Source organism: Tiliqua scincoides, chromosome 1, assembly GCF_035046505.1.
Source record: "Tiliqua scincoides isolate rTilSci1 chromosome 1, rTilSci1.hap2, whole genome shotgun sequence".
Classification (NCBI taxonomy): Eukaryota; Metazoa; Chordata; class Lepidosauria; order Squamata; family Scincidae; genus Tiliqua; species Tiliqua scincoides.
This window is the reverse complement of record NC_089821.1, coordinates 67,819,115-67,880,070: the sequence shown is the minus strand read 5'-3', so window position 1 is coordinate 67,880,070 and position 60,956 is coordinate 67,819,115. Positions and strand designations below refer to the sequence as shown.

The 60,956-nt window shown below is 45.2% G+C and overlaps 6 protein-coding genes and 1 pseudogene across 6 annotated transcripts; 5 read left to right on the top strand and 2 right to left on the bottom strand.

Annotated features, from left to right (window-relative positions):
- Positions 1-1,417: 1,417 nt before the first annotated feature.
- LOC136644536 (olfactory receptor 5AP2-like) lies at positions 1,418-3,020 on the bottom strand. The gene is made up of 2 exons (XM_066620511.1): positions 3,009-3,020; positions 1,418-2,335 (listed from the first exon to the last, which is right to left on the bottom strand). Exons 1-2 carry the CDS (start codon positions 3,018-3,020, stop codon positions 1,418-1,420), a joined length of 930 nt encoding a protein of 309 aa, XP_066476608.1.
- A 5,768-nt stretch (positions 3,021-8,788) lies between these two features.
- On the bottom strand, positions 8,789-9,622 carry LOC136636360 (olfactory receptor 8U3-like; annotated as a pseudogene).
- Positions 9,623-16,003: 6,381 nt separating this feature from the next.
- On the top strand, positions 16,004-17,030 carry LOC136654291 (olfactory receptor 8U3-like). The gene is made up of 2 exons (XM_066631247.1): positions 16,004-16,023; positions 16,109-17,030. The coding sequence occupies exons 1-2, from the start codon at positions 16,004-16,006 to the stop codon at positions 17,028-17,030; spliced, it is 942 nt and encodes a 313-aa protein (XP_066487344.1).
- Positions 17,031-24,705: 7,675 nt separating this feature from the next.
- Positions 24,706-25,665, top strand: LOC136654281 (olfactory receptor 8U3-like). The gene has a single exon (XM_066631236.1). It carries the CDS (start codon positions 24,718-24,720, stop codon positions 25,663-25,665), a length of 948 nt encoding a protein of 315 aa, XP_066487333.1. The 5' UTR covers positions 24,706-24,717.
- Positions 25,666-32,762: 7,097 nt separating this feature from the next.
- Positions 32,763-33,713, top strand: LOC136654271 (olfactory receptor 8U3-like). Its single transcript, XM_066631225.1, has one exon. The coding sequence runs from the start codon at positions 32,766-32,768 to the stop codon at positions 33,711-33,713; it is 948 nt and encodes a 315-aa protein (XP_066487322.1). The 5' UTR covers positions 32,763-32,765.
- Positions 33,714-37,504: 3,791 nt separating this feature from the next.
- On the top strand, positions 37,505-38,452 carry LOC136654262 (olfactory receptor 8U3-like). The gene has a single exon (XM_066631212.1). The coding sequence runs from the start codon at positions 37,508-37,510 to the stop codon at positions 38,450-38,452; it is 945 nt and encodes a 314-aa protein (XP_066487309.1). The 5' UTR covers positions 37,505-37,507.
- Positions 38,453-42,809: 4,357 nt separating this feature from the next.
- LOC136654253 (olfactory receptor 8U3-like) lies at positions 42,810-43,769 on the top strand. Its single transcript, XM_066631200.1, has one exon. It carries the CDS (start codon positions 42,822-42,824, stop codon positions 43,767-43,769), a length of 948 nt encoding a protein of 315 aa, XP_066487297.1. The 5' UTR covers positions 42,810-42,821.
- The last annotated feature ends 17,187 nt before the right edge of the window (positions 43,770-60,956 follow it).

Below are 60,956 nucleotides of genomic sequence, written 5' to 3'. Positions count from 1 at the left end.
CTGGTGCACGCCATTGTTGTCAGATACACTACCACCCATAGTCTCCCCTCCCGTATTCCTGCCCACTCCCCACACAGTTTTGTCCTCTCCCCACACTTGTTCCACCTTCTCCTGCCCCCCCCCCACTAACTTACCTGCTCCAGCAGGTGCCCAGCAGTCTTTTCAGCCCAATCCTATCCATTCCCACCCCCACACTCATACTCTAGGACGCAACTATTGCCATTTTGGCACCTCTGCATTGGTGAGGTATAATCGATAGGATTGGGCTGTAAAGAGCAAGGATTTCCACATTTCAGGGGGCTGTCATTAATGCAACTTCCAGAAAAGAAGCAGGATACTTGTTCCCAAATACAGGTTGAGTCTCATTATTCCATTCCCAGAATTCACTGGATGGCAAAAATCACATTAAAGCAAATCCATTTAAAAAATAATGTCCTTTTGCTAGGCAATTTAAAAACAGCCTTGCTGACCTTTGTGATGTAAGACAGAGTCATTAGGCAGACAATCCATCTATCAGTCTCTCTCCAGGCACTTAGAAAGGCTTCACTCCAACACCTCCCTTCACCCAGAGCAAAGGGATTTTCTTTCACATGCTCAGGGGGAAGAAATCCATATATTACAAGATAGGAGCTATATTTCAAAATACTTACCTTCCACTTCTTCTAAGGGCCCAATCCTATCCAACTTTCCAGCACTGGTGCAGCTGCAATGCAGCTCTGAGGCAAAGGAACAAATGTTCCCTGACCTTGTGGAAGCCTCCATGACTACCCTCCCACCACAAAATGCAGTGCACACTCCATTGGCACAGCTACACCAGAGCTGGAAAGTTGCATAGGATTTGGCCCTAAGTTCCCAATTTCTATATTCAGGGCAAGACAGCCCTTTCCTAGCCATAGCTCTGTGCTAGGTGAACTTCAGTAGTTCTTGCAACACAAAATCCTTATCTCACTTGGAGCAGTATGATAGACCTAGAGCAACATCTTGGGATTCAGAAAACCTTGGCTTATTGTGTCAAGCCTCAGAGGAGTTTTGAAAGTTAAAAACTTTGAAAGAAGCTTATATAGAGGCCTAGAGAAACATAGTTCTCTGAAGGAAACTAGGGGCCCAATCCTAACCAACTTTCCACTTCCAATGCAGCCCTGAGATAAGGGAACAAATATTCCCTTACCTTAAGTAGGCCTCCATGACTTCCCCCTCCCCCCAGTGCAGGATGCAGCACACACCCCATTGGCACAGCTACATCAGCACATGAAAGTTGATAGGATTGGGCCCTAGGGACCCTAAGAGACTATTCTTGGTACAAAACTACAATTTCCAGAGTTTAAGGCATTTAAACCAACCAAGGATATTTGAAAAATACTCTTACTATTGAAGTCAAAGCATTTGTTTGTTTGTTTGTTTATTTAAAGATTGTTTTTTAGAATTCTAATGTCTTTTTAAGAACTCTTCTAAAAGCCTCCTTGACCTCCTTGTTTCTCAGGCTGTAGACGAGAGGGTTCAGCATGGGAATCACCACAGTGTAGAACAAAGAAGCCGCTTTGTCTTGTTCTAATGTATATGTGGAGCTAGGCCTCAAATACATAAAGAAAATTGTCCCATAGAATAAGCTTACAACTGTCAAGTGGGAAGTACAAGTGGAAAGGGCTTTGTGTCTGCTCTCGAAGGAACGGATCTTTAGAATGGTGAACAGAATACAGATATAGGAGATTAAGATTATCACTGTAGTACCAACACAGTTTATACTAACTTGTGCAAATAGCACAATCTCATTGGTGTGGGTATCGGAACAAGACAATTTTAGAAGTGGGGGGATATCACAGAAATAATGGTTGATCACATTTGGCCCACAAAAGGATAAAGTAAAGGTGAACGCAGTGTGTACGACTCCATACAAAAACCCAAGAGCATACGAACCAGCTACAAGCTCAATACACATTTTTGCAGACATTATGGCAGAGTAATGCAGAGGGCTACAGATGGCCACATACCGGTCATATGCCATCACGGCCAACAGGAGACATTCGGTACTCCCACATACAACAAAGACAAACATTTGAGTTGCACAGCCCCCCAAAACAATGTTCTTTCTCTCTGCTAAGAGATCTGTCAATATTTTTGGAGTAATTGTGGAGGAATAGTTGACATCCACAAAAGCCAAGTGGCTAAGAAAGAAATACATGGGAGTGTGAAGTTGGGAGTCAACCCTGATTAAAAAGATAATCCCCAGATTTCCCACCAGGGTGACAAAATAGATCAGGAGAAGCAACAGGAATAAGGGCAGTTTTAGTTCTGTCCTGTTCGTGATTCCAGAAAGAAAGAACTCCGTGACTCTGGTCTGGTTGCATGGAGATGTTTCCATCAATCTGACCTACCTCCTGGGAGCAAAAAAACAGAAATAAAGTTATGTGAATAAATAAAATTGACTATGGCTGCAATCCTCTGCACGCTTTCCTGGGAGTGAGCCCCACTGAACACAATGCAACTTACTTCTGAGTAGACATGCATAGGGTTGTGCCGTGCAAGCCCAATCCAATTCTTGTCTATGCAGAAGTGAGTTCCATGTTAGTCAATGGGGTTTACTTCCAGGCAAGTGTGGATAGGATTGCAGCCACAGAGTTGTGAGGCGTATGTACAAGAAAACCAAAATCCAAGCTGAGAAGCAAATGGCACTTAGTGATAGGACAAGTGATGCACAGATGATGGAGAGTGTGGAGGTTACATCTACCTTGGATCCATTTGTCTCAAACTACTGAATTCCATCTGAGGAATGTTTATGGCTGAGATGCAAGAAGGGGCTTCTGTTGAGTAATATTCAGGCTAACAAGCAATATGCTGAAGTAGGAATTTGTAACTCAGAAAACTGCTGCAGGAAAATGTCTTCCTAATGTACCTGTTTTTATCCTGCCCATCTGCCAAAGAGTTTAGAACTGCCCCCATAAATCTCTCGCCCTTGGTTTCTCAGGAGCAAATTTTTACTGCAGTGAAAATCTGATTTGAAAAGCTCCTACATTGTTCTTCATTGTCAAAACATTCCAACAGCACAGCTGAGATTCAGGGCACAAACCTAACCAGGTCTACTCAGAAGCAAGTCCTATTTTGTTCAATGGGGCTTACTCTCAGGAAAGTGTGGTTAGGATTGCAGCCCTAATTTCAATTCTGTACTATGCCATATTCCAAAGGAGACAGGCCTCCTGTGACTACCTTTGCAGTGTTTATCTTACTTGGTCATTTAGACCTTGTTCCCAATATTCCACAGACTTCAGCATATAAGTTCTACTTTCCTAACAAGGGAAGTATCTGCAACATGCTGGTGCCATCTCCTACCACATCTGTTCACGTGTCCGCATGTCAACATTCCACAAGCAGCCTGACAGCCATATTCCAGTGTTTGAGAAAGATTTTTAAGTCCAAACAATCTGACACAAAACAATGTGGAATATGAGAATTAACTGAAGGTCTCCCCTGCTTAGCCAAATACTTTTTTCATGTTCAAATGTCATTCTGAAAGCTCTCATGTAAAATTAAATTCCCCATGAAATATTTCCATATGGATGTGGAAAGAAGTGAACAGTTTAGGCTGAATTCAGCCTTAATCTACAAGGCATTTCCCATAGAAATCCAGAATCAATATCTACAGTATCTGTTATCCAACTTATCTCTTATCCAACTTGCAAATATAAATCAAATAAACAACAATCCATTGATTTCTGCTAGTTACCTCTGCAATACCTTATCTAATGTTGGGTAACACCTATGAAATGGAGCACCAGATGACTCAGAAGAAAATCACCTAAATGAAGCATCATGGTGTATTTATTCACTGTCTTGTCTCCTCTGGGACCTAATCCCTAATGTTTTCATGCTCTTATTGCATGCTGCTGTGGAGAAATTAACAGCCCAATCCTATCGTGGCGGTTCTCATGATGCAAGTCATGATGTAAACCTCAGAAAGTAACTCCATCATTCTGTGGGCCAGGCATACCAGCACAAATGGCCAGAGGTTATGTGTGGGAGCCACCTGCCTGCAGAACCATCTTCTAGTGGAACATGTAAATCACTTCAGCATCCTATAACAGCAGTGGACTGCATCCTAAGGTTCTTTCATTCGGCATTAGCCTTTCCTCACTGTGGCAAGATGAGTGATCCTGACTGCATTGTATGCCTAACACGCTGCTTGAGACACTGCAGAATGTGTGAATGTTAATAAAAACAAGGAAAACGGGATATAACAAACTGGCCTATTCCACAAGGTTGATCAGGTTACTGAGAAAGTATATATTACATATTTTAACCCCCTCTCCCATTGCTCCTGAACAACTTATGTCTCCACGTATTTTTGGCTTGGCCTGTATGATCCCAAGCATAGAATTGGCCTTCACTGCCGCCGCACATTGGGTTGACACTTTCATCGAGCTGTCCACCACCACCGGAAGAACGCTCTCCTGATCTGTCACAGACAGCTCAGAACCCATTAGCCTACGTATATGTGAAGGTTTGATTTTTTGCCCCAATGTGCATGACTTTACAGTTACTGACATTGAAGCGCATCTGCCATTTTGCTGCCCATTCTGCCAGTCTGGAGAGATCCTAAAGGAGCTCCTCACAATCACTTCTGGTCTTCACCACTCGGAAAAGTTTGGTGTCGTCTGCAAACTTAGCCACCTCACTGCTCACCTCTATCTCCAGGTCATTTATGAAGAGATTGAAAAGCACCAGACTCAGGACAGATCCTTGGGGCACACCGCTTTTCACCTCTCTCCATTGTGAAAATTGCCCATTGACACCCACTCTCTGTTTCCTGGCCTCCAACCAGTTCTCAATCCATGAGAGGACCTGTCCTCTAATTCCCTGACTGTGGAGTTTTTTAGTAGCCTTTGGTGAGGGACCGTGTCGAACGCCTTCTGAAAGTCCAGATATATAATGTCCACGGGTTCTCCTGCATCCACATGCCTGTTGACCTTTTCAAAGAATTCTAAAAGTTTCGTGAGGCAAGACTTACCCTTACAGAAGCCATGCTGATTCTACCTCAGCAAGGCCTGTTCATCTATGTGTTTTGAGATTCTATCTTTGATGAGGAATTCCACCATCTTACCTGGTATAGATGTTAGGCTGACCGGCCTATAGTTTCCCAGGTCCCCCCTCTTTCCCTTTTTAAAGATTGGTGTGACATTTGCTATCCTCCAATCTTCTGGCACCGTGGCCATTTTGAGGGACAAGTTGCATATTTTAGTCAAGAGATCAGCAACTTCATTCTTCAATTCCTTAATAACTCTTGGGTGGATGCCATCAGGGCGCAGTGACTTATTGATCTTTAATTTATCAATGAGGTCTGAAACATCTTCTCTTTTAACCTCTATCTGACTTAACTCCTCAGTCAGGAGGGGCCATTTGGGCAGCGGTATCTGCCCGAGGTCTTCTGCCGTGAAGACAGATGCAAAGAACTCATTTAATTTCTCTGCCATCTCTAAGTCTCCTTTTATCTCCCCTTTCCTTCCCTCACCATCCAGAAGGCCAACCGCTTCTCTGGCGGGTTTCCTGCTTCTAACATGAATGAATGAATGAATGAATGAATGAACCTTTATTAGGCTTAGTTAGAGAAATCATAAAAGCAAACATAATTAGTCCTAATCCCGTTTATCAAAAACGGAGTTAAGATACTAAATTACTAATAAAACATTTACAGTTTAACATAAAATATCAACATTTTTGACAAATTGCATTAAGAAGGCTTGGAAATCACCAAAAGTAAAAATTTAGAAATTCCCTCTAGCACATCTGGTGAGCAGTCATTTAGGAGACACTTCAGTTTTGCCTCATCCGAAAGCCCATTCATTTTGCCGAGAAGTGGAGTCATGTAAGTGTGGCGGGATCTAGTATGCCGAGGACAATAAAAAAGAATGTGTATGATTGATTCAACATTTCCCAAATTACAAGGGCAGAGGCTTTCTTTATATGGTATTTGCCTATATCTGCCTTCTGTGACCTTGGATGGAAACACATTGAATCTTGCCAAAGAGATTGCACGATGTTCTGAGGGGTTGATCAGAATACTCAGATAAGGAGCCATTTGCCCATACTTTAGCGGGATAGAGAAATTAAGAGGGGAGCAAATTCTAGAAGCAAGTTCAAAGAGGTTTTGTGCCTCAATGTCTAACATTCTTTGCTTTACCCTTTGCGTCTAACATATTCGAAGAAGCTTTTATTATTCCCCTTAATGCTGCTGGCCATGTGTTCCTCATAGTCTCTCTTGGCCTGGGGTTGGGACGAAGCCTGATCGTCCCCGGAAGTCTCCCCTCGGTCCTTCTCTGCCTGCCTCTGTTTCTCCAAGTCGGCCACCAAGGCTTCAAGGGAGCGGACACATTCCCTGAGACCCTGGAGCTCCTTGCACCGAGGACACACCCATGACTTATGCCCCAGAGGCATATAGTCATACATGTTACACTCAATGTAAAACACTGAAGAGTGCTCTACATAAGATAATGCTTATCATGCTCTACACCTATCCTTTCTTCCTTTCAGTGATCATAGGAGGAGCCAAGTCATGGAAGTGCCTCTCAACCTCAGCAGCTTATATCGCACAAACAGGAGGGTTTAAGCCCATCTCCTCATGCTTGAGCATCACCCTCTCCAAATTTGAGTTCTCTTATACTGTAGTGCTGTAATTCATCAATGTCCCAATCACCTTCTACCACTATCCATTGTTCAGTGTAAGGCTTTTAGAACATAAGAACATAAGAACAGCCCCACTGGATCAGGCCATAGGCCCATCTAGTCCAGCTTCCTGTATCTCACAGCGGCCCACCAAATGCCCCAGGGAGCACACCAGATAACAAGAGACCTCATCCTGGTGCTCTCCCCTACATCTGGCATTCTGACTTAACCCATTCCTAAAATCAGGAGGTTGCGCATACACATCATGGCTTGTACCCCATAATGGATTTTTCCTCCAGAAACTTGTCCAATCCCCTTTTAAAGGCGTCTAGGCTAGACACCAGCACCACATCCTGTGGCAAGGAGTTCCACAGACCGACCATGCGCTGAGTAAAGAAATATTTTCTTTTGTCTGTCCTAACCCTCCCAACACTCAATTTTAGTGGATGTCCCCTGGTTCTGGTATTATGTGAGAGTGTAAAGAGCATCTCCCTATCCACTCTGTCCATCCCCTGCATAATTTTGTATGTCTCAATCATGTCCCCCCTCAAGCGTCTCTTTTCTAGGCTGAAGAGGCCCAAACGCCGTAGCCTTTCCTCATAAGGAAGGTGCCCCAGCCCCGTAATCATCTTAGTCGCTCTCTTTTGCACCTTTTCCATTTCCACTATGTCTTTTTTGAGATGCGGCGACCAGAACTGGACACAATACTCCAGGTGTGGCCTTACCATCGATTTGTACAACAGCATTATAATACTAACCGTTTTGTTCTCAATACCCTTCCTAATGATCCCAAGCATAGAATTGGCCTTCTTCACTGCCGCCGCACATTGGGTCGACACTTTCATCGACCTGTCCACCACCACCCCAAGATCTCTCTCCTGATCTGTCACAGACAGCTCAGAACCCATCAGCCTATATCTAAAGTTTTGATTTTTTGCCCCAATGTGCATGACTTTACACTTACTGACATTGAAGCGCATCTGCCATTTTGCTGCCCATTCTGCCAGTCTGGAGAGATCCTAAAGGAGCTCCTCACAATCACTTCTGGTCTTTACCACTCGGAAAAGTTTGGTGTCATCTGCAAACTTAGCCACTTCACTGCTCAACCCTGTCTCCAGGTCATTTATGAAGAGGTTGAAAAGCACCGGTCCCAGGACAGATCCTTGGGGCACACCGCTTTTCACCTCTCTCCATTGTGAAAATTGCCCATTGACACCCACTCTCTGCTTCCTGGCCTCCAACCAGTTCTCAATCCACGAGAGGACCTGTCCTCTAATTCCCTGACTGTGGAGTTTTTTCAGTAGCCTTTGGTGAGGGACCGTGTCAAACGCCTTCTGAAAGTCCAGATATATAATGTCCACGGGTTCTCCCGCATCCACATGCCTGTTGACCTTTTCAAAGAATTCTATAAGGTTTGTGAGGCAAGACTTACCCTTACAGAAGCCATGCTGACTCTCCCTCAGCAAGGCCTGTTTGTCTATGTGTTTTGAGATCCTATCTTTGATGAGGCATTCCACCATCTTACCCGGTATAGATGTTAGGCTGACCGGCCTATAGTTTCCCGGGTCCCCCCTCTTTCCCTTTTTAAAAATAGGCGTGACATTTGCTATCCTCCAATCTTCTGGCACCGTGGCCGTTTTGAGAGACAAGTTGCATACCTTAGTCAAGAGATCTGCAACTTCATTCTTCAATTCCTTAATAACCCTTGGGTGGATGCCATCAGGGCCCGGTGACTTATTGATCTTTAATTTATCAATGAGGTCTGAAACATCTTCTCTTTTAACCTCTATCTGACTTAACTCCTCGGTTAGGAGGGGCCGTTCGTATCTGCCTGAGGTCTTCTGCCGTGAAGACAGATGCAAAGAACTCATTTAATTTCTCTGCCATCTCTAAGTCTCCTTTTATCTCCCCTTTCCCTCCCTCACCATCCAGAGGGCCAACTGCTTCTCTGGCGGGTTTCCTGCTTCTAACATATTTGAAGAAGCTTTTATTATTCCCCTTAATGTTGCTCAGAGTCTTTACTCAGAGTTTTACTCAGAGTCTCCAGTAAACTGGTGTCAGCACTGCATGACAAAGAATGAAAGTTGAAGATACTGCTCATTATTATCTGTGTTTATTATATCATTGCATTTTAGAATTACAGAATCTTCCCAAACACTCTCCAAAAGGCATCCTTCACCTTCTTGTTCCTTAGGCTATAGATGAGAGGGTTCAACATGGGAATCACAACTGTGTAGAACAAAGAGGCCACTTTGGAGAAGGCCGTGCGCCTACTTGAAGCTGAATGGATTTTCAAGATAGTGGTCAAGATACAGACATAGGAGATAAAGATGATCACTGTGGTACCCACACAATTTATACTTACAAGTGCAAAAATCACTGTCTCATTGAGATGGGTATCAGAGCAAGAAATTTGCAACACAGGGGGAATGTCACAGAAAAAGTGATTGATCTCATTTGGCCCACAGAAAGACAAAGTAAAAGTGAAGACAATATTTGCAATGGCATACAAAATACCCAAAGCATATGAACCAGTTACAAGTTCAATACACATTTTTGAAGACATTATGACAGAGTAACGTAAAGGGTTACAGATAGCCACATACCTGTCATATGCCATCACAGCCAATAGGAGGCATTCAGTACTCCCAAATACAACAAACATAAACATTTGTGTTGTGCAGCCAGCAAACTCAACAGTTTCCCTTTCCACTAAGAGACCAGTCAACATTTTGGGTGTAATAGCGGAGGAATAATTGGCATCCACAAAAGCTAAGTTACTGAGAAATTAATACATGGGAATATGAAGTAGAGAATCCTCCCTGATTAGCAAAATCATCCCCAGGTTTCCCATTAAGGTGACCACATAGATAAGTAGAAACAAAAAGAAGAGGGGCAGTCTTAGCTCTGCCTGATTCGTGACTCCCAGGAGAATGAACTCAGTGACTGTCGTGTGATTCCACATAGACATTTCTCCCGATATGAATTACCTGATGTGAGAGAAATAAGAAGAGGCAAATACAGAAAAAGAATAGTCTGGATGTGTACTGCCTATATTCTGAGATGCCTAAGAAAGCAGGAGAGAAGGAAAACTCTGATCCCAAACCTCCACTGCCTTGTGGCTACATCCAGTTATGGAAAAGGCTTCAGGAGTCAACCTCCAGGCAAAATCCAGAGCCGGAGTCCCTGAGGCTGTTCATGGCTAAACACAGTCATGTTCTGGCAACTCCTGTGACGCCGCTGGAACCAACCATATTGGCCTCTGCCTTTCCATTGGACCATTTCAGCAATGTGGAGAGGGGGGATTTGCTGCATGGGTAACAGCCTATCCTCCATACCTACTTTACCCAGGCTTCGCGCACTGGAGAGGACACCCTGTTCCAGAACCACCATTCAGAGCGTGACACCATAGTCTTCCGAGACTGAAGGATGCCAACAAGAAGAAAGCATGGATCCTCTCCTAGCAAATACATATAAAGAACTTGTGTGTAGGATGAAGGCGTTTTGTGGTACTTAATCCTTTGGATCAAAGCAGCAAATCTGTTAATTCTTTCAGTTTCAGTGGGATTTAACCAAGTTTTTATAGCTGACACCCTGTAACCTTTGTTCTTTTCTGGATGAGGGACCCATTGAACTCTTGCACCTACACATTGATGAGCACATTGAACTCTTGCACCTACAATGACTTTCCCTTTCATTGAAAGGGAGGAAGCCGATCCCTGTCCAACCAATAGCTCCACATTTTGCATGACAGTTAGGGGTGTTGTTATAGAACTATCTTATTCTCATATTGGGGCAAGATGCATGGCTTTTAAACTAGGTAATGCCAGGTTAATACTGTTTTCCATTGGTTGCCTTTTTTATTATTAGAATTTGATGTTGTACACCAACTTGAAAGCTTTTTATAAAATTAGGGAGGTAACACACAGTGTTTTAAATATAAACAAATTGTGGCATTTCTGTTTGCAACATATGTGTGTTGGCAACCTTCAGTCTCAAAAGACTATGGTATCGCACTCTGAAAGGTGGTTCTGGAACAGCGTCTCGTGTGGCTGAAAAGGCCAATTCGGGAGTGACAATCCCTTCCACACCGGGAGCAAGTGCAGTCTGTCCCTGGTCTGTCTCCCTGGCTATGGGCCTTCCTTCTTTGCCTCTTTGCCTCAGACTGTTGGCCAAGTGTCTCTTCAAACTGGGAAAGGCCATGCTGCACAGCCTGCCTCCAAGCGGGCTGCTCAGAGGCCAGGGTTTCCCACTTGTTGAGGTCCACTCCTAGGGCCTTCAGATCCCTCTTGCAGATGTCCTTGTATCGCAGCTGTGGTCTACCTGTAGGGCGCTTTCCTTGCACGAGTTCTCCATAGAGGAGATCCTTTGGGATCCGGCCATCATCCATTCTCACAACATGACCGAGCCAACGCAGGCGTCTCTGTTTCAGCATTGCATACATGCTAGGGATTCCAGCTCGTTCCAGGACTTCGTTGTTTGGAACTTTGTCCTGCCAGGTGATGCCGAGGATGCGTTGGAGGCAGCGCATGTGGAAAGCGCTCAGTTTCCTCTCCTGTTGTGAGCGAAGAGTCCATGACTCGCTGCAGTACAGAAGTGTACTCAGGACGCAAGCTCTGTAGACCTGGATCTTGGTATGTTCCGTCAGCTTCCTGTTGTACCAGACTCTCTTTGTGAGTCTGGAAAACGTGGTAGCTGCTTTACCGATGCACTTTTTTAGCTCGGTATCGAGAGAAAGAGTGTCGGAGATCGTTGAGCCAAGGTACACAAAGTCATGGACAACCTCCAGTTCATGCGCAGAGATTGTAATGCAGGGAGGTGAGTCCACATCCTGAACCATGACCTGTGTTTTCTTCAGGCTGATTGTCAGTCCAAAATCTTGGCAGGCTTTGCTAAAACGATCCATGAGCTGCTGGAGATCTTTGGCAGAGTGGGTAGTGACAGCTGCATCGTCGGCAAAGAGGAAGTCACGCAGACATTTCAGCTGGATTTTGGACTTTGCTCAGTCTGGAGAGGTTGAAGAGCTTTCCATCTGATCTGGTCCGGAGACAGATGCCTTCTGTTGCAGTTCCAAAGGCCTGCTTCAGCAGGACAGCGAAGAAAATCCCAAACAAGGTTGGCGCAAGAACACAGCCCTGCTTCACTCCGCTTCGGATGTCAAAGGGGTCTGATGTGGAGCCATCGAAGACAACACTGCCCTTCATGTCCTTGTGGAAGGATCTGATGATGCTGAGGAGCCTGGGTGGACATCAAATCTTGGGGAGAATTTTGAAGAGGCCGTCTCTGCTGACCAGGTCGAAAGCCTTCGTGAGATCTATGAAGGCTATAAAGAGTGGCTGTCGTTGTTCCCTGCATTTCTCCTGCAGTTGTCTAAGGGAGAATACCATATCAGTGGTGGACCTGTTGGCTCGGAATCCACACTGCGATTCTGGATAGACGCTCTCTGCAAGTACCTGGAGCCTCTTTAGTGCAACTCCGGCAAACAGCTTTCCTACAACGCTAAGGAGAGAGATGCCACTAAGGGAGAGATGCCTTTGCAACATAAGAACGTGACATTTATGAGAAAATGCTGGATCTGACCAAAGTCCATCTAGTCCAGCTGCTTGTTTCTCCAGAAGTACCTCCCCCCAGTTGCCTCCCAGAAGCCCACTAGCAGGATAGAAAGGCACATATTTCAGGACCTGAAAGCCTTAGGCCCTCAGCATTTGTTTTTCTATTTCTCATCCATTTTAAAGATCTGATGAATTGCCAATAATACTGAAAATGCTGGCAATTCCAGCAGTTACCTTCATAATACTATCCTTACCACCAGGAAGCTTTCCTGCAGGATGGAGCATTATCATGTTTCAAACTGTAGCTATCTTGATGAAAAATTCACAGAGTACTTATCCATGTGCTTGTAAAGATACCCCAAAGGCTCTGATTCTCTAGTGACGTCTGTTGTTACAGAGCAATTAAAGCCACCTAGGCAAGGTATTCATGAATTATTATTATTATTATTATTATTATTATTATTATTATTATTATTATTATTATTATTAACAGTATTTATATACTACTTTTCAACTAAAAGTTCACAAAGCGGTTTACAGAGAAAAATCAAATAACTAAATGGCTCCCTGTCCCAAAAGGGCTCACAATCTAAAAAGATGCAAAGGAATACCAGCAGACAGCCACTAGAACAGACAGTACTGGGGTGAGGTGGGCCAGTTACTCTCCCCCTGCTAAAAAAAAAAAAAAGGAGCACCCACTTGAAAAAATGCCTCTTACCCAATCAGCTGAGGAATTATTTCATCATCGTATATTTAGGCATTCCCAATGCACTGTTTCTTAACAGATGCATCTGAGACTAACTAAACTAACCAATTTCACACAAGACTATGATAATAAGTGAACCTAAATTCATATTTCCCTTCCAATGCATCTCCTGTGCCCCCCACAAAAAAATCTGCTCCTGAAGGCAACCCAAACAGGATAAATGTTATTAAATGTAAGAAGTATAATAATATTTCAGGCTATGTGTTCCAAGTGTTCCCTAAACACATCCCTAAAGGTCACCCCTAAAGGTTAAATGACAAACACTACATGTCAAACAGCCCATTCTTACCTAATACCCTGCATGGTGATGCAGCGGTGCCTGTGTAAATTTCGCTGCATCCCATGGGGGATTTTTGACTGCTGGAGGTCTCCTTGGGGTAAGGCAGTGATTCCCAAACTGTGAGCTGTGACTCCCCAGGGAACTGCAGAAATCAGCTGGGGAGGGGCTACGGAACCCTCACAAAAAACCCATCACCCTATGCAATGTATAGGGTAGTAGTCCCAATGGAGAGCCATGGCCAACGGCCCAATGGGTCAAGGGAGCAACCAGTCAAAAAAGTTTGGGAACCACTGGGGTGAGAGAATATTTGCCTCCATGCCCTGGGGTAAACCCCAGGAACAGTGAGGGGCAACTCGGACCTGTGCCAGCTCAATCACTGGCACAAGTTTGTGTTGCTCTGTCAAGATGGATCAGGCCTGGGAAGGGACTTGGGATTCAGCATGTGCTTTCGCAGCCAATCCTATCCCTGCAGTCAATCCTTGCTAATTACTACCTGAATTGGCTTATATTATTTAACAGACTTTTATGGATAAATGCTAAAGATTTGAAAAGTGCAGGATAATCTGAATTTCAAGCCCTCTGGCAAAAGTAAATATGTTCTGCTTATTTCCGTGGCAGTTACATTTGATGTCCAAGGCCCCTCCCCTCCTCAAATTTCAGCAGCAGTATTTCTCACAGCCACTTAGAAAACCAGGACACTGACATGGAAGACATGGCCTTGCCTGGATCAGATTTGGTTCTCGGTCTATAGATGGCCCCAGCCTTATGGAAACATGTGAAGAGATTATGTGAGGTGAAAGGTCAAGCTTGCTATGACCTGTTCTCCAAGCACAGAACATTCCCGCACTCAGACCTGCCAGATGTCCACACACTTTCTCATTTGACTGGGTACATGGGGTTTCCATTCAAACGCTAAACCTTTCAAGTGAACATGTTCAGTATTTCTCTCTTCCCAATTGTTTGTTCACAGTGTCAGCCAATTTAGATCTCTCAAAGGAGCAAATCTTCTCTGGACACACCTGGGAATAGGTTGCTAGAAAAATTCCCATATAAATAAATGCCTGTGAGAGTGAAGTAGTTCAAAACTAGCGGAAGAAACAGAAAGCAATTCCTCAGGTAGGCTGGGCCACAGATTGCTTTAATGATGAGCCAATTCTGTTGTGACAATTTGCTCCAAAGGGAGAATTGCCATTTCAGAACAGAAATTGCATGCAAAAGTCTACATTGTAATATGAGTGCAGTAGGATTAGCTTTGCCATAAGATCATGTGTCATAAATTCAGCCAGTGCACAGGCAGAAGGCAGACCAGCTCAGAAGGTTTTCCAAGATTTTCTTTGTGTAAAACAAAGAGATCTGGCCTATTCAAGAGACATCATTACATGTTCCATGGACTGCCATATAGAAACTCACCCTAAAAGTTATAGATGGGCAAGATTCAGGTTAGGGGCAAAACAAACTAAACCAAAAACACACAGTCTCTCCACCCAGAATGGAGATGTTTCTGAGCTACTAGGTTAACAACCAAAGATGCAGGTATAAAATGGGAGATACATGGCTTGGCAGCACTACATGGAGCGGGATCTTGGAGTTGCAGTGGATCACAGGATGAACATGAGACAGCAGTGTGATGCGGCTGCAAAGAAGGCAAATACAATTTTAGCCTGCATTAACAGAACTGTCACTTCCAAGTCACGAGAAGTTGTGGTTCCGCTTTACTATGCACTAGTTAGACCTCACCTGCAGTATTGTGTTCAGTTCTGGGCACCCCAGTTTAAGAAAGATGCAGCCAAACTGGAGCAGGTTCAGAGGACAGCAACGAGGATGATCAGGGGGCTGGAGAAACCCTAAGAGGAAAAGTTGAGGCAACTTGGCATGTTCAGCCTGGAGAAGAGAAGGCTGAGAGGGGATATGAGAGCTCTCTTCAAATACCTAAAGGGCTGTCATATGGAAGATGGGAATAATTTATTCTCAGCTGTCTCTGAAAGTAGAACGAGAACCAATGGGTACAAGAGGCAAGAGAGGAAATTTTGATTAGACACCAGGAAAAAATTCCTGACAGTCAGGGCAGTTCGGCAGTGGAACAGATTGCCGAGAGAGGTGGCAGACTCTCCCTCACTAGAGATATTCAAGCTGAGACAAGCACCTGTTGGAGATGCTCTAAGAATTTCCTGCCTAAGGCAGGGGGTTGGGCTAGATGACCTATTAGGTCCCTTCCAACTCTATGATGGACAGAACGACAGTTTTAAAACTTTTGTTTTATGTAATGAGGGGGAGATTGTCCAACATAATTCTGCTGTGTAGAATTCTACTGATTTGTCCAAGATTGTTTCTGCCTTTTTAAAGAGGTGCAGCACATCTATATTAAATGATCCATAGTACTGAATGCAAATAGCATTTGGTCTCTGGTTGAAGCCATCTTATGAAAACTGTGTAGCTGGCAAGCATAGTGTGATATTGGTGGCCATTCCACACATTATGTATCAAGAACCCTAATTATGCCCACAAACGTACATAGAAAAACGAACTTGACTTTCTGGTGAATGTAGCTATGCGACGTTTATCCATTTGAACATTTGCCTATTTATCTAAAGGATGTAATATAAATTTTGTTCCTTTAAAGATGCACAAATCAGTGTGGACAAATTGTCACTCTCTCAAAGCATCCCGGTGCTGCAGAACACACAGCCTGTGTTTTGGATCTTGAAGACCCATCCCCATGACTGTGGGAGTTACTAGATTGCTTGGGGAAGAATCATGCTGAAGAAGAACTGTGTGTAAGGTTCAGCTTGCTGAATAGCCTGTCTGATTCAGTCATGTCCTCCTGAAGAAATAAATGGCAGGTGTCAATGACACCACGAGCACAGTGAAGGAGTTCATTCTGTTTGGAATCACTGACCGCTCAGACCTGCAGGTTCTCCTATTTGTAGTCTTCCTCCTCATTTATTTGGTCACTGTGATGGGAAATCTGGGGATCATCATTTTAATCAGGACCGATGCCCACCTCCATACTCCCATGTACTTCTTCCTCAGTCACTTGGCTTTTGTGGACCTGTGCTATTCTTCTGTCATTGCCCCTAAGATGCTGGCAAACTTTTTAGCAACTAAGAAAAGTATTTCCTACTATGCATGTGCAGCACAGTTGGGCTGCTTCTTGACTTTCATGATCACGGAGCTTTTTCTTCTATCAGTAATGGCATATGACCGCTATGTGGCCATCTGTAACCCACTGCTTTATCAGACTGTCATGTCCCAAAGAGTCTGCATTCAGTTGGTTGCAGGACCCTATATATACGGTTTCTGTGTCGCCCTGTTTCATACAATAGTTACATTTCGTCTGTCCTTCTGCTCTGCTAATGTGATTAACCATTTCTACTGTGATGACCTTCCACTCTTAGAGCTTTCCTGTTCTGACACAAGCACCAAGCAGATACTGATTTATATTTCAGCTGCTTTTGGAATAATATGCTCCCTTCTCATTGTCTTCGTCTCCTACATTTTCATCCTCTCTGCCATCCTGAGAATCCGATCAGCTCATGGTCGAAGCAAAGTCTTCTCCACGTGTGCTTCTCACCTGACTGCTGTCACCATCTTCTATGGGACTCTGATGTTTATGTACCTGCAGCCTGGTACAAATCACTCTCTAGCCACAGATAAAATAGCTTCTGTGTTCTACACTGTGGCGATTCCCATGCTTAATCCCCTGATCTACAGCCTGAGAAACAAGGAGGTGAAAGATGCTTTGAAGAGAACAACAAAGAAAATTATGGTTGTTCTCCATTGAATTGAGAAACACAGGTGCTTCAATTTATGTTAGATCCCACAAGGAAAATTAATAGAAGCTGTTGAGCATCTGAAGGTTCATCTTGATGAAAGCCAGATGTATAAACACTGCAAACCGAACGGTCACATTTACTCTTCTGGAGCCTTTCGGTTTGCCCTTTCTTGCTGGCCTCATTGCTTGCCTACAATGCTTACTATTACACTCACTACAGACACCTCTGCTGTGAGAACTTGCATTTCTCTGAATTACTCAACTGTATGTTACTTGCAAGAAGCAGTCCAGGCTCTACGTAACTGGTTTGTTGGAGTCATATGCCGCATATTGTCTGGGGATGAACTTAACAGGTGGGGGATTGTCACCCAGGCCCAGCCCTGACAACTCATGTATCCTCGGGAGCAAGGGCCTCCTCAAGAGTGGGGCAGCAACAGGAGTACTGCCTGAATCCAGCCCCCAGGCTGGGGTTTTCCTGGGAGAAGGGCCTGAGATCTCAGGCCAGTCACATGGCCAGAAAGGTGGGGCTTTCATAAGGAACCCAGCAGCTAGAGGTTGCTCTTCCTTGGGCCTGGGCTTTTAGAGAACGGCCAGAGGAAGCTGCAGCAACCGCACTACCCTTAATTGGCGGGTCAGTTGCCTTGGAGGGGTAGAATCCGTCCCTCCATGCAGAGCTGGGCCCAAGGAAGGACAAGAAGGAGAGAGGGGCGAAGACACCCAGGGAAGGCAGCTGCAATACCCCTGGCTGTGAGGTGACCCTGGGGGACCGTCTCACCCTGCATTTAAGGGGGTGCAAGGAGAGACCCACCTACCTGAACCCAGCCAGCCTGTGAAGCCACAACCCCATTCCTCAGGAGGCCTCAAAGCAGCCATGAGCCTCTTCCCAGGGCCCCAGCAACCCCACTTGAGCAGAGGAACTTACCTGCGGCACTACTCTTGTTGACTGTTGGACTTGTGGACTTTGAGCTGGGCCCCGTGTGACACAGCAAGGGGTCAGATGAATGCGAAGGCAATTACCCAAATAAACTGCCTCTCTCAAGCAAGTAAACAGTCATCCGCACCCCGACCCCCTTCACAGTTCGAGCCAAACATCCCGGGGGGAAGGCAGGGTCCCGCCATGGACGTCACAGGGATGGAGTCAGCATGACCACCTTCTCACGGCTGGAGAAACAGGTGCGTGTGAGGGAGTGCTATTAAGAAGTGAGGCAGAACTAGCAAGTAGCCCCAGGGAATAGAAACACCTGGGCAGGGTCAAAGAAGGAAACAATCTCCAACTGGAGGGCAGCTAAGGGGAGGCCCAGCCCAGGAGGAGGCCAGCAGGGTGACATGCAACCCTCTATTCTGGGGCAGTTTCTGAGACCTTGAAATACCAGATTGGCCCTGGAGGGGAAACCTCCTCTGCAGGGAGAGGTCTTGGGTGGGCTTACAGGTGGGGAAAACAGGTGGGGCCGACACTGGCTCTGACTGGCTTGGGGCCCCATCACAGCAAGGTGGACACTTAGGTTCATCAGCATGTTCATTCTGAAAGATAGGTTGGTTTTGTTTAATACAAGTTAATTAAATGTTTATTCCATTGTAGATAATACTGGCTTTGTACAAAGGGCCTTGTGTATTATTAGATGTTTTTATAGACTGTGGGGTCAAGCCAAATAAATGAACCAGTGATTGCCATTTTGAATGTGTGCTTTTTGCTATAAGCCAACATCTAGCATTTATTGTTACTACAACATGGAATCAGAAGCTTTGCTGAACAGGAACATACAAGATTTATGTGTCTATATTTTTATAATAAAAAGCAACAAGCCTCAAATACTCATACTGATTGTAAGAACTGATTCAGTTCTGCCGTCTTCTTCTGTGTTCCTTTGACACCTTTATCATCTCACTCTTTCACTACCTCTCTGGCTGGATTTCAGTTTTTGATATACTTGAATTAAGAAATACATTCATGGATTTATGTCTAATAGATTTTTATTGAGTGGGTCCACTGCACCTAAAACAACAGTGACATTTATTGTCTGTTAATGTCATACTGGACTTGTTCTTTTTGACTCACAGAATGACTCAGATTTTATGGAAGGAGGCAGTCCCTCAAGGTTTGCACATCTTTAAAAGCAAGAAACCCCTTCTGAGTAAGTGTTCCAATTTGCATTTAATTTGAAATGGAGTTGGGGCACACTCAGTACTTTTGATACCTCACTGGCGCCCATTGCTTTGCTGTCTATGGATGAAATTGCAATGGCATAACAGCCCTGCTAGAAGGAGATGATTGACAACTCCGCACTTGTCTGTTTCTCATTCAGGTGCTGCTCTCTCACAAATCTTGTGCAATAAAAGCTATCTTGTTCTTAGGAAAGCTATCTTGTTCTCCCTGCCAAACCCAGGGAGGAGTATGATCAAGGGACAGATCCAAGTCACCTGGCGGCATTGAACAGAACACCAGGCAGGGACAAGGGAAGTTGGCATGAATGCATCATGCTGTTCCTGGCCATAGGTCTCCACTGGGTAGGGTGTCATACAATAAGGCTGAAGGGAGTAGCCACATTTACCTGGAAAATTGAAGCAGTAACTTGTCACCCATTTGCTAGCCATCCCCCTTAGGCTATGATGCCATGGTTGCCTTGAGGGCAGACATGTCAAGCATATGGTTGCCATGCTTGCTGCTCGGGAACTTGGGGGTGACACTAGTGAAGAATCCTCATGAAACACAGTTTGCCTGGAAATTCAGGGTATGCTGGTGATGCTTGCTGTGGTTCATCCAGGGGCGTCGCTAGGGAGGTGCGGGGGGTGCGGGCGGCACCGGGTGATGTGCACTGGGGGGTGACGCACTAAAATCGCGGTGGTGAGGAGTAAATAAGGTTGGAAAGCAGAACCAGGCAAAAGAGTTTTCTCCTGCCTCCCTGGGCTTTTGCAGTCAATTGTAAGGCAAGAAACCTCTTGGGCTCCTCCTCCAATAATATATAAAATTTAATAATATATAAAATGCCCAATAATATATAAAATTTAAAAAACCTAATGATCTTGGTCAATTCCAAACGTTTTAAAAATCAAAGTCCACATATACCTCAGACCCCAATAAATCATATATAGAATTTAGAAATCCTAGTCATCTTGGCCAATTTCATAAATGGTCAATTGCCAGGTCAAAGTCTACATAAGGATTCAGTATGTCCAAAACCCTAAATAGACAAATTCAGTAGAAGAAATAAGATTCTTTTTGTCACTTTCTTTCTGAAAGCACCATTTACCACCATTGCCACCTCCACATGTTTAGCTGTTCTCAACAATTATTTATTCTGCCCTCTAAATTTCCTCAAGTTTCCCAACTTCTCTTTCTACTTGCTTATGTTGTTCCTTGCTGCAGAGGGTGACCAAGGCCTGATTTATCTTCTTCTTCTTATCTGGTGTCATCTGAATGTAAGAACAAAAGGAGGAAAGGATGAATGATCTCAATTTATTTGACTTATAAAGGTCACTTCTTGATCAGGCCCTTCCTTACTCTGCTTTAACCTGGTGATCCCTTATAACTTTGGATAAGCATTCTTTCCCCTACAAAGATATATCTCACCTCATTTTGTATGAAGACCATGTCTGGATTTCATTTGCCTCTGGCTCTTGAGGATTTCCTCTATCGGTGGCTGGAAAAAGCCAAGGAGAAAAGTAGCTAATGAGAACTTAGCAGGACTTCTTCAACTTGATTCTCACATGTTCCTTCCAATCTTCCCATCTTCCTAGTGTTCTCTATGCTCTTTTATCTCAACCAACTCTCCATCCCACTTTCTGAAATTGGAATCCAATCTTGGCATCATCAGTTCAATTTTCTTGAAATCCGGATTCTGTGTTTTCTGTTCATAGAAATGTATATTCCCTCTGCTCATCAGCCATAACCACAGTCTTCTCTTCTGGATGGAGTTCTTCATGATTGCTTCAGCTTAGAACACAGCAATGGATGGGGAAGAGCTGTGGGCTTAGCCATCACCTCTTGCCCTATCATGGCAAGACCAGGGGAAGAACCCATGCATCAGCCAGGGGGAGAGTGGTTCCAGGGGGTTTGTACCCGCCACCCTCATGCCAGAGAACATTCCACTCCGACAATCAGTTGCTCAGCAACCCCAGAAACAAAAGAAAAATATTTTATTTGAAAGATGGGGCAGTTGCAAGCTTGACTTACTTCTTACTGAAGGGTGCATCCAGGTAGGGAGAAGCCATGTCAAATGGTGGTGGTTGGCAACCTTCAGTCTCGAAAGACTATGGTATAAGCCTACAGTACCCAGTATTCCCAGGCAGTCTCCCATCCAAGTACTGACCAGGCCTGACCCTGCTTAGCTTCCGAGATCAGACGAGATCAGGAATGTGCAGGGTAACAGGTTGGGCCATCTTCTGCCTCCACATGTGCTCTCCTCAGTCTTGGACATATTCCATCCCTGAAAATCATGTTGTACTTAAATACTTATTGGTATTGTCCATATATCAATATCTGCCACATGTTTTGTTTGCTTAATTTATTATTTGATTTCTGCATTTTTACACCACCTCTCAGTTATATGAATTTCAGCTGAGGCTTTTATTATGCAAACCCTATGCACACATGTAGGCATATTTCATTGTGTAAACCCACACAGATTTCGGGTCCAATCCTATCCAACTTTCCAGCACTGGTGCAGCTGCAGTGCAGCCCCGAGGTAAGGGAACAAATGTTCCCTTACCTTGAGGAGGTCTTCGTGACTGCCTCTCCACCACAGGATGCAGCGCCTGCCCCTTTGGCATGGCTACACTGGCACTGGAAAATTGGATCGGATTGGGCCCTTACATGGTTCCCCTGCCAGCCCCAAAGCCACCTGGAAGACCAGGACAATGAAATGGGAGGCATGGCCACAGTGGCGTCACTAGGGTTCGCCTCACCTGGTGCAGGAGGCTAGTGTGTCATTCCCATGATGGCTTTCCTCCCATGCAGTGGGCAGGGCAACACCCTGGGGGGTTGGTGTGGTGATGTGCCTTCGCCCCGCCCCAGCTGGTTATTTGGCTATACCTTTTGATAGAACAGAGATATTGCAACACGGTTTGTTTCATTGCATTCTGCACACATTGATTGATATATATTATATAACATGGTGGTATTATCCCTACAAACTGATTTTAGTGATTTTGGTCGCTAGTGGTGTCCGCCCCCCCCCAAGGATGTCACCTTACTAACCCCTTATGCAGCGATTCTAAAACTTTTAGCACCGGGACCCACTTTTTAGAATGACAATCTGTCCGGGACCCATCAGAAGTGATGTCATGGCTGGAAGTGACATCATCAAGCAAATTGAAATAAATAATTATAAATAATTAAAGTAAAACAAATAATTACCGTAAATAAGGGGAAGCCAGCCCTGTTCCACCAAGTGAATCTTCTCTGTAGCCTGCCTGCAATAACACACTAAACAATAACACCCCCCACACACACAAATCAGTGAGATTTTCAGCCCTACCCAGTGCTCAGTTTAATTTAAGTTCTTATGTTTCACTGTCAGGATTCATCACTGTCAGGATTCACATGGTTCTACAAGTCTCAAAAAGAAAAAAGTATTCACCTTACCAGCTGAAGCCTCTGTTTTATTTTTTATGGGGGGGGGGGATGCCTTCTAAAGCATTTGTAGAGCTCCACTTTCATCAGACCAGGACCACTCTGGTGGCCTCACATTCCCCTTTGCTTGACCTGTTCACAAGCCAAGGAACGTTTGCTTACTCACGGGTAAACGCCACTGTGTGGCTTTGTTTCACTTTCTATAGGGCTCAATACATTCGTTGGCTTGTGGGGAAGGACTTTGTTCTTGGGTGTGTTTTGGGGACTGTGTTAATTGGATTGGGACAATTCTAGTGTCATTGGAAGCCTGCCCTTTCCTATCGATTAAGGTGCGACATCTCAGTTTCACTTTCCATAGGGCTCCATGCATTTTTCCTTTTTGGTCATAACTTTTGATAGCATGGAGATATTTTGCTCCATTTTTTTTCATTGCTTTCTGCTGTAAATTCCACATCAAATGGTACAGTATATAACATGATGGTATTATTCCTAAACACCACGAGTTTAGTGTGTGACCCTCCAATGCACGTCAGCCCCCTGGGCGCATCACCCGGTGCCACCCACACACCCCACACCCCAATGCCACTGTATGGTCATGCAAACCCTATGCACACACTTAGGCATATTTCATTGTGTAAACCCACATAAATTTACATGGACTCCCCCTCCCCTCCATCCTAAACTCCAGCAGCAGTATTTGTCACAGCCACTTTGGGTTTACAGATGGCCCCAGCCTTCTGGAAACATGTGAAGAGCCTATGTGAGGTGAAAGGTCAAGCTTGCTATGACCTCTTCTCTAAACACAGAACATTCCCACACTCAAACCTGCCTGATGTCCACACACATTCTCATTTGACTAGGTACATGGGGTCTCCATTCAAACCTAAACCTTTCAAGTAAACATGTTTTGTATTTCTCTTCTTCTAATTGTTTGTTCACAGTGTCAGCCAATTTAGATCTCTCAAAGGAGCAAATCTGCTCTGGTCACACCTGGGAGTAGGTTCCTAGAGAAATTCCCATATAAATGCCCGTGAAGTTGAAGTAGTTCAAAACTGGAGGTGGAAACAGCACTTCCACAGGTAGGCTGGCAAAGGCTTGTTTTAATGTTGAGCTCATTCTGTTGTGACAGTTTTCTCCAAAGGGAGAACTGGCATTTCAGAACAGAAATTGCATGCAAAGGTCTACACTGTAATATGAGTGCGGTAGGATTAGCATTGCCATCGTGAAGACAATCAGTGCACAGGCAGAAGGGGGACCAGCTCAGAAGCTTTTCCAAGATTTCCAAGATTCAAAAAGGTATCTGGTCTATTCAAGACACTTCATATTCATCATTTCATGTTCCAAGGACTACAGTATGGAATCTCCTCCTAAAAGTATCGAATGGGTAAGGTTTGGGTTAGGTTTCATTAAAAGCTGTCATTAGAAGATGTTTGTGAGTGTCTTGGTGTCTCAGAACGGCCTTTTTAAAACCCTTGTTTTATGGAACAAGGGGGAAGATAGTATGTGATGGGTCAACAAAATTCTGCTATGGATCATTTTACTGTTTCATTCAAAATTATTTGGTGATTGTAGCTACATGATGTTTATGCATTTGAGCATTTCCCTATTTATCGAAAAGATGTAATATACACTTTCTTTCTTTAGTGATGCAGAAATCTTTTTGGACACATTGGCACTATCTCAAAGCATTTGTGTGCTGCAGAAGACACAGCCTATGTTCTGGATCTTGGAGACCCACCCCATGACTACGGGAGTTATTAGGTTGCCTCGGTGAGAATCTTTCTCTCCATCTCACAGGCTGGTGGTTGTGAGGATAAGTGACATAAGCAATACAAACGACATTTCCACTGAATAAAAGTCAAAACAATGAATGCCTCTACTAATATTTTCAAGCGGTTGTGACATTATAATTGGTGCAGGATGTTGGTCTGAAACAACGTCGGCACCTAAACAATGACTGCTCCATTTCATTATTACAAAGCGCAGGCAAGAATTTTCAGGTGACCTCTTGGAGAGACATGAGTGTGTGTGCTTCCACTTAATTAAAATCATGCTGTAGAAGAACTGTGTGTAAAGCTGTGCTTGCTGAATACTGTCTAGTTCAGCCATGTTCTCCTGAAGAAATAAATGGCAGATGTCAATGACACCACGAGCACAGTGAAGGAGTTCATTCTGTTTGGAATCACTGACCGCTCAGATCTTCAGATCCCCCTCTTTGTAGTTTTCTTCCTCATCTATGTGATCACTGTGATAGGAAATCTGGGGATCATCATTTTAATCAGGACCGATTCCCACCTCCATACTCCCATGTACTTCTTCCTCAGCCACTTGGCTTTTGTGGATCTTTGCTATTCCTCTGTCATTACCCCTAAGATGCTGGCAAACTTTTTAGCAGCTAAGAAAACTATTTCCTACAATGCATGTGCGGCACAATTGGGCTCCTTCTTGACTTTCATGATCACGGAGCTTTTTCTTCTACCAGTGATGGCATATGACCGGTACGTTGCCATCTGTAACCCACTGCTTTATCGGACTCTTATGTCCCAAAGAGTCTGCATTCAGTTGGTTGCAGGACCCTATATATACAGTTTTTGTGTTGCCCTGTTTCATACAATATTTACATTTCATCTGTCTTTCTGCTCTGCTAATGTGATTAACCATTTCTACTGCGATGACCTCCCACTCTTAGAGGTGTCCTGTTCTGACACAAGCACCAAGCAGATACTGATTTATGCTTTTGGTGGTTTTAATATAATATTCTCACTTCTTATTATACTGATCTCCTACATTTTCATCCTTTCTTCCATCCTGAGAATCCATTCAGCTCATGGTCGAAGCAAAGCCTTCTCCACGTGTGCTTCTCACCTGACTGCTGTCACCATCTTCTACGGGACTCTGATGTTTATGTACCTGCAGCCTGGTACGAATCACTCTCTAGCCACAGATAAAATAGCTTCTGTGTTCTACACTGTGGCGATTCCCATGCTTAATCCCCTGATCTACAGCCTGAGAAACAAGGAGGTGAAGGATGCTTTGAAGAGAACAACAAAGAAAATTATGGTTGTTCTCCATTGAATTAATTGAGAAACACAGGTGCTTCAATTGATGTTAGATCCCACAAGGAAAATTAATAGAAGCTGTTGAGCATCTGAAGGTTCATCTTGTTGAAAGCCAGATGTATAAACACTGCAAACTGAACTGTCACATTTACTCTTCTGGAGCTTTTTGGATTGCCCTTTCTTGCTGGTCTCATTGCTTACTACAATGCTTACTGCTACACTCACTACAGACACCTCTGCTGTGAGAACTTGTATTTCTCTGGATTACTCAACTGTATGTTACTTGAAGGTCCTTAGAAGAAACAGTCTGGACTTTACTGAACTGCTTTGTGGGAGTCTGACTACTGCTTATTGTCAGGGGACCAGCTTACAAGGTGGGGGATGGAGTCAGCATGACCACCTCTTCACGGGTGGAGAAACAGATGCACGTGAGGGAGTTCTGTTAAGAAGGGGGCAGAATGGGGTAGGGCTAGCAAGTAGCCCCAGGGGATAGAAACACCTGCGCAGGTCCATGATCGAAACAGTCTCCAACTGGATGGTAGCCAAGCCACTTAGCTTTGGGAGGCTCAGGAGGACAGCCCAATGACAGAGGAGCAGCCCAGAAGGAGGCCCCAGGGTAGACTGCAACCCCCTATTCGGGTGCAGTTTCTGAGGCCTTGAAGTACTAGGTTGGCCCTGAAGGGGAAACTAATGGGAGAGGCCTTTGATGGGCTTATGGGTGGGGAAACCAGAAGGGCTGGCTGGGGCTCTGACTGACTTGGGGCCCCATCGCAGCAAGGTGGACACTTAAGTTCATCAGCATGTTCATTCTGAAAGATAGGTTGGTTTTGTTTCACACAAATTAATTAAATGTTTATTCCATTACAAATAAAACTGTTTTTGTACAAAGGGCCTTCTGTACTATTAGATGCTTTTATAGACTGTGGACTCAAGTCATATAAATGAACCAGTAATTGCCATTTTGAATGTGCTCTTTTTGCTGTAAGCCAACATCTAGCATTTGTTGTTACTACGACATGGAATCAAAAGCTTTGCAGTGTACTAGGCTGAACAGGAACATACAAGTTTATGTATATGTATTTTTGTAATAAAAAGTCACAAGCGTCAAATACTCATATTGATTGAAAGAACTGATTCAGTTCTACAGTTTCCTTCTGGGTTCCTTTGACACCTTTATCATCTCACTCTTTCATTGCCTCTCTGGCTGGATTTCAGTTTTTGATACACCTGAATTAAGACATTCATCGGTGATTTGTGTCTTATAGACGTTTATGGGAATCAAGTGGGTCCACCTAAAGCAGCAGTGACTTTTATTGTCCATTAAAGTTCTATTGGACTTGCTGTTTTTGACCTCAAAGAATGGGTCAATTTTTTAATGGTAGGAGGCAGCCCTTCAAAGTTCACACATCTTTACCAAGAAGAAACCCATTTTGCATTTCTGTTCCCTTCCAGTTTGAATTCAATTTGAAATGGAGTTGGGGCACACTCAGTGCATTTGATATGAAAAGCCTCTCCACGGACCTCAGCAGACCTCACATACTCAAACACTGTGCCAGGAAACAACCAGTGTAGCCACACTTCACTGGTGCCCATTGCTTTGCTGCCTATGGATGAAATTGCAGTGGCATTACTTACTAGAAGGGTCTTACTAGATCTTACTAGAAGGAGATGATTGCCAACTCTGCACTTGTCTCTTTCAGGTGCTGCTCTCTCACAGATCTTGTGCAATAAAAGCTTTGACCCATGGGCTATCTTGTTCTTAGGAAATAGGGAAACTTCCATAGCCCCCTGCCAAACCCAGGGAGGGATACTATTGAGGGGAAGGCCCAAATCACTTGGCAGCATTGGACAGTCTTCCAGGCAGAAGCATGGGGAGTTGGTAGGCAGACAAGATGGCCACATGACTATGACACCATCTGGCCAAACAACCAAGTGACCCAGATGTGGGTCAGATGTGACCCAGATATAGACCTGACCCCAGAAATCCTGATTATGTCCAGGTCATGAGCAGTCAAAATCTTGCAAGCCTGACTTTAGACCTTGACAAAATGGCTAAACCAGCACTTCTGTGGCAGCAATGAGCATCAGAAGCTGTTGGGGCCTTGGTTAAGGCTCTGGATGAGACCCCTCATCTTCCCACATTGATGGGAGCATCACCACCCCCAACCTGGCTGCTTAGCAAGCTTTAAAGCAGTCTATGGGTGCCCATAGGGCTGTGTGCAGGGCAACTCAGGTGCTGGTGCAAGGCCGTCAAAGTGGCCTTCCGCATTGATCAGGAGCATCACAAGTACCTTGTTGCTATCTGATATCCCCTGGCCTGCCTTGCACTTTCTCTCAGTGACTAAAAAACTGACTTCCGGGATGGCCATGTTGATGCCCCCGCGTCACTGGGCTGGCTCCTCATTGGTAGATGGGCTATCCCTGGACCCCCCACCTCCTGGCCAGAAGTGGCAGGTTCCTCCCCAAGGCCGTATTGTGGAGCATGGTGCGCAAAGTGAAGACCATGGCTGTCTACTCAGATGTCCTCATCAGATACCCTCTGTTTAGAAGCAGACACCAGAAGCACATCGTCAGCATCCTAAATATACACTCCACAATCATGTGTGTCTGCTGGGAGCAATGTGTTGTACCTAACCATGGGCTATGGGGTCTCCACTGGGTCATGCAATAAGGCTGCAGGGAGTAGCCACATTTACCTGGAAAACAGTGGCAGGCACTTGCTACCCATTTGCTGGCATGGCCTCTCCAGGCCTATGCCTCTACTTAGGTGGTAGCCGTCCCCTGATACCATGGTTGCTTTGAGGGCAGAGGTGTCAAGCATGAGGTTGTCATGCTTGCTGCTGGGGAACTTGGGGGTGACACTGGTGAAGAATTCTCATGAAACACAGGTTGCCTGGACATTGGGGGTAGGCTTGTGATGCTTGTTGTGGTACATCCCAGGCTCATTTTATGGTATGGTTATACCAATTTGTGTCACATCAACAATGGAGATGATGTTGCGGAAACTCACAGTGCCATAAAACTCATCATGCAGGTGACACAAATAATCCTTTGCTATGTGGAATGTGATGAAGTTGGGCAGGTGCAGGAGCATCACATCTAGAACTGTAAGGCACACTGATTGGTGAAGGAGTGGGTGGTGTCATGTTCCCATGGAACAACTACCTCCCCATCCTCAGGCAATAGAGAGCAACGAGGACTTTCTGGAAGATGGCAGTGTTCCTTCAGGTCATCGTGCAGGATGGGATCTGGGATCTGGGATCTTGCCTTAGTCCATCAGAAAGGGCAGGCTGAGAGGAATCCAATGACACCAGAAGAGTCCTGGTCCAATGAATGCAGCCCTCAAAAACACCTGAGAAGGAAGTCCCTCCCTCCAAGCAGATGAATGTATTGAGCCCTATGGAAAGCAAAACTAAGCTTCACAGTCAAGTTTACTTGCGAGTAAGCAAACGTGCCTTGGCTGGTGTGGAAGATCAGGTGAAGGAGTGTGCAAGGCTACCAGAATGGCCCTGATCCTATGCACCTGGAGCTAAGCAAGTGCTCCAGAAGGCAGCCTCCCCCCCCCTCCACTATGAAGGATCAAAACAGAGGCTTCTGCTGATAAGGTGAACCTTTTTGAGACTTGCAAAGCCAGGTGGATCCTGACAGTGATCTGGTTTAAACAGAAGTTCTCAAATTGAACTGGGCACTGGTTAGGGCTGAAAACCTTACTGGTTTTGGAGGGGGGGGGGGTGTTATTGCAGGCAGGCTACAGAGGAAATTTACTTGGTGTACCAGGGCTGGCTTCTGCTTATTTATTTGTTTTACTTTAATTATTTATACTTATTTATTTTAATTTGCCTGATGATGTCACTTCCACCATGACATCACTTCTGGTGGGTCTTGGACAGATTGTCATTCTAAAAAGTGGGTCCCAGTGCTAAAAATTTGAGAACTGCTGCAATAAAGTGTTAGTAAGTTGACACCCTTGGGGTGTGTGTGTGACACCACTAGTGACCAAAATCACTAAAATCACAGTTTGGAGGGAAAATACCATCATGTTATATATTGATCAGTGCATAACTTCATGCAGAATGTGTTCTCTCTTTGTTCCATCAAATGGTACAGCCAAAAACCAGTGAGGGCGGAGTGATGGTACATCTCCACACCCACCACCTCGGGTGTTGCCCCACCCACTGCATGGGGGGTGACGTGCTGGCATCCTGCACTGGGAGACACAAACCCTAGTGACGCCACTGGGTACATCCCAGGTTCCTTGTATGGTGTGGTTATACCCATATGTGTCACATCAACAATGGAGATGATGTTGTGGAAACGCACAGTGCCGTAAAACTCATCATGCAGGTGACACAAATAATCCTTTGCTGTGGGGCATGTGATGAAGTTGGGCAGGGGCAGGAGCATCACATCTAGAACTGTAAGGCACACTGATTGGTGAAGGAGTGGGTAGTGTCATGTTCCCATGGGACAACTACCTCCCCATCCTCAGGCAACAGAGAGCAACAAGGACCTTCTGGAAGATGGCAGTGTTCCTTCAGGTCATCGTGCAGGATGGGATCTGGGTTCCAGGAACCCCAGAAGAGCACCTCCACAGCCACCCTGCCTAGAAGGTGCATTTGGATGCAAGACACATCTATCCGTTGGGCCTCATGGATGTGGGACTGGGTTCTGTCAATTAACCTTGCTGCTCATGCCACTTCTGTCGCTCCACCAAGTAGTTACCAAGTGAAATGGGAGACATGGTATGTGTGGATTAGTCTTGGAGCTGTGTCTATGGCCTTATGGTAACATACACAGAGATTATGTGAGGTGAAAGGTCTGGAGTGTTGTCCCCTGTTGTTGTCCCCAGTTCTCCTACCACAGAACATTCCCACACTCAAATCTGCACATATTCACCAATGACTAGGTACATGGGGTATCCATTCAAGTCTAAACATTTGGGGTAAACATAGTCTGATTTTTCCACTGAACAAAACGGAACTCATGACAATTTGATTTCTCTTTCTCTTTCCCCAATTACACTGATGTTTGTCTACATTATCAACCAACTTAGAGCTCTCAAAGGACCAAATTAGCTCTGGACACATTAGGGAGTAGATTATTAGAAAAATGTGCATATAAATAATTACCCAGGAAGATGAAGTAGTTCAAAATGAAAGAAAGGAACACAAAGCAGCTCTACAGGCAGGCTGGACAACTGATTGCTTTAACTATGAGCCCATTTTGGTGGGACCAATTTCTCTAAGGTGAGAACTGCCATGTCAGAGTAGAAATTGCATACAAAGTTCTACACTGTGATGTAGGAGGAATGCTGCAATATCAGCTCTGCCTTAAAATCAACTTATGCAGACAAGCAGTGTGCAGGCACAGAAGTGTAAGTAGGGTGGAGCCTGAGGGGCAACCGGCTCTGGTGCAATGCCAAAGGGGGGGTGCGTGACTGGCTCCACCCTAGCTTCAAAGGAGGTGCTGGTGACTTTGTGCCTCCTGTTCCTTCTCCTTCAAGAGGAACTTGCATGGGAGAAAGAATGGGGGGGGGGCACCAAGCTGCCACAGCTATCGTTCCCTCCTCCAGGCAGAAGGTGATCTAAAGGTTTTCCAAGATTTCCTTTGTGCAAAGCAAAGCAAACTGGTCTATTCCACAGATACATTTATCCATGTTTCAAGGGCGTTTGTGTGGAAACTCTTCGTCAAACATGAGATGGGCAAGATTTGTATAAGGGCATGCAAACCTCCATCCATTAGAATGGAGATGTTTGTGAGCTGCTAGCTGTATTTAGAAACCTTTATTTTATGCAATTAGGGGCAAGTTATTGTTGTAATGGCTTTGCTGTGTCATCTTATTGCTTTGTGATTCTATCTGTCCTTCCAGGGAACTGTAGCAGCGTGCTTATTTTTGAGAATCCAGTACTTGGGCCCCAATCCTATCAAGAGCTTACATCCCAGTTCAGCAATGCAAAACCTGCTCATCTGTCATGCGTTTCAGGCCTGCAGGTGCAAAAAGCCAGAGGCCCTGTTCATGCAATAGTTGCTCCCAGACACCCCACCAAGATCAGGTAATGTTGTGACAAGGGGTGTTCAGGGCAGGATGGTGCACAGAATGGGGTGAGAAGTAGCCCAAGAAGTTGGCAGGGAAGGAGGGGGTAGATCTGGGCAGCAGTGGTACATGCTGAGATTCTATCCCCCTTTTCCTAGCATCAACTACTGACGCTCAAACTTATGGCAGTTCAATAACTGGAGACCCATTGGCAGCCTGGCAGCCTATGGAAAAGTAAGTAAAAATATATATTTATTTTCCTATCCCGGGCCAATTGGTACCCATAACCATAGGATGCAGTGTGCACTTTGTCAGCAACCCTGCATGCTATGTGCTGGCAGGGATATGATTGGGCTGCCTATGTTGAAGCCACCTTACAAAAGCTGTATAGATGGAATATTGCTGAGGGCCATTCCATGCATTATGGGGCAAGAATCCTAGTTATGTCCCTGAGTGTACATGGAAAAAGCAGCCCTCTTGGGCTATCTGGAGAGTGGACATGATGTCTCCCCATCTGAATATTTGCTTGTTTATTTGAAATATGCAATATGACTTTTTTCTTTAATGATGCAGAGGTCTAGTTGGCCAAACGGGCCCCATTCCACAGCATCTCTTTGCTGAAGAAGACATGCTTTGCATAATGAAGAGTCCGTCTTCATTTTATGACTTCATCCGTCTACCAATTTATTTGATAGCCTGGGCAAGAAGGCATTTTCTCAGCCTAACCTCCCTTGTATGTTTGTGGTAATGGGGATAAATAATAAAAGAAACATAAAGCACTTCTAAACTGAATAACAATCAATGCTATAAACTGCTTATCTCTATAGTGCTCTCAGGGGATGATGAAGTTTAAATTGCTTCAGGATGGGTTCCTCATCAGCACCTAAGCAATGACTGCTGCATTTCAGTATCACAAAGCACAGATCTACAGATAGCCACCTGGAGAGACATTCATCCGAATAGATGTGTGCCTCCACATGACCTTAAGGAAATATTGTGCCTGAGGTTCAGCTAATCAGATGGGTGACTTGCCACTCTGATTCAGTCATGTCCTCCTGAAGCAGATGAGTATAAAGAAGTAAATGGCAGGTATCAATCACACCACAACCACAGTGAAGGAATTCATTCTGTTTGGAATCACTGACCGCTCAGACCTGAAGGCTCCCCTCTTCGTAGTCTTCCTCCTGAACTATGTGATCACTGTGATGGGAAATCTGGGGATCATCATTTTAATCAGGACCAATGCCCACCTCCATACCCCCATGTACTTCTTTCTCAGCCACTTGGCTTTTGTGGACCTTTGCTATTCCTCTGTCATTGCCCCTAAGATGCTGGCAAACTTTTTAGCAGCTGAGAAAACAATTTCATACCATTCATGTGCAGCACAGTTGGGTTGCTTCTTGACTTTCATGATCACGGAGTGTTTCCTGCTGGCAGTAATGGCATACGACCGGTACGTGGCCATCTGTAACCCTCTGCTTTATCAAACTCTTATGTCCCAAAGAGTTTGCATCCAGTTGGTTGCTGCACCTTATATCTACAGTTTTTGCGTCGCTCTGTTCCATACAATAGTTACTTTTCGTCTGTCCTTCTGTTCTGCTAATGTGATTAACCATTTCTACTGTGATGACCTCCCACTTTTAGCACTTTCCTGTTCTGACACAAGCACCAAGCAGATACTGATTTATGCTTTTGCTGGTTTTGATATGATATGCTCCCTTCTCATTGTTCTCATCTCCTACATTTTCATCCTCTCTGCCATCCTGAGAATCCGCTCTACTCAAGGCCGACTCAAAGCCTTCTCCACATGTGCTTCTCACCTGACTGCTGTCACCATCTTCTATGGGACTCTAATCTTTATGTATTTGCAACCTAGTACAAATCATTCTCTAGCAACGGATAAAATAGCCTCTGTGTTCTACACACTGGTGATCCCTATGCTGAATCCTCTGATCTACAGCCTGAGAAACCAGGAAGTGAAGGATGCTCTGAAGAGAACAGCGGAGAAAATTATGATTGTTCTCCGATGAATTAATTGAGAAACACTGATGCTTCAATTTATGTTAGTTCCAGCAACAAAAAGTAAGAGAAGGTGTTGTGCATCTGGAGGTTCACCTTGGTGAAATGCAATGTATGAGAAAACACTGTAAACCGAACTGTCACATGTACCTGGAGCCTTTAGTCCTGCCCTTTCTTGCTGTCTTCATTGCTTATGACCACTGCTGCCCCCTCTGCCCCATTATACAGAATAAAAATCAGCACAATAAGCTGCTTGTGTCTAACGGTACTTTCAGGGCATGTTGATGTTTAAAATGCCTCAGGATGATGGCCTGATCAGCACCCAAGCAATGACTGCTCCATTTCAGTATCACAAAGCACAGGAAAGGATCTACAGGTAGCCACCTGGAGAGACATCCATTCATATAGGTGTGTCTTCACTTAGCTCAGATAATGCCAAGGAAGCACTGTGCATGAGATCTGGCTCATGAGATGAATTACCTCTTTGATTCAGTCATCTCCTCCCGAAGCATCTGGACCCAGAAAGGTTTATGTGATGCAGGCGGGAATCTGATGCAAGCAGGTACATGCATCCCTATCAAAGCCCACCTGTGACACACAGCAAAGTGCAAATAGAACCCATTAAGTGCTCATTGTGAGGTCAGCATCCTTCTCCGCATGTTTACTCAGCAGTAAGTCCTACTGAGTTCAACTTGTTGCAGGCATGATTTGCTTTGTCATATCATAATGTAAGGACTTGTGCTAACAATTAATCACCCAACCTAATGGGCCGATTTGCTGCTGGAACTTGTGTTCCAGAGATGCAATGAGATTCATGGCTGTCGCAAAAGGCAACACACAATGCAGCATGGATAGGTTGCTGTCATAAGCCAAAAGCAGCTGGGTTGCATGCCGGCGGCCTCCCAATGAACCCTAATGCAGATAAGTTAGTGTGGGGAGTGGGCGGGAGGTAGGGTGCATGGAACAGGGAGGGGGAGGAAGAGTGAGGAAACTGGGTAGTGGATCATGGCTGGGAAGGGGCCAGTACCAAAACTAATCTGTGGTAATAATATGCACAGGCACTGAGCTTAGTCTTAATATGTGGCAAATGACAACAGTCATGCCTGCGCAGAGCAAACTCTGCTAGCCTTGAGTCTCTAAACCCAGTGCTGTCAACAACAGGATCATATCTCAAGAATGTGTATTGTGGTTAGCTAGCCCAGCTAGTTGTAAGTGGCCCCTTATCAAACTTTGCTTCATGTGTTTTGAGATTCAATAAAAAGCTTGGTAGAGGCGGGGCAAGGAACTTAGATCTGTTCCAGCTGCAAGCCTCCCTGATGCATCTCTACATTCAAACCTGTCTGCCGTCTCTCATTCATTGCTCTGCTCCTCGCTGTTCATGTTCATAGTCTCAACTCTCTCAGTGCACTCTGCACTCCCTCCAAGCAACAAGGCTAACAAGCCTTGGGTGCTTCCCAAAGCAGCATTGCGCTGCTACACTAATCCACACGGACCATGCCTCCCATTTCACCTGGGAACTACTTGGTGGAACAACAGGGCTATAACTGACAGAACCCAGCCCCGCATCCATGAGGCCCCACAGATAGAAGTGGCTTGCATCCAGATGCACCTTCTAGGCAGGGTGGCTATGGGTCCTCCGCAAAAAACTCACAGCTCCTAAGGCCAGCCCTGCATGGCACTGCCTGTTTTGTTTCCTAGGAATAAGAACCAGTGCACATATGATGCATTCCTAAGGGGCACCTCACTGATTTAAAAATGACTTGCTAATTACTACCTGAATTGGCTTAATATTATTTAACAGACATTTATGGCTAAACGCGAATGAATTGAAAAGTGCAAAGTAATTTGAATTTCAGGCTCTATGGCAGCAGTAAGTACATTCTGCTTATTTCCCTAGCAGTTACATTTGATATACAAACCCCACCCCACCCCCAAACTCAGCCGCAGTACTTCTCACAGCCAGTTGGAAAATTAGGACAGTGACATGGGAGGTATGGCCATGTTTTGTTTGTTTGGATTAGTTCTGGACCTGGGTCCACTGATATCCCCAGCCTTATGGAAACATGTGCAGAGGCTATGTGAGGTGAAAGGCAGCGTGCTGTGCTCCTAGCACAGAACATTTCCACGCTCAAACTTGCCCAATGTCCACACATATTCTCATTTGACTAGGTTCATGAGATTTCCTTTGAAACCAAAACCTTTCAAGTAAATATATTCTGTATTTTCTCTCTTCCCAATTGTACACTTGTTTGTTCACAGTGTCAGCCAATTTAGATCTCTCAAAGGAGCAAATCTGCTCTCGACACATCTGGGGGTAGGTTCCTAGAGAAATTCCCATATAAATAAATACCTGTGAAGGTGAATAGTTCAAAATTGGAGAAACAGACAGCACTTCCTCAGGTAGGCTGGGCCTCAGATTGCTTTAATGATGAGCCAGTTCTGTTGTGACAATTTGCTCCAAAGTGAGAATTGCATTTCAGAACCGAAATTGCATGCAAAAGTATGAGTGCTGTCGGTTTAGCTTTGCCATAAGATCATGTGTCATAAATTCAATCAGTGTACAGGCAGAAGGTGAACCAGCTCAGAAGCTTTTCCAAGATTTGCTTTGGTAAAGGGATCTGGCATATTCAAGAGACCTGTTACATCATTACATCTTCCATGGAGTGCCATATGGAATCTCTTCCTATTAGCATTACATGAGCAAGATTCAGGTTACGACCAAAAAAATAAAAAATCCCTCATTAGAATGGAGATGTTTCTGAGCTGCTATGGACTGCCATATGGAATCTCTTCCTATATGTATTACATTGGCAAGATTTAGGTCAGGGCAAAAAGCAAAACAAAAACCCTTATTAGAATGGAAATGTTTGTGTGCTTCTGCGTGTCTCAGAATGACAGTTTTAAAGCCTTTGTTTTATGTTTTATGAGGGGGAAGATAGTCTGTGATTGTTCAACATAATTCTGCTATGTAGAATTCTACTGTTTTATCCAAGATGTTTCTGTCTTTTTAGAGATGTGTATCAGGTTGTCTATATTAGATGATCCATAGTACTTAATGCAAATAGCATTTGGTCTCTGGTTGAAGCCATCTTATGAAAACTGATTAGCAGGAAAGAATAGTGTGATATTGATGGCCATTCCACACATTATCTGTCAAGAAGGCCAGTTATGCCCACAATTGTACAAAGAGAAAGGAACTGGGCTCTCTGGTGACGTTTATCCACTTGAGCATTTGCCTGTTTATCTAAAAGATGTAATATACACTTTGTTTCTTTAAAGGTGTAGAAATCAATTTGGATAAATTGGCACCATCCCAAAGCATCCCTGTGCTGCTGAAGACAAAGCCTGTGTTTTGGATCTTGGAGACCCATCCCCATGGCAATGAGTGTTACTTGGTTGTCTGGGGAAGAATCATTTCCTCCACCTAACATATGGTAATTCACATGTTGGCGGTTGTGAGGATAAGCGATGTAAGCAATAGAAAGGACATTTACACTGAATAAAAGTAAAAATGATGTATAACTTCAGTAATACTTTCTGATGGTGATGATGGATGTTGACTGCATCAGAATGAGTGCCTCTTCGGCACCTAAACAATGACTGCTCCATTTCAGTATTGCAAAGCACAGGTAAGAATGTTCAGGTGACCTCCTGGAAAGACATCCATCAATGTATGTGTTTGTGCTTCCACTTAATTAAGATCAAGCTAAAGAATTGCTATGTGTAAGATTCTGCTCATCAGACTGCTCAATTGCCTCTCTGATTCAGTCATGCCTTCCATAAGCAGATGAGCATGAGGAAGCAAATGGCAGAGGTCAATCACAGCACAACCACAGTGAAGGAGTTCATTCTGTTTGGAATCACTGACCGCTCAGACTTGCAGATCCCCCTCTTTGTAGTCTTCCTCCTCATCTATTTGGTCACTGTGATGGGAAATCTGGGGATCATCATTTTAATCAGGACCGATGCCCACCTCCATACCCCCATGTACTTCTTCCTCAGCCACTTGGCTTTTGTGGACCTTTCCTGTTCCTCTGTCATTGCCCCTAAGATGCTGGCAAACTTTTTAGCAACTAAGGAAAGTATTTCCTACTATGCATGTGCAGCACAGTTGGGCTGCTTTCTAACTTTTGCGCTCACAGAACTTTTTCTTCTATCCGTGATGGCATATGACCGGTACGTTGCCATCTGTAACCCACTGCTTTATCGGACTCTCATGTCCCAGAAAGTCTGCATCTTCTTGGTTGCCGGACCTTATTTACATGGTTTTTGTGTCGCCCTGTTTCATACAATATTTACATTTCGTCTGTCCTTCTGCTCTGCTAATGTGATTAACCATTTCTACTGCGATGACCTTCCACTCTTGGAGCTTTCCTGTTCTGACACAAGCACTAAGCAGATATTGATTTATATTTCAGCTGCTTTTGGAATATTATGCTCCCTTCTCATTGTCCTCATCTCCTACATTTTCATCCTCTCTGCCATCCTGAGAATTCGCTCTACTCAAGGCCGTCTCAAGGCCTTCTCCACATGTGCTTCTCACCTGACTGCTGTCATCATCTTCTACGGGACTTTGATTTTTATGTATCTGCAGCCTAGTACGAACCACTCTCTAGGAACAGATAAAATAGCCTCTGTGTTCTACACACTGGTGATCCCTATGCTCAATCCCCTGATCTACAGCCTGAGAAACAAGGAAGTGAAGGATGCTCTGAAGAGAACAACAAAGAAAATTGGGATTGTTTTCTGATTCATTAATTTATAAACACTGATGCTCCAATTTATGTTAGTTTCGGTATTAAAATGTGTTGTGCATCTGAAGGTTCATCTCAGTGAAATGCAGATGTATGGAAAAGTACTGGAAACTGAACTATCACATATGCCCATCATTCACATGCTAGCTGGAGCATTTCAGTCCTGCCCCATCTTGCTGTCTTCAATGCTTGCGACCATTGCTGCCCCCTCTGTCCCATTCTTTTCCAACCTGGTGCATTCAAATGCAGGCACCTCACTGCAAGGTGCATTGTTAATTTCCCAATGCAGGGAAGAGGCTACTGTAGCGGTAGTGAGCAGGAGAAGGCATGTTGATAGTGAGTAGTGTTGCTAACCAATGGTCCAATCTCAACACTTTTTTACAACAGCAGAACACAGTTCTGTTGACATGAATGACCATTCAGCTGTGGCCATTTTGCAACATCCACTCAAAATGGCTGCTTTGTTGGTTGCTGCTCCTGCCAGCAGCAGGCAAAATGGGGGAGGGAGGTGGTGGATCCTGGTAGTGCCAGCTTGCACCAGGATCCTATCCCTGTTCCCTCTCCCTTACTGTTCTGTGCCAGCAAAATGGCTACCACAGATACAAGGAGACCAATGCGGGCTGTGGAGGATTCCCCCAAGGTATGGGAACAGTTTCCCTTACCATGCAGAGAATTCGGTGACTACCCCCTCAACACAGCGGCACTACTGGGTATGGACTGTACCAACAGATTCACTTATCCACAGATTTTGGTATCCACAAGGGGTCTGGGAATGGATCCCCCGCAGATATTGAGGTCCAAATGTAAAAGAGTAAGATATACAGAAACAGCTATAAAACTATATTCATAATGATTCAGTTCTGCGGTTTCCCTTTGTGCTCCTCTGACACACTTACTATGTCATATTTCACTGCCACAATGGCTGGATTTCTGCTTTCGATATACAGTGGACCATCCGCGTCAGCAGTCTTGGCAATCACAGATTTGATCAACCACAATTTTTTTTTCCTGCAATTTACCAACATGGCCTGATATCACACTCCAGCAGCACATGTCTGGGTGCATTCTGGCTTCTTCCTCATTGACTGGAGGGTGCTCTGTGCTTAGCTCTCTCCTCCCTTGTGCGCAAGAGCCACTGGAACAAACAACTGGGGTTGGGCAAAATGGCCAGTCAGAGGATGAAAAGTGGTAACAGGAAAAGTTATGAGGAAACCTAATTTTCTTTTTTTTTAAACTTGGTTTCACAAGTTGCACAACCTAACTTGGGCAGGGAAAAATGTGCCCAAGTTAGGTTGTGTGGACATCTGGAGATGGGCTTAAACACAAATCCATCTTCAGGTGCCTGCACAACCTACTCAAGCAACTTTTCCCTGCTCAAATGAAACTTATGAAACCAAGTTCCACCCCCCCCCCCCCAGAAGTTAAGTTTCACTTTGCCCAGTGAAGTTTCACTTACCACAAGGCAAGGGAACAAATATTCCCTTACCTTGAGGTGGCCTTTGCAGCTCAAAACTCCCCCACAGGATGCGGTGCATGCCCCATTGGAACAGCTGCATTGGCACACAGGACTGGGCTGCAAACGTCCACCAGCGCAGGGTTGGAGGTGGCCATGGTGCAACTCGGGCAAGGGGATATTTTTCCCCTCACCCTGAGCTCTGCCCCAGCCACCTCAATGGGGCTACTTGGATCTGTGCCAGCTTAATTTTCTTGAGATTTGGGTTCTGTGTTTCTGTACATATAAATGTATATTCCCTCTGCTGTTCAGCCATAGCCATGGTTTTCTCTTGCAAATGGAGTTCCTCATGATTGCTTCGGCTTAGAACAGAGCAATGGGAAGAGGGAAAGCTGTGGGTTTAGCCATCTCCTCCTGCCCTGAGTTCCTATCATGGCAAGACCAGGGAAGAACCCACCCATCGGCCAGGGAGAGAGCCTTTTCCTTTCCTTTTCTCCTTTAGCTGGCGTTTAGGATGACAGGTCGTCTTCTGGGTGCTGCAGGTTTCGATGCATTAATCAGAAAGTGCTTCCATTCATTGAGATCCATGGCAATGATTCGTGCTGTATCAATGGGCAATCACTGGTTCTTTCAATCCTTTTCTATATGTTTTAGCCATGTTTTCCTTGGCACCTTTTGCTGGATTTTCCAGCTGTCAGGTCGCTGTCACCAGAGAAATCTGTCTGGAATCCTGATGGCATCCACTCTGCAAACATGGCCAAACCAATGGAGGCTGCGTTTTTGAATCAATTCCATGATTGTTGATTGATGGTCGCAACACATGCTTTTATTATGCAAACCCAATGCACACACATAGGCATATTTCATTGTGTACGCCCACATAGATTTACATGGACGCCCACTCCCCGTCCCAAACTACAGCAGCAGTTTTTCTCACAGTCACTTAGGGCGCAATCCTAACCAGCACTTATGCCAGCATAGGAGCCCCGGGAGGGTCACAAACGTACCATAAAGCATGTTTACGCCTCCGTGGGAGGAAACTGCGTTGGCACATCTAGATGCACCGACACACGGAGGCTGGCAGAAGCCTCCACGGCGGCTTCCTCGCCTCCACTTGTGCCAGCGCACCTGCGCTGACACAAGTGGTGAAGGTAGGCGTGGGGGGTGGGGAGGAGGCCAGAGGGGGAGTTTCTGGACAGGGGGAGGGTGGGCGATGGGCAGCCCTGGGGGCAGGCATGTGGGGAGCCGGGGGCGGGGCTGGGACCCGGCGATTATGCCGGATCACAACCCCCGTCCCCAGGGAGAATGGAGCGGCTTGAAGCCGCTCCACTCTCCTCAGATTTGCGCCACCTCCAGAGGTGGTTCAGGTCCGAGGAGACCCATTGGGGCCAGCAGCCCTTATCCAGGGATAATGGGAAGAGCTTCCCATTGCCTCTGGCTTAGCTGCTGCTGGTCAGAAACCCGCGTTGGATACAGCGCAAGCCTCCTGGCTTGCCTGCTCCAGCGTGGGTTTGGATTGCGCCCTTAGAAAACCAGTTCAGTGACATGAGAGGCATGGCCTTGCTTGGATGAGATTTGGTTCTGGGTCTATAGATGGCCCCCATACTTGTAAACATGTGAAGAGCCTTTGTGAGCTGAATGGTCAAGCTTGCTATGTCCTGTTCTCCAAGCACAGAACATTCCCACACTCAGACCTGCCAGATGTCCACACACATTCTCATTTGACTAGGTACATGGGGTTTCCAATCAAACCTAAACCTTTCAAGTAAACATGTTCTGCATTTCTCTCTTCCCAATTGTTGTTCACAGTGTCAACCAATTTAGATCTCTCAAAGGAGCAAATCTTCTCTGGACACACATGGGGGTAGGACCCTAGAGAAATTCTCATATAAATAACTGCCAGTGAATGGTTCAAACCTGGAGGTGGAAACAGCACTTCCACAGGTAGGCTGGCAAAGGCTTGTTTTAATGATGAGCTCATTCTGTGTGACAGTTTTCACCAAAGGGAGAATTGGCATTTCAGAACAGAAATTGTATGCAAAAGTCTCCACTGTAATATGAGTGCAGTACGATTAGCATTGCCATCATGAAGACAATCAGGGCACAGACAGAAGGTGGACCAACTCAGAAGCTTTTCCAAGATTTGCTTTCTGCAAAGCAAAGGAATCTGGCTTATTCAAGAGACCTGTTACATCATTTCATGTCCCAAGGACCGCCATAACGAATCACTTCCTAAACATATCAGACAGGCAAGATTCAGGTTAGGGGCAAAAAATGCTAATTAGAAGGAGATGTTTGTGAGTGTCTTAGTACCTCAGAACAACCATTTAAAAACCTTTGTTTTATGTAACTAGAGAGAAGATATTCTGTGCTTGACCAACATCATCCTGCTATGAATCATTTTACTGCTTCATTCAGTCTTTCCAGGGAAGAGTAGCAGGTTGTCTATATTAGATGATCCATAGCACTGAATACAATAGTATTTTGTCTCTGGTTGAAGCCATCTTATGAAAACTGTGTAGCTGGCAAGAATAGTGTGATATTGGTGGCCATTTCCCATATAATGTGGCAAGAATCCTGGTTATGTCCACAGCAGTACCAAGAAAAAGGAACTGGGCTCTCTGGTGATGTTTATCTATTTGAACATCTGCCTGTTCTAAAAAATGTAATATACACTTTGTTCCTTTAAAGATGCAGAAATCTAGTTGGACAAATTTAGCATGCTTCATCATCACCTACAATGACTGCTCCATTTCACTATGTCAAAGCACAGGAAATAATTTTCAGGTGACCTCTTGAAGATGCATGTGGGTTTGTGCTTCCACTTCATTAAAATCATGCTGAAGAAGAACTTTGTGCAAGTTTCTGTTTGCTGAAAAGTCTGATTCAATCATGTCCTCCTGAAGAAATAAATGGCAGGTGTTAATGACACCATGAGCACAGTAAAAGAGTTCATTCTGTTTGGAATCACTGACCGCTCAGATCTTCAGATCCCCCTCTTTGTAGTTTTCTTCCTCATCTATGTGATCACTGTGATAGGAAATCTGGGGATCATCATTTTAATCAGGACTGATGCCCACCTCCATACCCCCATGTACTTCTTCCTCAGCCACTTGGCTTTTGTGGATCTTTGCTATTCCTCTGTCATTGCCCCTAAGTTGCTGGCAAACTTTTTAGCAGCTGAGAAAACAATTTCATACTATGCATGTGCAGCGCAGTTGGGCTCCTTCTTGACTTTCATGATCACGGAGCTTTTTCTTCTACCAGTGATGGCATATGACCGGTATGTGGCCATCTGTAACCCACTGCTTTATCGGACTCTTATGTCCCAAAGTGTCTGCATCCAGTTGGTTGCAGGATCTTATATATATAGTCTTTGTGTTGCCGTGCTCCAAACAATAACTACATTCCGTCTGTCTTTCTGCTCTGCTAATGTGATTAACCATTTCTACTGCGATGACCTCCCACTCTTAGAGCTTTCCTGTTCTGACACAAGCACCAAGCAGATACTGATTTATGTTTTTGGTGGTTTTAATATAATATTCTCACTTCTTATTATACTGATCTCCTACATTTTCATCCTTTCTTCCATCCTGAGAATCCGCTCAGCTCATGGTCGAAGCAAAGCCTTCTCCACGTGTGCTTCTCACCTGACTGCTGTCACCATCTTATATGGGACTCTGATGTTTATGTACCTGCAGCCTGGTACGAACCACTCTCTAGCCACAGATAAAATAGCCTCTGTATTCTACACACTGATGATTCCTATGTTGAATCCCCTGATCTACAGCCTGAGAAACAAGGAAGTGAAGGATGCTCTGAAGAGAACAACAAAGAAAATTATGGTTGTTCTCCCTTGAATCAATTTAGAATCATAGGTGTTCCAATGTACATTAGCTGCAGCAAGAAAAACTAATAGAAGGTGTTGTGCATCTTGAGAAGTTCATCTTGGTGAAAGGCGGACATATGAGAAAACTTTATACGTAACTGTCACATATAGCCGTCAGTCACATGCTACCTGGAGCCTTTCAGTCCTTCCCTTACTTGCTTTCTTCATTGCTTATGACCATTTCTGCCTCCTCTTCCCTCTTCTTCCTCTGACCTGGTGCATTTCAATGTAGGCACCTCACTGCAGGATGCATTGTGAACTTTCTAGTGCAGAGGAAGAGGCTTCCAGAAGTAATAGGCAGAAGAACAAGATTGTGAAAATGAATAATGGAGCCAGCTGAGTGGGCAAAACTTGAATAATTTCAGCTGCCATTCAGTTTGTGGATACATCTTAAAGTTTACATTGAAAATGGGCTGGCAGTGTGGTGAAAGGATTAAGAAGAAAAACAAATGGCAGGGGAAGGTTGTTACGTTTGGCTGTAGCATAATGTGTGGTTTGTCTGCTATTGGCTTGATCCGTTTCAATCGCAGTTTATTCATCTTTTTTTTTTTTAAGTTATAGTTTTATTTTAAAAGATCAAAGATTAAGAGCCCAATCCTGAGCTCGGCAGCATGGCTCCGTGTCACCGAGTACTGTCGCAAATGTGCCATAAGGCACGTTTGCTAGCCTCACCACTGGGCTCCTGCCCGTGCTAGCCCAGTGCTGGCCAGTGCTGGGCTAGCGTGGGGCAGTCGCCCATCTTCCGTGGCTCAGCGGTCTCCCAGATGTTCCAGCATTCCAGGGAGGGGGGAGGCTGGCGGGGGTGGAGAGAGGGCGGGGGCGAGGCATGAGGCAGAGGCGTGATGTGGGGAGGGGGGCAGGCTGGAGGCGTGCCGGGGGGAGGGAGGGAGGTGGGTCTGCTCCGCAGGATCCAAGGCGCTCATGGAGGGCTCCACGCTCTACACGAGTGCCTTTGGCAAAGTGAGTAGGCCCCTTGTGGGGCTGCTTACCTTACGCGGGAGAAGGGGATGAAAGTCCCCTTCTCCCGAGGCGCCTCCCGTGGTAACCTGGGGTGCGCAGGGTCCGGCAGCAGCCGTTCTCGGTGTCACCAAGGCTGGGCATCCTGGGCAGCTCAGGATTGGGCTATAAGGGCACAATGCCAACCAGTTTTCTAGCACTGACATAGCTGTGCCAATGTGGTGTGCTCTGCATCCTGCAGTGGGGAGGTAGTCAAGTGAACCTCCTCAAGCTAATGACATGTTTGTTGCCTTACCTTGGGGGCTGCATTGCGGCTAAGTCAGTACTGGGAAGTTGGTTAGCATTGTGTTCTAAAACATACAAACTCAGAAATACAAATAAGAAATAGATGAAAAGAAAAAGATATTGAAAGTTGTGTGGCAGGTGCAGAGTTCTCAAGTCAACGTTTCTTTGTTCTGCTACAAAATCATATAGCATATTGGGTGACACATCTTAAACAGTCTGATAATTATTCTAAAGTGCATTTTCAACAACAAAAAAAGAGAAAAAAGTTATATATCCATTGTCAACTTATCAAATCCATAGTTCATTTGACCCATTTTCCCCTTTGTGTGCAGGAAGTCAATGAATAGTTTTCCTGCAGAAGGAATGTTTTATCATATGTGGTGGAAATGTAAAAAAACCACAAATTTATTGGAGAATGGTAAGAAATCTAATACAAGAGATTGTTGGATTTACTATACCGTTGAAACCTGAATTATTTTTGCTCAATATTACTTTAGATGTAATAGATAACAAAAACGATGTGTACCTAGTTATGATTTTAACTGTAGCGAGGATTTTATAGGCTAGATATTGGAAGGACTTTAAAATATCAATGAAAGATGAATTAATGGAGAAAATAATGAATGTGATGGAAATGGACAGACTTTCAGAAATTTTGAATCAACAACGAAAACCAGCTCAAATTGAGCAATGGAAACCCTTTTATGCTTGGTTGAAAATGAAGTTTTAGAAATATATGATAGCATTTAGATGATTGTACTACATATATATTATATTTGATATTATATGATAGACAAATGATGAATGAAAAATGATATTAAGAGGTAAATTTAGAAGAGGAAATTGATTAGGAGATATGTAATGATTTATTTGTTTTAGTGATATATGATAATGATATATGATTTCCTGCACCCTTTTTTGTGTAGTGAAGGGTGTTGTTTTTTGTGTTATGTGTGTTTGTTTATATTTGTCTTTGGAAAATAATTTAAAATTTTTTTAAAAAATGAATAGTTTTCAATTGTCCACAAATAGTTTTCAGTTGTCCACAAGTTCTATTGACTTGTGTTTGACAAGAAGTGTAAGTTTGTTGCTTCTGTTCATCAACATGTTCCTTCTGAAGAGGCAGGTTTTTTTAACATGTGTGCAGTGAGCCCTTGGCTTCTGCAAGGGATCTGTTCCTGCCCCCCCTCCCATGGATACCAAAATCCACAGATAGTGCAGGAGGGGGGATTGCTGCCTTAAAACCAAAAATGCCTTTCAGAAGCCTCTGTGTGCAGCCTCCTCACATCTCAGAAGATCTCTTGGACACAACTGTAAGGCACTTCTAGTTGCATTTGGGAGGTCTTTGAGGCCCGCCAGTCATGGGCTGGCATCTGCGGTTAGTCAAATCTGCAGGTGCCATGCCCATGGATAAGGTGGGCCCACTATATTAAATGTTTATTCTTTTCTAAATGATTTTTGTAATCGAAGGACAACTTGTAGGCTCAAGCCATGTAATTTACATGTAAGCTATGTAAGTGATTGCCAGTTGGAACACTGTCTTTTTGCTGCAACCCATCATCTAACATTGACCGTTACAATAACATGGAAGAAAATGTTTGGGAGTGTTTGGGCCAAAAATGTAACATGTTGTGTCCAACATATTTATATGTATTTAAAAAGAAACTGGAGGATAGGTTTCTTATAACCCAGTCCGATGACACACGCTGCATTCTATGGTGAGGGAAAGGCAACCTGAAGGCAAACCAGAGGTAAATAAAATACTTTGGGCGCAATCCTAATATGGAGTTAGGCCAGCCCTAGTCTCTTGGGCCAGCCTGGGAGGGTCACAAACGTGCCGTAAGGGAAGAAGTTCCTCCTCGGGAGAAAGCCCGATGCAAGGATGAAAGGTAAGCATGGGGGAGACAGGGAGGAGGAGGGAGGGAAGCATTGCTGGGTGTGGGGAGGGCAGGTGTTGGTCAGCCCTGGGGTGGCGGGCAGGGAGAGGAAGGTGGGGCTGGGATCTGGCAATTATGTCTCCCCTGTTCCTGGGGAGAACGTAGAATAGCTTTGAGAAGGGCTATGTTGACCTTTGTGAATCAGTGCTTCTCCTCAGCCTCAGATTACATCAAACTGCTTATGCACTTTTGTATTTGTATGGCTGGTACTCTTTTTTACTTTTCCATGAGAACTTTCTCATGGAGAAACTTTCTCATGGAGACTTTCAGCTGTGAATCTGTCTGTCCACTGAATGCAATCCACAGTGAATTTCCCAAGGAAGAAGTTGGAGCAGGAGCATCTCGACCAACATCCTTGCCCCTCTCCTCTCACCCACTGTGATGCTGTCACAGCTCCCACACATGAGACACCCTATCCTGACCCATCTGATATTCTTCCACTGCCACCAACCTAGCATGCAAGGGCCTCACTCTCTGCAAGTCTTTGAGGGATTAGGACATTCTCTTGCACTCACTCTGCCACCTCAGCAGAATTTAGGAAAGGGTGAAAGTAGAGACAACACAGATCCCTCAAACAGTTCAGCAGTGTGATTTCAGCTCGGTGAGTTAGTTCTGTTATTCAGTGTTTCATCTCCAGCGTCAACTTCCCACACTGAATAGTTAGGAGCATGTCCTTACATACACTTTGGGGTTATTTAGCACTTCTCCCTTTTCATGAGCATTTAGGAGAAAATTTTAAACCAAACTGCCTCATGAGTGCAGCTCTGGGGCAGCCCAATCCTGAACTGCCGGAGCTGTGGGACCCGGCAGCTCCACAAAGTTCTCCCGCCGGATCCAGAGCCTCCCGTGCTACCACAGGAGGCTCCTCGGGAGAAGGGGACGTTCGTAAGGGAAGCAGTTCCACAATGGGACTATTCACTTTAGCGGCGACTATTTGGTTGCCGCTAAAGTGAAGGCACTCGTGTAGGGCGAGCAGCCCTACCCGATTGCCCTGTGTGAAGGAAATCAAATCTCACCCCTTTATGGCCGGGTAATCTTTTTATTACCCTCAGGGTGATCAAGTGGCCATAAACCCTTATGGTCACTGAGCACCTGCAGATCTCTCCAAGACTGATTGCCAAATAGCTCCTAAACTGCAGAGCTTCCACTCCTGATAGCCAGGATAAATTTGGGGAACCCTCCCCTTGAGTCGTACTCCAGCTGACACCCTCTTGGACTCAGCTTAATAAAAAGGAGTAGACTCCCATACAGGGTCCCCAGGGTCCACCCCGGCCACACTGGATTGCCTCCCACAACCAGTCCCTGTGCTCCCTTCCAATCCCAATAATCCAGTCAGTTGTAATAAGTAGGATTTATTGCATAAAGGCTTAAAGCAGGGTTATACAGACAGCACTGCATAGTCTAAAATTTAGGAATTTAGGCAAAGAGCATAGCATTACAATACAACACTCAGTCTAATAAAACAATAACAACTACCCCCTAACTCTAACTATCACTCACCAAAGTCTTAGCATTCCAAAATCTGATCTAGCCCATCTTGCTGCAGTCAAGTTGGGTTCACTTCTGCCAGAGCAGTCCAGGATCTCAGGCCCCCTCAGCCAGAGACAAAGTCAGCCTAGCATAAGCGTCCCTCCCTCACCTTTATAGGTCTCCTGACCCATCCACCAATCAGAACTCGGTGCCAGCCGAACCTTCTAGGGGTGAACGTGCCACAAGCCTCCTTACTCATGGTGGAATCCCCCCTCCCATCCCGAGACACTCACAGCTGAACCCTGTTGTAAATCAAGCTGGCCTTGGAGCCCACTTGGTAGCTTGGTATGATATCAGAGGCCCTGTGAAGCAACCTCCTCCACAGTTCTCCCAGGTTTGGTATGCACTAATTAATGTTGGATACAGCTGGGGTCTGACACTGGGGCCTACCAGCTGGCTACAAGCAGATCTTTCCTTATTCAGATATTACCTGGTCCTTGATTTCCCTTTTTGTCACACCCTGGATCTCTGCGGACCCGCCTCTCCCTTGTCCCCGGGAATGCCCCTGATCATGCCTCCCCCTCCACGGAATGCCTCCTCCACGCCCCTGGCAACGCCCCTATTCCCCGTTCCACAGCCTGGAAGTTGTAGGCACTGCCGAGCTGCGGAACACGGGTGCCCACCGCTTGGTGGCTCAGCACTGGCCGGAGCTGAGCCACCTCTGGTGGGAGCCTGGCAGTAAGCCCCACAAATGTGCCTTACAGCATGTTTGTGACTGTGGTCTGCACTGCGGAGGCAAGGTGCGGACCATAGGATTGGGCCCTTACTCCTTGCTTTTCTCACTCTTCACTGTAATCCTATGTTGCCACTAGAAAGTTTCAAAGAACTGTAATAACTATCATGAGGATGGAAGAAAGCAGGAATTCAGTTAACTAAAGTAAATGCCACCATCACAGGATGTCTTTCCTACCATAGTCTGATTTTTTTCTCAGGTTGGAACGGAGGTTTTCCCAGAGATAATTTAAAGATTAATAAGTCCTAAACAAAGAGTTTTGAAGCACCTGGTAGCATAACCTTCCATTGTTCACAACCCACTTCATCAGATGCATGAAGTGTTTCTCAGAGAAGTGCCAAACTGCCATGACAGATATGGCTTGTGACAATTTTAAATAACACTTAAATGTTTATAAGATCAAAATCAACACAGTGACCCCTGAACAACCACACAAAAATAAATCATGAATAGTCCTTCATATCCTTGTCCAGCCTACCAGTATAGAAAAAGGAGATATTTGCACCCTGAGACAGAAGTACTGACATCAGAAGGCTGAACTTATGTACTGACATAAGCAGAAGGCTGAACTTATATACTGACATTCATAGCCCCAGGGCACATAAGACCTAAAGAGCTCCTGAACATCATTGGTCTCCAAAGACATAACACAATAATTGTTGCCAGCTCTACAAGGAGCTGGTGTTATAAGCTCCCTCTGGCCTGGGCACCTGGTTTTTCTTCTCCCCCTCAGGGCTTGCAGATCTGAAGCACATAGTGTAAATATGTTCTGATTATTTCACTGGCAGTTTTAAAAGCTTCTGTAGGGTCATATGTAACTTTACGTTGTTGAATGTTTAGAAGAGTAGACTTGAATAGGGTTAAAAAGGCCCTTGCTGCAAAATAGCAAGGATAACCTATCACAATTAAACGCTCCTATATACCCTCCCACCTCACTGCCCTAACAACTTACAGTAAGAAAGAGGTGCATGTTGCAAATATGACCACAGTAGCTACCACCACCCCTTTGAATAGCCAGTCCTTCAACCTAGGGAAAGCTGAAGGCCTATGGGTTAAGCCCTTGTAAACTCTGAGACCCACAGACTGCAGGTATTCAAGGCTCAAGCATGGTTTGCTTTAGTAGTATGACTGAGTGGCTAAGCAGGACTTAGATGGATCTGTTTCCTCATGTGCAGGCCTGGAAACACACAAAGATTTTATTAAAAAATAGAATTATAGTTACAATACATGATAGGCGTTTAGGGTGCAATCCTAACCAACTTTCCAGCACTGAGGTAAGGGCAATGCGATTCCAAGGTAAGGGAACAAACTTTCCCTTACCTTGAGGAGACTTCTGTGACTACCACCCAACTGCAGGGTGCAGCACATGCCCCACTGTCACAGCTGCATCAGTGCGGAAAAGTTCTTTAGGATTTGGGCCCCAGTTACTTAAGACTAGAGAATAAATACAAATACACATGCACTACTAAAAGCAGTGATATGGACAGACGTCCACAATGGAATGAAAAGAGAGTGACAAGCAGCCAACCAACTCCTGCCCTAGCAACAGGCTTAAATGCCTTGAAGTTATCTCCTGACCAACCGGAGGCTCGGGCCAGCCAAAGCTAATGGAAGATGACCTCATCAGATGATGCAATGCCATGCAAATATGCTTTCCCCCTGAAGACTCATAGCTGCACCTTGTTATTCTTAATTGGAGCTTCTTGGTGCTGATGTGAAGGTCAGCTTATGAGGCTTCAGAACTTGGCCACTGTTGAGAAGGCCAATAAGGTGCCTCATACTATCCAAAACTGCATGGCTTCTCACAGAAGCTTCAAAATGGTTCCTGGCCTACAAAATGGAGTCAGTCAAAACTAGAGATTTTACTATGTTCATCACATAGCCCCTGGGGCAAAACGGGACTACATACTTTCTAACCCCTCCCCCGATCAGCCTATGTAATTCAGGGAGCAATTCTATCCTGCGCTGGAACAGGCAAGCCAGCGCAGGATAGGGGCCATAAGCGGCTCAGCCAGAGGCAAGGGGAGATATTTCCCCTTACCTCAATGTAAGGACCGCTGGCCCCTATGGGTCTCCTCTTCAGGTGGCACAAGTCTGAGGAGAGCGGAGAGGCTTGAAGTCCCACCTTCCTGCTCCCCGCCCGCTCTCCCACCCCTGGGACTGCCCACCAGATGGGCCGACGCAACCTGTGCAGAGGAAGCTGGCGTGGAGGCTTGCATCAGCCTCTGTGGCCGGCTCTTCTCTGAATGCCAGCCCGGCTTCCTCCTGAGGAGGCGCAAACTTTCCTTATGATACGTTTGCAACCCTCCTGGGTCAGTGCAATGGACTTGCACTGGCCCAAGTTAAGGGCTGGATTGCGCCCTTAGGCAGAGAGTAGGTATGTCACAAAAGGATGCCTAAGGAGTAGGTAGAGTTCCAGAAAAGCACACAAGCCAAACCTACTAAGGAAGGTGCCATTGAAATATTGCATTTCCCAACAGGTGAAACAGTAGAGTAGTGAGCCTGGTGCAGGGGAGAGTGACCTACATGGGCTCTGTGGATTTACCACACTCTCCATGGGGAGGGATACACTTGGGTGGTGGACAGTGGATGGTGGAGCACAGACAAGCCTCCTGCCCACACCTGTGCCAGTTTGGCTCCAAATCAGAGCCATTCCAGATACTGCGGGGGGGGGGGGATGTGCCAGTGTAGGAGCATGATGTGGAGTGACATGAGGGCATTGTCATGTCACCCCGTCCCAGATGCCAGCTGGCCCATCTATGCTGCTGACGTGAAGCGTAATTCTGAGAAATGACATGTAGATTATTCAGAGGGAGAGGTGGGATATAAATAATGTAAGTAAATAAATAAATCTGAAAATTAGGAATTCTCTGGATCCCAGTTCTCTGTGTTAAGACTACGTTATACATGGTCATCCCTGGGTCTGTGGTGTAGTCTTTTATATGTGTAATAATCAAGTAAAATGAAGCAAACAAAGGTAACCTGAGTAAAAAACTGGAACCTAAGGGGGCACAGCTGCACTGGCAGTGGAAACATGGATAGGATTCGGCCCTTAGGCAAGAACTAGGGCTGATTAGCAGAGGTCATAAAAACTGATGCAGAGCATTGTTTTACCTCTGTGTACTCTTAATGTGCACTTTGCATCATACTGTCCCACAGTGTGTGTGTGTGTGTGTGTGTGTGTGTCTGTGGGAACACTCTAATGGCCAGACAAACTGCACAGGGAATAATTACCAAGTAAGTAAGCTGCAGAGTTGTGCATCTTATCATTAAAAATAATAGAGCCTGGTACACAGGGAATGCCAACAACAACTTGTCACTAATAATGTCCTCTGTACATAATTTATGGATTCATGTGCTTCTCTTCTCCAGAGTACAGAACGTGATGCAGAATGCAGTCAAATACTTGATTTAATGTAATCTCACTAGACTGAAGCAGAAGTTGCTAATAGGAGCCAGAGCTGCTCATTGAACAGAACACCTACTTAGTGCCCTAAAGCCAGAATAGATGCCAGCCAGTTTGCCACATCTGTGGATCTCAATTTCCTGAATATTGTTTCTATCTTCATGTCATTGCCTGTACTCTCAAATTTCCTAGATCTCAATCAATGTAGAAAATGACTTTTATTGTCAAGCAGAGGACAGTTTTAACATAGCACCAACATTGTGCAAATATTAGACCCATGCTCTGTATTAGTGAGCAGTGTCCTTATTTCTGATGTACTTGAGCTCTACATGCACACTGCCTGTTAAAAAGTTATAACTAATCACTGATAAGGATCTCTGATAGCTTCCTTGTGTATTTCTGGTTAGCTTTATGAGACTTGGGGTGCAATCCTAACCAGCAGTTATGCTGGCATAGAAGCCTCTGGAGGGTCGCAAACATGCCGTAAAGCACATTTGCGCCTCCATGGGAGGAAGTTGCATCGGCACATCCAGATGCGCCAATGCACGGAGGCCAGCGGAGGCTTCCGCAGCGGCTTCCTCCCTGCCGCTTGTGCCAGCGCACCCATGCCGACACAAGCGGTGAAGGTAGGCATGGGGGGCAGGGAGGAAGCGGGAGGGGTGTTTCTGGGTGGGGGGAGGGCGGGAGATGGGCGGCCCCAGGGGCAGGTGTGCGGGGAGCCGGGGGCAGGACTGGGACCCGGTGGTTATGCCGGATCCCAACCCCCGTTCCTGGGGAGAATGGAGTGGCTTCGAGCTGCTCAGCTGTCCTCGGACTTGTGCCACCTCCAGAGGTGGTGCAGGTCCGAGGAGACCCATTAGGGCACACAGCCCTTACCTAGGGGTAAGGGGAAGAGTTTCTCTTTGCCCCTGGCTGAGCCACTGTATCCAACGAACTGTTAATTTCGCCTTCAGGCAATGCCAAAACAAAAGTAAACCAATGCCATGTGTTCTAGATACACACTAAACTAGAAAAAAAGGGTAGACCTCATTATTGGGGTCTAGGAATTTTGTGAACTGAAGTGAGTGACCAACAACTAGGGCCCAGTAGTTCTGCTCTGTAGATGTTTCACTTTTCCATATTTGAATTGTACTAACGCATGTTGGTACTTTTGGAGAAGATCTGGGCTACATTCCCACTACAGCTTTAATCCGCTTTCCAATACACTTCTGGAAGTGCACTTGCACCCCAACGCAATCTGGGGTGACTGTAGTTTGTTAAGGAATCTGAGAGCTGTTAGAGCTACCCTTAATAAACTACAGTCTCCTGAATGCATTGGAGGGAACAGAAGGGCATTGAAAGTGGATTAAAAATGTAGTGGAAACACAGCCCTGAATAGGCTGAGATTGAAGTCCCCAAATTTATTTTGTAATAAATTTGTACACAGTAGTTCATTTTTGTCAAGGCCTGGACCCCTGGAAGCCTGGACCCTGGTGATTTGCCCCCTGCCCCCCCCCCCTCTTCAGGCTTGGTGAGAAGGTGCTGTTTTTCTGGTCTATATAAATCTGTACAGGGTGGCCGCATATCCACAGATCCCATATCCATGGTTTCAGTTAACCACAGATCAGGTCTGTGTCACTTGCCCCCTGCGTGCCCCATCCTGAGGCAAGGGAAGCTCCACAAGGGAGGCCTTGCACATCCACCTGTGGACTCTGCCAGGCTCAGAATGACCGTCAGAGGTGAAAAAACATCTGGGTTTTTTGGTTTTTTTTTTTTGAAAAGAACCAGAATTGATGTTTTCATACCTTTAAAAGGCTTCCCTGATCCTCATAATGCCTTTTAATGGCATAAATATGTCAGTTCTGGTTTTTCTGAAACAACTGGACTTCTGCCTACTGAGCCAAGCCTCTTAATGCTGCTTGTTGTGTTGTATTGCAACACGAGGTCTGGGGGTCCTGTGCATACCACCAGACACCACCTCAAGTACCACTGGTGGTAAACATGCAACTGGTTGAGAAACACTGACTTAAAGCAATATCCAGGGTTGGCTACTACTGGTCATGCAAACTGATGCAAAGCACTATTGTACCTCTGTGCTATGCACAGATGCTATGCACAGATGCTCACCCATCCATCTTTCTCTGCATTGGCTGATGGTGGAGTGAATGTTTGGGACTGACCCAAACTCCACTGCTAATTGGAACCAGAGCTTCTGACTGAACAAAGTACTTACTTCTGCCCTGTGGCCAGAATTGATGCCAGCCTGTTTGCCACCTTTGTAGATCTCAATGTCCTGAATATTGCTCCTGTCTGCATGTCATCGCCTGTATTCTCAAATTTCCTAGACCGCAATCAATGTAGGAAATGACTTTTCTCTTGAAGAATGGTACAGTTTTAATAAAGCACAAACCCTGTAGAAATATTGGGTCCATATATATATGAATACGAGTGAGTGATGTCCTTATTTCCAAAGCAATTCAGCCCTAGCTATACATTGCCTGTCAAATAGGTATTGCCTGTCCACTTGAGTGGATTTCCTGTGCATTTCTGGTTAGTCTTATGAGCCTGTTGCATGCCAGTGAGTGTGTGAGTCCGAATTATCTATATGATGACAAAATTACATTGAGCTGAGCAGCCCTGGATTAACTACTAAGCAATATAAACACCTGCTTAAGGCATCAAGGGAAGGGGACACCACAGAGCTAAATTTTCCAGTGCCAGCTTTACCATGGACCATGGCGCAAAAAAACCCAGTTAACCAAAACAAAGTCTGGAAAAACATCAGACAAATGGCTTAAGAAAATACTTCCAAAAATCGGAAGTGACATATGGAGGTGTCTGAAGACCTTTCTGAGGCCTGCAGAGGACTGCAGAATGGGTCACCATAACAGGAGAGGCCTCCAGCTTCACCAGGAGCATCACAACCCAGAGCAGAGGACGAAGTGGGGACACCATAATCTTTTCAGTGCATAGGCCCTCTAAAGGTCTTAATCCGGCCCTGATGTTGGGCAGAAAAGTGAGAAATGATACTGGCAATAATCCAAGATGGCATAATGTGGAAAAAGGGTGTAGTAACTTTTAGTCCTGTGTAGTTAGGACAGAACACTGATTTAAGGATACGTAAGAAGGTGCTGTTTTACAGTTCTTTTAAAGGGCCAGATCCAAACGCATGCGTGTCAGCTTACCATTGGTGTGCACTGTTGCAAATGTACTGTAAGGCACATTTGTAAGCCTTTACCATGGACCCAGTACTTGAGCTAGCCCAGCACAAGCCTGTGCTGGACCTGTTGCAGCTCTGGGCCTGCATTCTGCTGCCTGGTGGTCATCCAGACCGCCTGGTGGCGGAGAGGTAAGTGGGCATGTGAGGGAGATGTTCCGGGGTGAGGGGAGGCAGGGACAGGGCTTGGAGGAGGCGTGGTTGGGGCAGGAGAGGGGTGGGACCGGTGGAGCTCCACTGCACCAGATCCTGAGCCTGTGTGGGACCACACGGCCCGACACAGGACACTCCAATTCTGTGCCAGGAATGGAGCCGCCACAGAATCAAGTAGCCCCATTGCAGGGCTATTCCCTTACTCGGGGGAAGGGTATGCACTGCAATGGCTGTAGTTGTGTAAGCAACATAACAGTGGCTGATAGCGCACAGTCATTAGGACAGGTGTAGAGAGCTCTGTGCACACAGCATGTCCATTCTAAACTTAAACGGTCAATAATCTCATGGTGACTTTACCACACTAAACCCAAATGTCAGAATTTAGACAGCTGTGGGCACAATCCTAACCCACTTTCAAGCACCGACATAATAATAATAATAATAAAACTTTATTTTTATCCCGCCCTTCTCCCTAACGGGACATAAGGGCAATGCAGCTCCTAGGTAAGGAGACAAACATTCCCTTACCTTGAGGAGGCCTCCATTGATGCCCCCCAACTGCAGGATGCAGCACACGGCACAGCTATGCCAGTGCTGAAAAGTGGGTTAGGATTGGGGCCTAAGCAGTGCTTTTTTTGTTTAAAAAAAAAAAAAAAAAAAGGTGCAGGAACTCACTTGTTAATCTTTTTATTTATTTATTTATTTATTTATAAACCATTTTTTATTGGAGAAATAAAATATTTTTATGTGCTTTCCCCCTAAAGATGAACTTACTTCTGAGTAGACATGCATAGGATTGGGCGGTCAATCTCCACATCCCCTTCCCCCTAGCTACTTTTTCTACACATGGGGAAAAATACTGTACAGGTGTACTTGTAGCATGTAGTATGTAGTGTGGCACTACTTTGAGGAGAGGAAGCAATTAATGGATTCCGAAAAATGGCTTACATGAGTTCCATGTAGTAAAATTACTCTAAGCATCTGTGGGAGTAAGAACAAAAAAGGAATTCTTACACAAGAGGGGTCCTTAGGTGCACACAGAAACAGCTACATTTGCAAACAAGCGATTAAATATGGTTTAATTCAGGTATCACAATACTCTGTGTCTTTGGGAAGGTGCTTGGCATGCAATTGTATGTTCTCTGCTGCCCTGAGCAGCTGCTGTGCATTGCTGGAGAGGAGCTGCAAACTCTGGCTGGCGAAGGGCATGCTTGTGGGGGAAGGATGAGGAGGATCTTTAGCAAGGCTGGACAGCACGTTGTACACACGTAGAATCCCTTTTCACCTGCCCTTTGCATGTGAAAACGGGTGAAGATATATATCTCTGCCAGGATTAAGAGTCCAATCCTAGGTATGTCTACTCTGAAGTAAGTCTCGTTCTAGTCAATGGAGCTTACTCCCAGGAAAGTGCCTAGGATTGCAGCCTAAGACCCCAATCCTATGCATGTCTACTCAGAAGTCCACTTTAGTGAATGGGGCTTACTGTGGATAGGATGGCAGCCTTAGAGTCCAATACTGTGCCTGTCTACTCAGAAGTAAGTTCCATTATAGTGAATGAGGCTTACTGTGGATAGGATAGCAGCCTCAGGGCCCAATCCTGTGCCTGTCTCCTCAGAAGTCAGTCCCACTAGAGGCAGTGGGGCTTCCTCCCAGGAAAGTGTGGAGAGGACTGCAGCCTCAGAGCCTCTCCTCTGCCTGTCTACTCAGAAGTCGGTCCCAGTAGAGGCAGTGGGGCTTCCTCCCAGGAAAGTGTGGAGAGGACTGCAGCCTCAGAGCCTCTCCTCTGCCTGTCTACTCAGAAGTCGGTCCCAGTAGAGGCAGTGGGGCTTCCTCCCAGGAAAGTGTGCAGAGGACTGCAGCCTCAGAGCCCCTCCTCTGCCTATATCCTCAGAAGTAAGTCCCATTAGAGGGCTCACTGCGCCCTCACACTTGTCAGCCAGAGTTGCCTGGTGCAGGAGGAAGGGAAAGGATGGGGTGGAGGGAGAAGAGGAGCCCTATGGGGGGTTGTGCTGGGCTGGGCTGGGCAGGGGAGGCTGGGGAGACCCTCATTCAGTGGCTGTGCTTTCGAGGGGAGGGAGGGAGGGAGGCAGGCACCGGGCTGGGAGGAGGAACCGAGCGTGGCGGCTGCTTGTTGTGGGGAAAGCCCATCAAAAAGGTGCATTAAAAAGGTGCCGGAATACCGTTCCTGTGCATTCCATTAGAAAAAAAGCCCTGGGCCTAAGAGTGGTTTCTTTGCTTTGTTCATGTAAAAACCAGACCCTGAGAGAAGTAACTCATTGTTTATGGGTGCTGATGAAGTGTGGCCTAGAAGGCAGCTCTCCTAAGAAAGAACCATAGAGTCTAAGAACAGCCACATTCTATCTTCAGAGCCAAAGAGACAAAAATAATTTGAAACACACCCAAAAAGTCTGTACAGAGCAGTAGCTCGATGCTGATCTGACCTTTTTGTCCCAAGAACCACCAAGGAAGCTTACTAAGAGTTATATACTACAATACATTCTAAAACTATATTGATTACTCTAAAAATAGAGATACAATTTCAAAAAAAGAAAGAAACCTACTGCAGGAAAAGGAACCACATTAAAAAATGTACCTAGTGGCAGCATCGTATCAATTTCAGCTTTTCCCCTGAAAGCATTAATAAGCAATCATATTTTTACCGTAGAAGGTGAGCTAGAAGGTGACCAGTGATTAATCGATAGCAATAATTAGTGTGTGGTCTGTCTTGGCTGCCTGTCATCATGGGAAATGCCACCAAGGGAAGACTTCCCGTTGGTTTAATGAATAGCATCTATGTGTCTTTAAATAAGATCAGCACTCGTAGGGTATGTCAGCACAGTATGAAGGTAGACCGGCTTCACCACAGGTAAGGTAGGAACTGTGAAATCGGGGATAATCATGGAGGTTGAAGGCTGTGCCAAACTTTCATAGGGAAATATCTTAGGGGGAGAGTCTCTGTTTACAAGTAGGATAGCTGAGATTTCTTGAATTCATTTTTCTGCTCTTGCAAACAAACAAAAACAACCACAACAAAACTCAAATATATTTTAATGAATTCCAAAGTGATGGTTTTTTTTTTAAAAATCAGTTTTAGTAGCTGGACACCAATGAATTTCATTTTCTTTTATTCAGGTTATATCTTAATAAACTATAATTTCTGGACTGAGGAAAAAAATCTTTGCAAAAGTTATATGTTAGAACAATATACAGATTTTGGTTTGATAAATTATTTGATAAACTGCAAGGTGCAGCATAGTCACACCTATGGCCTAGTCCTACCTAAGGGAGTATTATGATAGTGGAATGGTGTTCCACCATCATAACACTTATGTCAATGGTGTGCACAGTGTGCCTCCAGTGGCCATTTTGCAAGTGCCGCCACACTGCCAGAGTCCGCCAAAGCAGGTGGTGGGTGGTGGTGGATAGAACAGGGAGGGGAGGAAAAAATTTTCTTACTGCAAGGAGGCCTTCAGGACCCAAAACTCCATGCACCCCTTTGGTGCAGCAACCGGCACCTGAGCACATAGGTAGAATTGGGCTGTTACTCAACTGCCACATGCACGTGTTAACACTTGGTGTCATCAATGTGTCTAGGAGGTCTGTTGCTATGTGATACCTTTGCCATATACAGAGTCCTGCAGTGTCAAGCACAGCCGTTTAGGAAGCAGCGGTGCAGTATTAGTTGTGCTAGACTTGTGGACTGGGCTGACAAGAAATTTCAAAGACTGCTCCGTAGTGTTTGTTTTATATGTGCAGGGCCAGCTTTAGGCCAATTTGATCAATTTGGTCAAATCTGACCCTGCGCCTGCCCCTCCCCCTGCACTGCAGGGGACAGTGGGCCGCCCGCAGCCACAGCCAGCACTTCGGATGGAGATAAGCCTCCGTGTAGAGGCTGGTGTGGCAAGCATAGCTCTCTTTGGGGCCTCCTGCCCCACCCTTGCATCCAATTGGCCCCAAATCAGGCCACTCTGGAAGCAGTTGGCATTGATGTGACAACATTAGCACATCACTGCTCCCTACTTCTATGAGGATGCGCCTCGCTCCAGGCACCATTGGCCTTGGCAGAGGGCCTATGGCGCAACCTCCTGATTTTAGAAATGGGTTATGTCAGAATGCCAGATGCAAGGGAGGGCACCAGGATGAGGTCTCTTGTTATCTGGTGTGCTCCCTGGGGCATTTGGTGGGCCGCTGTGAGATACAGGAAGCTGGACTAGATGGGCCTATGGCCTGATCCAGTGGGGCTGTTCTTATGTTCTTATGTAAAAATTTATTTAACAAAAAGAAGAACCCTCCTAACAGTACCAAGCTGATCTGGTTTTTTTTTAAATGCTCCAAACATCCCAAAGGCAGAAATTTTATTCACACTTTCTCAGCAGTAAGCCACATTGACTATAATTGTTAAAAGCATATATGTTTGTGAGTGCGTGTGTGTGTACTGTTGAAAGTATTTACAAAGTAGCCTGATAAAAGTACAGATCTGCAACATTTCCCCAAATGCAGTCACATACCATGATAGCATCAATTCTAATATATTAAAAATAAAGTACACATTGAAATGAATGGGGACCCACCTAAAATTGGTTCGCGACTCACCTAGTGGGTCCCTACCCACGGTTTGAGAAACACTGCTGTCTATATGGAAGTAGAAGTACATAGTTCAGACATATGATGCCTCTGTCTACATCTGATTGCCCACATACCAAATAAGACCTGAGACAAGGATTTTTGGATTATAAATGGGTCACAGCTTTACTGAACATCAAACATAAACTACAAAGAGTCCTCACTGTCCTTGTTTCTGATCAGTGTGTACACCAACCTTGGGGGAAATGGCTCTGCTTCACTGTCAATACCTTCCTCCTTTTTGGGACAATCCCACCTTTGCTCCAATCTTCAGATCATCTCATGACAATTTCAATTTATCACCTCCACTCCCTATAAGGATTCAAGGTAGCTCAGGA

What these genes read in the sequence shown, in the direction of transcription:
- LOC136654291 (XM_066631247.1), top strand. Translation starts at nt 16,004, where the DNA reads ATGCTGAAGAAGAACTGTGT. An exon ending in ATGCTGAAGAAGAACTGTGT is followed by an intron (nt 16,024 to 16,108) that starts GTAAGGTTCAGC and finishes TGACACCACGAG; the next exon opens with CACAGTGAAGGAGTTCATTC.
- LOC136654281 (XM_066631236.1), top strand. Translation starts at nt 24,718, where the DNA reads ATGGCAGATGTCAATGACACCACGAGCACAGTGAAGGAGTTCATTCTG.
- LOC136654271 (XM_066631225.1), top strand. Translation starts at nt 32,766, where the DNA reads ATGGCAGGTATCAATCACACCACAACCACAGTGAAGGAATTCATTCTG.
- LOC136654262 (XM_066631212.1), top strand. Translation starts at nt 37,508, where the DNA reads ATGGCAGAGGTCAATCACAGCACAACCACAGTGAAGGAGTTCATTCTG.
- LOC136654253 (XM_066631200.1), top strand. Translation starts at nt 42,822, where the DNA reads ATGGCAGGTGTTAATGACACCATGAGCACAGTAAAAGAGTTCATTCTG.